The sequence below is a fragment of the Archocentrus centrarchus genome, chromosome 3 (assembly GCF_007364275.1).
Source record: "Archocentrus centrarchus isolate MPI-CPG fArcCen1 chromosome 3, fArcCen1, whole genome shotgun sequence".
Taxonomy (NCBI): domain Eukaryota; kingdom Metazoa; phylum Chordata; class Actinopteri; order Cichliformes; family Cichlidae; genus Archocentrus; species Archocentrus centrarchus.
Window position 1 is genome coordinate 5,047,834 of NC_044348.1, and position 61,460 is coordinate 5,109,293.

General features: G+C 39.3%; 3 protein-coding genes across 7 annotated transcripts; 1 reads left to right on the forward strand and 2 right to left on the reverse strand.

Moving 5' to 3' along the window:
- Window positions 1-6,122: 6,122 nt before the first annotated feature.
- LOC115774457 (CD151 antigen-like) lies at window positions 6,123-32,766 on the reverse strand. The gene is made up of 8 exons (XM_030721759.1): window positions 32,552-32,766; window positions 27,680-27,764; window positions 24,630-24,821; window positions 13,946-14,020; window positions 10,702-10,806; window positions 7,856-8,011; window positions 7,559-7,645; window positions 6,123-7,430 (listed from the first exon to the last, which is right to left on the reverse strand). Exons 2-8 carry the CDS (start codon window positions 27,761-27,763, stop codon window positions 7,371-7,373), a joined length of 759 nt encoding a protein of 252 aa, XP_030577619.1. The 5' UTR covers window position 27,764; window positions 32,552-32,766; the 3' UTR covers window positions 6,123-7,370.
- Window positions 32,767-34,780: 2,014 nt separating this feature from the next.
- On the forward strand, window positions 34,781-39,367 carry LOC115775344 (transmembrane protein 138-like). 5 transcript variants are annotated; one of them, XM_030722884.1, is made up of 7 exons: window positions 34,781-34,911; window positions 35,253-35,509; window positions 35,627-35,711; window positions 36,491-37,000; window positions 37,192-37,363; window positions 37,714-37,789; window positions 38,632-39,367. In XM_030722884.1, the coding sequence occupies exons 5-7, from the start codon at window positions 37,238-37,240 to the stop codon at window positions 38,739-38,741; spliced, it is 312 nt and encodes a 103-aa protein (XP_030578744.1). In that variant the 5' UTR covers window positions 34,781-34,911; window positions 35,253-35,509; window positions 35,627-35,711; window positions 36,491-37,000; window positions 37,192-37,237; the 3' UTR covers window positions 38,742-39,367. The 5 variants fall into 5 exon arrangements, with proteins under 5 accessions (XP_030578744.1, XP_030578756.1, XP_030578741.1 ...); XM_030722896.1 differs by having other exon boundaries at window positions 35,668-35,711; XM_030722881.1 differs by having other exon boundaries at window positions 35,253-35,711.
- On the reverse strand, window positions 39,352-60,512 carry LOC115775333 (cilia- and flagella-associated protein 70). The gene is made up of 25 exons (XM_030722870.1): window positions 60,349-60,512; window positions 58,318-58,504; window positions 58,000-58,095; window positions 57,276-57,361; window positions 51,468-51,659; window positions 51,141-51,305; window positions 49,429-49,523; window positions 47,374-47,446; window positions 47,030-47,167; window positions 46,128-46,271; window positions 45,448-45,539; window positions 45,288-45,348; window positions 44,980-45,162; window positions 44,665-44,796; window positions 44,446-44,574; window positions 44,044-44,177; window positions 43,676-43,791; window positions 42,957-43,136; window positions 42,545-42,684; window positions 41,990-42,142; window positions 41,259-41,420; window positions 40,933-41,022; window positions 40,497-40,598; window positions 39,918-39,965; window positions 39,352-39,506 (listed from the first exon to the last, which is right to left on the reverse strand). The coding sequence occupies exons 1-25, from the start codon at window positions 60,418-60,420 to the stop codon at window positions 39,408-39,410; spliced, it is 3,069 nt and encodes a 1,022-aa protein (XP_030578730.1). The 5' UTR covers window positions 60,421-60,512; the 3' UTR covers window positions 39,352-39,407.
- Between the last annotated feature and the right edge of the window lie 948 nt (window positions 60,513-61,460).

A 61,460-nucleotide genomic window follows, 5' to 3' on the forward strand; every position in this document is an offset into this window, starting at 1 on the left:
GACATTTTCTAGACCCATAAAGATACAATTCAATATTCCTGCCAAGGTGCAAATATTAGCACACAATCCAACTCTCTGCAACATAAAGTTTTTTCCCTCTTGAATCATCTGCAGCACCTCAGATTGATCACGTGAGACTCAGAAGTGGGCCTGACCCCCTGTGTATGCACGGGACAACAGAATTAAAATTTCAAGCAGTATTTAACACCAGTGAATGAATATTTAGGTATCAGATTATCATTCTTAGTGCATGTGTGCAAATTTATATAAGTATGCAATTACCTACTTAAAAATGTTTCAAGCAGGGAGAATGCCCCAGAACGTTGACTGTTGTGCCAATACTGTGCTGCATTCAGACACCCTGAGGGGGTCCTTTGTATCACTGCTGCTCAGTCAGGAAAGACCAATTAGAAAGAAAACAAAAGTGTCTACAGACTGTTACGCATTTCAGCTTTGCCTCAATAAAACTAGTCATGCAGATATATAGTAGCATCTTTCAAGCTTACTCTATTCATTTCATATCATTTACTGATTTGTGCTGTCGCCTGTTATCTGTTTGATGACAGCACGGGCAAATTTACCTGCTAGGGAGCAACAATGTAAAACGGATATATATATTTACTGTGGGTCTCCCTCCACCTTTGCCATAAGCAGCAGTAAGCATGTTTCTCCTCTCGTTCAGGCACCAACAGAAACTCCAATAATAACCCAACAGATTCTTTTACAGGCCCTGCATTTCTGGAGATGAAGTCCTTCTTTAATTAGGATTTTTACCTGCATGAGCACATTTTCTGAGTTAAAGATAAAAAAAAAAAAGTTAAAGATAGTTTATTAATGTACCAACATTCCCATCTCGCAAGGTTGGCCTAATCCAAGCTTGTCGATAAGCTGTTTATTATCCACTTCACTTCTTTTAATGCACACTTAAAGTCCCCGGGTGCTCTGATCGGGTGCAGCAAAGAGTCATTGACCTCAGCACTGCTGAGATGTGATCAGTTAAAATGCAGCATTTAAACCAGAGAGAGCGATGCATGCAGGAAATGTGCGCTGACTTGTGCTCTGTCATTATCCCTTTAATAAATGTAAACAATTTACTGTATTATTAAGACAGTACGGTAAGCTGTATGGCTGCTGCTGTTCTGTGAGTGATAAGCCATTTCCCTTTTTTTTTTTCACCTTTTCAAAGCTTTCACACAAAATTTAAAATTAGGAAATGAACCCTAGTTAATTTTTTACAGATTAAACTGCCAAAAAGAAGTGAAAAGGGAGTGAAAATGAAATTCACTACAACATTAAAGTTCCCCTTGCATGTTCATTCATCAGCATTTACAGTCTCGCTCTGCATAATCGATACCTTTAAGTTTCAAACTTTAGAGGAATCCTATTGTGTGCATTTACAGGTCTCTATTTTAACTCTTGAACTCTACTAGAGTAGCTGCGCATGACTCACAGTTCAGAATAATTCTTATTTATCATGCAGAGTTCATCCCCTGCATGAAAGAAGTCCTTTTGGCTCATCGCACTTCATTCCCTGAGGATATCTCCATTCCATGAAATATTAAGGATCTGAGAGTAGAAACACAACATGTGGACAATACTCATATCTACTCAGTACTACTTGTGTCAACATTAATTGCAGGTTAAAAACCCGCAATCAAAATCCTACATGAATGAAATAGATATGTACTACCAGCAAAGGAAAATTTAACCAACATTTCTTTATATTTTGCTTCCAAGGAGCCACATTTTCTCGTAATCTTTTACAGCGGGTGCTTTTTCACTGATTTCCAGTCCAGTCCTTGTACCTGACCATTTTTCTGAGAAATATTCAAGCATAGATCAAGACAATATTGAAGCAGCGTGGGATCATCTTGACAGAGAACAGAACAAAAGGCAGCCAACATCCAAAGAAGAGCTCTGAATGTCCTTCAAGAAGCCTGGAGAATTATTCCTGACGACTACTTAAAGAAATGACAAGAAAACTCACCTAAGAGAGTTCAGGTTGTGCTAAAGAATAAAGGTGGTCATACCGAATATTGACTTTCAAGCTTGTCAGAATTGCACAAACTGTTTTTGCCTTATATGCTGTATTTCCATGTAGGTTTGCACATTTTAATGAATTGCTGCTCCTAATTCCCATTTTCCTTGCAAAATATAAAGAAATTAGCAGTGGCTCGAGACTTTTGCACAGCATTTGATTATCAGATATGGCATTAGCCCATCGTAAGGGTTCCGAGTCAACAAGTTTTACCATGTGTGAAATCATGATAAATGAAAGTAACTACCAATTTCAGATACATTTAGTGAAGTAAAAAGCACAGTATGTAGAAAATAAAGCAATCTTTTTAAGTATTTTACTTGAGTAAATATATTTAAGAGTTTTGTTCCACCATTAAATGTATTTTAACTAAGTGAAGATGCATATGTGCATGTGCATGTACACGTGTGCTCCAAATTGTAACAAATCCTCCTTACGTCTTTAAGTTACTGCTGTAGACTTGCAGACTCCTCATTCTACATGTACAGCTGCAACCCTGATGCCTATCCCTGAGGGAACACACCAAAGTTAATACCCCCGCCCCCTTCAACAGACAGAAACACACACAGAGACGACACAACCGCCTTGAGGAAGATCAGAGGCCAGCTGGTCAAACCACCTTGGAGAAGGTTTAACACAACACTCAGACTTTCCTCTGCCTGAAATGGGATGTGACCCAGAAGAGGAAGAGGATGGAGAGAGCCAGATGTTGGGGGTGCTATGCTTCAGGGAGCAAATCAGGGCTGAGGTGAGTGACAGGGAGTGATGTATGATGTGCGTATGATATAGTATCTGAAAGCAGAGGAATAAGAGCCACACGTGAACTTCTTGTAAGCAGACAGGAGCTTTACCCATATGTTCATTCATGCACCTTTTTTCCCCCTAACAGATGCACTAGTGACATCTCAAAGCTGAGAGGCAGCTCAGTGAGAGGTTTTATTTCCCACAGCTCTTCAGTATTAGTCTGAGGGGAGCTTGAAAGCTGCTGCAGCTCAGTCTCTCACTTCACTGAGCCAGTCACTCTTAAATTGGAGGAAATGTAAATGACTTACATAATCAGCACCCTCCTTACGCACACACAGAGACTCAAAAAAGTGAAGTCAGCACTTAATAGAAGTGTTGATAACAGTGTAAAAAATAGCCAAATATAATCAGTCATGTTCAGCAAGTCAATTTACAGATTGTCCAAGTGAGTAGAATAAACCTAATTTGTCTGGTAGCATCTTCTGCTTCACAGTGAGGTTTATCCCTGACCCAGAGACGTGATCCTCATGTGGGTGAAGCCCTGTTACTCTCTATTAAATCGCACTATGTATCCCTTTGTGCATGTTGTGGATTTTATAAAACATTCACCTAGTGTGACCGCATACATTCAGCCTGTACACAGGTATACAAGAGCAGACAGTGAAACGGCTCTTCTCACAGAGAGTGGCTCTTTTTCACGATTACGGTCTTTTTTTTTGTTTTGGTTTCTTTCCCTTCACGCTGGATTTTCCAATTAATTTCAATTTCAGTTGGCAGCCCTTGACAGCCAAAACAAAAGACTTTTTTCCATTTTATTGAGACAGATTGGCCAAGAGTGTTGCTGCCATCTACAGACTCAAGATTACATTTGTTACTGCCCCCCACCCCACCCCACCCCACCACACACACACACACACACACACACACACGCGCGCACGCGCGCACAAGGTAAACAGCTGAAGCCTTGAATGAGAATGAAATGACCGGCGATCTCTGCAGCAGAGTTATTCAGGATGCAGAGCATGCAGATTGAAAAACACTGAAGCAGATCATGTTTAGGGATCATCTACTGACCTGTAGCAGCAGGACAGCATTAGCTGGCTAAAAGTCACGGCTAAATTAGTTCAGACATGTACTGTTTCCCTGATATTACAAACATACACAGCTTTTTAGCTCATGACCCCTTAAAAGAATACAATGTCTATGTAGCCACTTGTCAAAGGTCACATGGCTACCATTTAAGACCATATTTATTCTTCTTTTCCAGTAATTCACCAGAAAAAAGAAAAAAAGGGTCACATTTTATATCACAAAAATCTTATTTTGTTTATCATCATCTCTCTTGTATCACCCCAATGAGCGGTCCTAATGTATCAGATGGGAGCCCTCTGCAGTCTAGATCTCTACAATTCATTCATTTCCCTGTATGCAGCCTTAGACCAAAGTATGATACATGCCTAACCTTGCAATTGCTGCAAAAATAAGTTATTAATCTCAGCAAAGCTTAAAGTAGAAAATATACAAACCATTGCCAAAATTAGACACAGGTTTCTGTACCCTTGGGTTTCCTTGCCCTTGGGTGACCCTGGGAATGAATCGCTGCATGTTTCTTCTCCTGTCACCAGCTGCAGACAAACTGCAGCGCAGCACACTGCTGCTGGTTTGCCCTGCAGACTCAGAAATCACATCACCTCCTAGGACAAAGGTGGAAGGTGAAGGGTGCACAAGCTTCTGCCAGTGGACTGAAAATAGCACTCTCTGGCGGATGGGCCAAACAGGACACGGTGCAGCAGGTGACATGCATCAAATGGACAACTGCTTAGAGAGTACCGGAGGAGATATTTTGGAAATGTCATGCACTGGCATTATTAGCATGGCATACTCCTTGTGTTAGGCTGTCGCAGTAAGCAGGCGCAACAGGCAGGGAGGCCCGCACGGGAGATTTATTATGATTTTCAGCAGCAGGACACAATTGCTGGGGGCACAATGGTCATTCAGAGGGCTGTCATAATTTCTGTCATCTATTTAAAGTCAAACTCAGGCAGCAAGACCACGAGACAACTTGCATTCTACAGATGTCTGCTCTTTGGGAAAGTGCCCTGTTAAAAATCGCCACGTGTTTAAATACTTTCACTCCAATGGAAATGTTAAATGCCAACCCCCCCCTGCCCCCCACGAAGGTGTGTGTGTGTGTGTTGGGGAGGGGGGGGACGAATCCGTTCATTTTGCCAGGGATGACTCAGCTTTCATGAGGTGCGCCGGTGAGAGCACTTTAAAGGGGTGGTGTGACAATACACGCTGATTTCTGCCGTTTCATTTCACCATGTGTGCCTGCTACACACAGGGGGAAATGTTTTTACACTGCCAGCTTCACTAACTGAGAAATGGCTTAATTTGCATTGTTAGCAGTCCCAGTGGAAACCAATTAGTAGCTGTGAGCTGACCGGTTGCCATTTGATTTCCCTTTCTGCTTGTTACACAGAAGCATATTTTGGAAATAATTAATATTATGTACAAACAGAAATGCAAGTAGGCATAGCTCACTGTCCAAGTGGCATTTGTCACTGTGTGCATGTTTGAAAGGCCTAATGTGCCCTTTTTACCCCCTTCCTGCACACTCTGGGACACTGTAATAAAGCCTATAATGCCATTCTGTATTAGGAATGAGTGGGAGTGTTGGCAGCAGTTGGAGTGTGGGGAGGTGGGCGTGTGGGGTGTCTGTATGTATGTGTGTGTGTGTGTGGGGGTGATCCTCAATAGCCTCTAGGTGTTTTGCAAACACACACTCTCACCAGCTGTTTTCATCAGTGTGATGTTGTGGTGCTGAAAGCCTGGTGAGTGCTGCCTCCCTGTGTTTGCACACACTAACTGCTGCCATTCACAGAAATGAAAAATGTCCCGCTGTTAATCTTAACATTACTAGGGTTCAAACAACCCTGCCTCGTGCCCCGACAGCAGGATGGCTCTCATTACAAGCCCATCTAACTGTCCTGGTAAAGGTAATACACTGTAAGAGCAGCTGTCTGGAATATGGCTCACATCCCAAATCTGCATCACCACAGTACTGGGACATCAGAGAATTGACTTTTGGTTAATACACTAATGCACCTATAAGCTGGTGCCAATTTTATAAGGGCCGCTGGTCACAGACACATGGTTTGTCTTTATACAACAATGGGGGGTGTGTGTGTATGCGTGTGTGTGTGTGTGTGTGATGACATGACTTGACAGCTTTATTGTGAAGGACATTACTCAGCATTTGTGCAGTTCTACTATTTAATATACACCATTAACATTGCAAATGTTCTCCTGTGAGAGCAAACACAGAAGAGGCAAAGCATATTTTTGATCAATGTTTATTTAAACCGAAATACATCCTGGATTACCAGGAGGACAGAAATACAGCAGATTAGTTTTGGCTTTGAGGCACAAAGGAAAGATCACTGCTAACAGTGAGAGACTATAATTTTCTACAGTGTGTGTTAAATACAATAATATAGTCATGTTTATAGTACAGTAAAGGGAAAAAAAAAATCTTCATTTACAAAAACAAAAGAGGCATCAGTACGGACAGGAGTAAGGCTGGAGGAGATAGAGTAGGTCCAGTGTTACAGTTGATGACTTTGGTATCAGTGTATTAAAAAAGAAAGCAATAAAAATCAAAAGAGGCAGTTTCTTTTGAGTAAAATCTGTGGCACTACTCACAGTCACAAAATCACTTCACTGATATCAGTGTTTATCCCTTTAAGTAGTCAACCTGTATTTAAAAGCTGGTGTTAGGGTTGTCAAATGGCACAGTTATGCTGCTGAGCAAGGCACTAATCTGTGCACCTTCACTCTGGCAGATAATGTATTCTTAGGAGATTTTAAACATGATCAGACACATGTCAGTAAGAAGACACATTAGGTAATAAAGGCAAATAATAGCTCATAAGCAAGCACCTCAAGTGTAAAAGAAAATACAAATTATAATTTTATATATATGTGAAATGTTTGAAGGCCACTATGAAAAAAAGGTCTAAAATGTAGGACTGTCTTGTTAATGTGGAAACTAAACACTGCAGTTGAAGCGTGCCCCAGAGGTGAGCTCGTTAAACTATGCTGCTGGAGAAAAGAAGCTGCTGTGACCAGGATTAACATTTTCCTGCAAAGTGCCAGTTTTACTCCACTGATTTTTACACCACTCTTGGGTGTAGCACCTGGTCTACACATATAAAAGTACATTGAGGGAATCAGAGTGGAAGAAAACTACAATGTTTGGGTCCCAGGGAAGCTGTCTCGCACTAATTTACACAATCAGTTAAAATTCTCATCAGTTTCTCTCTGAGGCTTTTTCTCACAGTGCTGTGATCTTGAAGATGGAGCTGAGAGTGCAATTTGAGTGTCTAATTACTTCAAGGAACCTTGTAGTGCTTTTTTCCACCCTTTGTTTACCAAAATGAGATCCTCAAATGTACAAGTTGATCCCTTGCCAAATATTTCCTCCCCTATGTGCAAGGCAAAGAAAAGAACCTATGGGCTATTTGAGTATGGCATGTGGTAATGAAGTTACCTCCCTCACCCACACATTTTTCTTCGTTTGCTTCTCTTAGTATGGCTCTGCCTTTAGATTTCGATATAGGCAGCATGTGAACACCATCCCGATGATCTGGGGATTAAATAGAGGAAAGCAAAAACATAATTTAGCAAAGCTGTATTCTCCATAGATGTATGCACATTTATTGAATCTCTGTGTGTAAGCACAATGTTGAAGAGGTTTTTATTTTTTTTGCTCACCTGTACACAAGCAACCCCAATACCCACAGCTCCAATGATCTTCAGGTGGTCCAAGATGAAATTCTCCAGTTTAGTGATGCAACCACCCTAAATGAAAAACAAAGAGTGCCTTCATGTTGCATCAGTTGATGTGGGAGTGTTGCTGGACTCTCACTGCAAACAATGTTATGTATACAGTTTGGATATGATGGCTGGTTTTTTTTTCTCTGCTACGCTCACACCACACAGCTTCTATACTGACATCTAGAGACACGACAGAAATACAGATCAAGCCCCGGGCACCCTTCACACTCTCACCTCCACCTTGTAGATGTTGGATGGGTGGTCCCTTTCACCACACAAGTTGGTGATAGTCTTACAGCAGCTGTCAGGTACCTTCCTGCCTTTTGCACCAGAGCGAATATAGGTACTCTCAGCCCAGTCGGCCGAACTGTTGCTCCCACAGCACTTGAACTGATGGAGGAGAAAAGAGAAAAACACTTTATTGACAGCAGGAAAGTATAAAAGGACACAGACATAACATGAAAGAAAGAAATGGTTTACAATGATAAGAAAGAATTCAGTTCACATAAGCAAAACTCTGTATATTTGCTAGTTCAGACTATTATTAAGAGTATTATAAGATGATCAGTATCACCCAGTAAGGTAGGTATAAAGCTTCAGCAAGCAGGCAGTTTACTTAGCTTTTCATTAAGACTGGAAACTACACTAAACCTAAATGTGTCATTTTTGCTTTTCAGGTTTTTAGAGATGAAATAAAGGGCAGCTTTATATACTGCAGGTCAGTGAACAGAGTCAGCATAGCCTCATTCCTGTCTTTAAACTAAACCCAGCAATTCAGCTGCTGCTGATGGCTTCATATATAACTGACATAAGAGTATCATGGTTCTCATCTAATTCTCCAAGAAAGAATGTACAGTCATGTGAAAAAGAAAGTTTTCACCAGATTTTGCGTAGCACTGTAGAAAAATTAAGTACACCATTACTGCTTCCATATAAGAGAGTACGTAGCATCCAGGTGTTGCTGATCAAATGCACTTGATTAACTGATCATCAGCCAGCGTGAGCGTCTCGATAAAAGCAGAAGTTGTGGCAGTTTGCTGGTCTGGAGAATTCAGCTGTGTGTGTTAACACAATGCCACAATCTTTTCAGGAATCGACGTCCCAACAAACTCCAGAGCTACACCTCAGACTCTACAGGCCTCGGCTAGGACGTTAAATGTTAAAGTTCATGACAGCACAATTAGAAAAAGACTGCACAAGCATGACTTGCTTGGAAGGGTTGCCAGGAGAAAGCCTCTAGCCTCCAAAACAAAGAACATGGCAGCACAGCTTAGGCTTGCAAAGTTACATCTGAACAAACCACAAGACTTATGGAAAATTGTCCTTTGGACAGATGAGACCAAGTCTGGGGAAAACCAAACACAGTACATCAGCATAAACACCTCATACCAACTGTCAAGCACGGTGATGGAGGGTTGATAATTTGGGCTTATTCTGCAACCAATGTACCTGGGCACCTTGCAATCATTAAATCGATCATGAACTCTATATGCCAAAATATTCTAGAGTCAAAAGCCATCTAAAGCTTGGCCAAAACTGGATCGAGCAGCAGAACAGTGACCAGCACATCTACAACAGAATGACTGGAAAAAGCAAAGAATCAAGGTGTGAGAGAGCTGTGCATGAATGAATGAATGCCTGTAAACCTCAATGAGCTAAAGCAACGTTATAAAGAATAGTGGGCCTAAAGTCCTCTACAACGATGTGAGAGACTGATAAAAGTCATACAGAAAATAATTACTTCAAGTTATTCCTGCAAAAGGTGGTTCTACAAGCCACTGAATGGGGTGTACTTAGATTTTCCACAGGAGTGCGACTTTCTTTTCACAGGACTGGGTGTTAAGGTTCTTCACACTCACAGTCTGACTGATTGTGTGTCACTATCACACAATCAGAATAGTTTTGCTATCAAAAAAGGTCTGATGGCAAAACTACAGAAACTCCACTCAAGAAAGTTTAATTGTAAGTGAAATACGGCTGTAATTAAAATGTGAATTGTTGTGCAAATCCAAATGTTTCCATATTCAATGGAGATGCAGTTCCTGAAACATTCACAATCCAACATAAGCCAAACTTTTGTATTTTCACACAAAACTATTAGATTCACATTTTTATTCTCAATACAATAATGATTGTAGTGTATGAATGTATATATGCCTGTTTGTACCTGATCTCCTCCTTAACAGATGGGGCAATCTCAACGAAACTTTGCACGAACATCATCACACATACAACAATTATTAACATCTATATGGCTTTAACAAACCTTTATTATAAATCCCTGTTCTTTTGATTTTCGTATTTGTTATGTTCATTTCCTCATCCCCCTGTGAATGCGATGTTACATGTTTAATGTACTTTGCCCATACATAACTTAACAGTCACCAAAATTTGTATCCACGACTAAATTTTGTTTGACTCGCCACTATATACCTAATAAAGAATCTGAAAAAGCGCCACATGCCTGGTTTATTTTAATCGAGTGTCAGTGTTCACATTGCAGTTCTGCTGTCAAACCTGTTCTACTGTATTTGATTGTATAATAAAAATGGCTCCATTTAAAGTATTTTCCAAGTTCTTTTTAATTCCTTTAATAGTGCAAATGCACCAAGCCCAAATATGTAGAAGAATGAATACATGTTGACATATGAATGACAGATTTTCATACTCAAAAAAACTGAGTATTGAGTATATAAACTAACAGAAGTCTGAACTGCAGCTCAGATTTATACATTCCCTCGTGCGCTGTCAACTGGTATGAGTAAAAGTGAAGGTAAATTACAGCAGAGAGTGCAAACCAGTCCATCATGCTTAGATGAAGTCAGAGGGACTGGAATCGGATTTACTTTGACTCGCCCCCATCTCCAAAATCTCTAATCTGATGAGATGATTAGACAGCACTTAAGGTAACCTATCAACAAAGCACATGTGAGCCCATGTGACTTTTGCTTGGAAGACCAGGTTCATTTGCAACATGAAAGAGCCGAGTGTAGAAATTCAAACATGCAAAGAAATCTGACAAAGTTGTACAACTTAATATTCATGGTTGCTCTCATTCATCCATCCATGCAGACACTTACCTCCTGCTGCAGCTTGTCTACTGCCCTGGTGATGTGCTCATGGTTTGTTTTATTATAGTTCTCAGTCATGGTCTTCTTTAGGTTCTGCTTCAGCTCATCATTCAACTGTTCAGACACACAAATACAGGTACATCCAGTATCAGCCCACAAAAATGGGAGGCCGGCATAGAGCATGACCAAAAGTGATGAATTAGTTGCAAATGTTAACTTTGTTACGGATTCTTCAGCACATTTATAGCACGCAGCATTTGAGATACACGTCACAGATAGTACTTCTAACAACAGAGAGACCGATGAGGATGAAGGCGGTGTAAAGGCAGAGGAAGTCTGTTTTTCTTTTTTTTTTTGGTTCTCTAGACCAGTGGCAGAAAACGCAGGAGGAGCAGAAGGTCTGGGGGGCTCAGTTTCTATGGCAACAAGCCAGCTGGGAAACCACTGTAAATCAAAGCATGAAGGAGATATCAAGGGAATGAAAGATGAAGTAAGGAAGGGAGGGTCGAGAAAGATGAGAGACGCGAGGTGAAAACAAAGAAGAGGAAAGGAGAAGAGGAGGTGTTTAGGTTTTCATTTTACCTGTTGACAGTTTGAGAAACATTGCAGCAGTGGATGAAAACAGTAATTCACATTGTAAAAGGACTCGGTAAGTAGAAAGAGCCAGTATGGGAGTGAACTGCACCATGACACTGCATTAACCACATACAAGTATGAGCAAACATGAATTCCAGGCACAATGCAGGTGATGGCTGCATGACTGTGACACCAGGATGAACCACAGTCATTACCTGCAGTTACAGTCCATATAGACCATCTTCTCACAGGAGCAGTTTAGTACTGGTGTTATTGGCAAATACATGTTCATCCTTTAACAGGAAGGGTGGTATCAAAAAAAAAAAAAATCATATGTGGATCTATCTGAGCAAACAGCTAGACCAGGGCTCTTCAACTCCAGGCCTCGAGGGCCCCTGTCCTGCAGGTTTTAGATGTGTCCCTGATCCAACACACCTGAATTAAACGGCTGAATTACCTCCTCAGTCTGCAGTCAAGTTCTCCAGAGTCCTGCTAATGACTTCTATATTTGACTCAGGTGTGTTGAAGCAGAGACACATCTAAAACCTGCAGGACAGGGGTTCTCGAGGCCTGGAGTTGAAGAGCCCTGAGCTAGAATGTAGATATGGGTCTATTCAAAACTTTTTACAATTCCACTGACAACTAGCAGTTTGTTTGGGATTACTCTGCTGCTGGAGGTTGCTGGCAATCACTGTGAAATCCAATTGCTAAAGCCCAGTCAGTGACCCCCTGGCAACTGCCAGTTGCTAGGGAAAAATGCATTCCCCAATCAGTTGGCAAGTGGTTGTAGAAGGTTGCTCACTAGTGTAAGGCATACAGTGCTGCACCAAAACCTTGTGATTGCTTTGGTCGCTAGTAGTTTGCTGCAGTTGCCTGTAGTTTGCATGACAGACACCGACTTGTCTGCAAACACTAGCAAACTAGTTGCCAAGCTATAGTGAAACTGTGAAAAGTGCGATGAAAACTGTAAACATGTGAAACGCGTTGGTTACAATGGTGAGGCACAACATGTCCAGTCTGCATTTTAATTTTTTTAGGTTTCACTACAGCTTGAAGAGTGGATTGGTGACTGTTTACAGACAAGTCAGCATCTTTCATGCAAACTATGGACAACCTCGGGAATCTGCTAGCAACCAAAGCAATCACAAGGTGATTCCGCCCCCCCCCCCCCCCCCCCCCCAAAAAAATATATATATCTAAAGGACACAAGATTTTAAAACTCCAGTTCACAAGCTGATGGCTTACTTAACAGTGGCTATGTATTTTTTATTATTATTATTATTTTATACATTTTATGGCTGGTACATGTTGGAGTATTGACACGGCCAAAATAATGACTAAGCAAATCCCTTGTTCAGAATTTGCAGCTAAAAATTTGTGTGTTTGAGTGAGTAACAAGCAGGTTATATGAGTTGTTCACCTTGATATTGTTCCCATAACTTATTAGCAGAGAGAGTGAAAAGATTAATAATAACAAGGGAAGAAGAGCGAGAAAAGTGCCTTAAGAGATTTTAACACAACTTAATGCTTGTGAGAATATTCTGAAGCAAGTAAAGTAGACAGAGCTTTAGGAAGCAGCACACAGCCATGGACCTCAGTGGCTGCTCATGAGCTGTGTATTAATGAAAGAGGCAGTTAAACTGAAAGCAGTGTACCTCTAGACTGAGAAAAGTCCTGTTGCTGAGCTACAAGCCGCTAGGCTACAAGACTAGGCAGGGTGGGAACGATGCTGGTAGAAAGCAATGTCATGTTAATATTCCTAAAGGAAAAATGCTTGTCATTTGCTCTTGTTTGCAGTGCAGTCAGAATAACTCTACAGTGTTACAGCTGAAATGTGCCGAGGGAGGCTGTCAGTTTTAGTTTGGCTTGTACATTAACTACACACAAGAAAATAATCACTTGGAAGCCAAACTGTGTGAATTTAATACATACTTTGTGGTGCTAAGGAGTGTTTCTACTTTATTCAGTCATTAACCTGCCAGTAAGGTTCTTCACCCTTTTGTGGAGTAGAATTAAAATAAGTGAGAAAATTGTGTGTATTTCAGTTCAAAATCAAAGCAAATGCTTTTAAATGATTCTGACACAGTGCATTCAGGCTTGTTATGTGTCCTACTGCAGGCATTTTTCATTCCATTTGGACTCAATGTACCACAAGTAATATGGGCAGTCAGATTTTTGTATTTTTAAAGGGCTGTCTTACACTCCCTTTCTGAAATCTCATTTTTCATGCTGGTTTTGTCGTAGTTAAAATTACAGCAGACCACATGCCATGTGGGAAATGAAACAGTTGTCTGTGTTTTATTACAATACTTTTGACTACGTGCTCGGATTAGGAGACACAACACATTTGTCAAGCATGTTGTATTGATTTTTAGTAGAATGCAATATATGCTACACACCTTAACTTCATTTTTTAATATCAGATGATGATTTACTGTAATATAGCAGACTAGAGTCCACCCGAGATGGTAACAGAGATTCAGTAAAGATGCTATAATTAGTTACAAAATCCTAACCAGTGTCTGATTCAAAATTACTTTTTTTGTCATCTGAAATGAAAATGAACTCCTCCAATACTTGCCACCTGCTCCTCCTTCACTCCACATATACAACCTAACATACAAATCCCAGGATGCATTGCAAAGTGTCTTTGCAAGAATGGTGCAAAGGGAATTACCTGCTGATAGTAGATATAAGCCAGAACACCAGCCAGGATCTCCAATAGGAAGATGCATAGCAGCAGGACAAAGTACTAGAAACACAGGGAACAACAGAGGAGAAGAAATTACAGTTAGTGGACGGTGATAAAGAGACATGACCAGCTGGTTACAAATGTGATGCGGCAGCTTGCAGGGCTGCCTTTGACACCACTTGAATCATGATTCTCTTAAGCCAGCTTGAACTATGTTTTCTTTACAAACCCATGTGTTATCCTTCCTTGAGCAAGAATAATGCAATCAAACCTACTCACGCAGCATAGTCACTCACACAGCACTGTAGAGCGGTAGAACGAAACAGATATGACGCAGAAGCAAAGGGCTGGCTGCATTCTATCCAGCTATCTATCAGAAATACAAACACTGGAAAATCTTGTCCTCTGCAGGTTTGTACAATTATTTGAAAAAGGAATAACTGGGAGGGAGCAAACAATGAGAATGTAACAAGAATGTAACTGGAACACAGGGTCTAAAACCTTAAGGGTAGCATATAGCAGAGCTTTACACTGAGCATTCCTGGTATTCTTTTACCTACATGCATGTAACTATAAAACAAATCAAATGAAAAATCAAATCAAACTACCACCAGGATTTCTTTATATTGTACAGGTGTACTTAAGAACCTCGTAACAGTGTAAAGTAGATGAATGGCTCTGCCGGGACATAAAAGACAAACTGTTAAGTTAACCAAATTACAATAACACTGTCCTCTGCTTTATCATCCATTCTTGTTCTGCTCTTTTGCTCTGAGTAAGGTTATTACAGGCTGAAACAGCAAAACTTTTGAGTCACTGCAGAGTGGCACATGTCACAGAGTTTATCGTCTGCATCTGATTTGTGACCAAGCTCAGGGGAATCAGGGGGAGAGTCTGTCTTTCATGCCAAGTGAAAAGCTGAACTTCTCCTCTTCAGAATTAAAGACAAGAAAAGATTATTATCTGACCCAAACCTTGGCCTAAATTCCTCTGGCCTGCTGCTACCACAGGGGAGAAAATCAGCCTGGTAAAGTGGACTTGGTCTTTGATTTGATAGCTGCTGCTGATTAGATCTCAGAGCAGCTCTGAGCCTGAATGCTGAGCAGACTTCAAGATGCATTTTGATGCAGTGTTGAGGGTTTGAAGGGAAAGACAACTCATGAAGATAAAAAAATCACTGTTTTTTTTTTTTTTAAATCCACGGTCACCTGGTATGATGTTTTTACATAATTTTCCTCTCATGATTGGATTATCCTGGATTTTATGTGGATTTGATACTTTCCAAGTGTAAGTGATTTCATGTGAATGTATGAGGACATCTGTTAGATGACTTATAAAGGAAAGACTGCAGGATTGGATAAGATTTTCTTACATTTTCATTTTCAATGATATTTCACATTTAATTTTTCCTTTCTTTAATTTCCGGTGACTGTTGTGTTAGATAATATATTTTACGTGTAAAATTTATTATCTAACACTAAAAAAAAAAAAAAATCGTCATAACAATGTTTGATAAAACCTTGCCAGAAATGTCTCTGTCATGTAAAAACTACTGTTAGCCAATAGGATTATCAGATTTTTCTGACTTAGATTAATATTTATATGAAGGTATAATCTATCAGTAGGGAAGGTTTTAGTAATATCATACTATAAAAATACAAATCTTCCTCCAATTTATTTGTTTTTAAAAATTATTCACAAATTTTTAAGAACAGTCACCCAGTTACAGCCAGTCAGACCCAGAAACTGCACAACATATACAGCTGCAACTGAAAAATACATAGAATAAGGCCACTTTCCTGATACTGTGGCATAACTATGTTGTGTGGCCCTGCCTATTCTCTCTCTCCTTTGCACACAATCGTACACACACAGCTTTCGCAGACTGATCCCACGCAGACAGTGATGTGTACAGGGCGTGACAGAGAACTTGTTGTTGGCTGCAGCGATGGAGGCAGCTGAATTACTGACTGCGGCGACTTCGCAGGTCTCCTCGTGATCTCAGGCACACTCTCTCACACTCATTTTACGTCTGAGCTTCCAGTCTTCTCCCGGGTGACTTAAGGGTACAGGGTAATTACTGCCAAAATGACTCTCAGCAGGTTCATATGAATAAAATGCTTTCTAAAGCACTGCATTGGCCTCAGACTCCACTGTGTCCTTTCCTTGTAGGCTTTCTGACTGCATTTGTCTTCTTGTTTTGCACACAACTAACATCTCATGGTCAAATCACTTGCATATTGCTGTGGTTATTAGAAAATACTTGAACAGGTTTCTTTGGCTTTTACTATCCTTCTTTGTGTTTTAATCCAGAGTGTCTAACGTTTTCCCTCCTTCATCTAAATGCACCTCCAACAGCACAAGTACACATAAAGGAACAATACAGACCTGCAAAGAAGAACCCCATATTTGCATGCACGTATTTGACTGTGTCTCTATTTCAGATTTTATTAGAAGTGCAATACTGCCTTTACAATTGCTAAGCCTGGAGCAACAAAGTCATGCTGAAGGTGACTGTAATTGGACAGATCACGGTTGAATGAGTGTTGGTTTTTCAAGGTACTGAACCAGACAGCTTTAGTAATTTAGTTACTAGCGGGCTGTTTAATCGCTTTACTCATTAAATGCAATGCACGTTGGATTTCTTGAAAATTTAGATTAGATAGGAAATATGAAATCCTCAAACTGGAGAAACAGCTTTCTGAAAATCAGTCATTTTTTTGTCTATTCACTAATCAACTGTTGTTTGAGCTTTAAATCGAATTCTCCCAACAGGTATGATACTGTGGTAGTACCATACCTGAAGCATCTCGAGCCACTACTTAGTACTTTATATTTTGCTTCCATGGAGCCAGACTTTTCTGTAATTTTTTAAAGCGGTCTTGAGCAATAGTTCTCCAGGCTTTCTGAAGTTCTTCTTTGGACATTGGCTGCTTTTTCACTCATTTTCAGCCCAGTCAATGTACCTGACCATTTTCTTTTGTTGCTTGTTAAGCCACTTAACACTGACCTATGAATGATTCAGGTTTTTTTTTTTTTTTTTAAAACATGCCTAACTCACACAAATGAATCAGGGTTGTGTCTACAGGCAACTTAGTAAAGAACCAATTTTAAATTCTATCTTTAGGCACTTTGTTATTAGGAGACACTTACATAGTACAGTATGATACAGGTACTAGTTATTATGTAATTATGATCTGAATTTTACTTTTAGGGTCTTGTTTTTTCCACATGGACTGACAAATTGGAACTATACCAAGGTAAATAGGAAACATGCATACAGTTTACTAATGCCAGCAAATGTAATTGTATGATATTGAAAATATATAAATAAATAAAATGATCTGTCAAATTCATTATAGAAGAGGGAGATGTCAGCTGCACTTTTATGGACAATTTGAAATTCATAAATAAAAGAGTTTGGATGAAGATGTCCTAATGACTTAAAAATGCAAATGCCTCCGAGATGTAGTGACAAGGTGCCATTCCATGAATTTCAGGAATGGCACAGTGTGTGTGCATGTGTGTGTGCTCACACACACACACATGCGCGCACACACTGAACTCCCATTATGTTCTCCATCTTTGGCAATCTCTAGTGAGACCCCCCCCCTTCCTGACAAGTTCATTCCTTCTCTGTGATTCATGGCTGTAATCTTAACTCTTCAAAATGCACCATGCATCAAAAACAAGCACACAAACAGAGAGGCTGTTCAAAGATGTCAAACTAAGCACCAACTCTACAGCATAGACCACAAACCGAGACCAGCTTTACACAACGAATTACTGATGTCATTATTTATGACATATTTAAACATATTTACATGAACAGGAAAGAATTCAACTCTACACCAAAAACTCTTCTTCTAGCTCTCTTTCCATGTTGAACCTATGAGGGCTCTAAGAAACTGCTGCATAGCTTGACAAATGATTGGATTTCATGAACAATGGTCACAATCGGGTTGGGAACCCACACTAGTTGACAAAACAGGCGGTTTGCAAGCTGAAGAGCCTTGACTGAAATGAACTATGAAGCAGCAATCGTTAACCTTTGCTTCTGCTTGCAAAACCGCCAGCCTGTTGACTGAGATAAACAAAATTCAATTGAAAGAAAGAAAAACAACAAATATAGTCAGATAAGAAACAAAAAAACAGATTTAAAGTAAAACGGAGAGAAGACACGATGAGAGACGGTGCGACTCCAAGTGGAAGGACTGCTCCGCTCTTTCATTTGTCCTGGTACCTGACATATCAACAACTTAATTATTAATAACAGATTGCAACCAATTGCAATGCAGTCCTTGTCTTGATACAACCTATAATTATATAAATGACCTATTAAAAAATTATTTACTGTGACTCTCTGGAGAAAAGTCTGTTTTCTAGAGTAGAGTAAGAGCTGAAACTATTAGTCCATGATTGAAAACACTGATTCATAACATTGCAAAGTGAGAACTTCTTTGACTTTGGCCTGTTGATCCCACTAAATAAATGGATAAAAATTTTACAGCCTTTGCCTCATTAAAAATATGATTTAATTACAATGAACTTTATTGCGGATCAGCTTTTGTCAGTTAAGACACAAAAAAAGAGCAATTAACACAGCAAGAGGAAACATAAAAGGCAAGACAAACACAGAAAAGAGAGAGAACTAAAGCAAAGGGCAGAGACCGAGACAAACCCAGTTTTGTAATATGTGCAGTCAAACTGCATGAAGTCAGCTTCTCCACAGGTGGATCCAGCCTCTGTTCCGACTGCTTTCCATTTGGCGCTGTCATTTGGAAGGGGGGAAACCTTCTCTCTGCTTTCCCTGAGTCATTACTTTGTTCTTTTGCTTTCCTCCAATACAACACAATGAAGTTGCGTGTTTGCAGACCGATATTACCCCACTCTTCCCATGGGACAGTTTTCTTCTTTGTCCTTCTGACCGCTCATACTTTGTCCAGCGCATACATCTCAAACATCTTTACTTAAAGTCTGACAGGACGTCCTAATTAAAAAGCAAGTGCAGTGACTTTGTTTAAGTCACACAGCTGCAGAATATCCTGATGATGCCAAGGCTGGATCAGCTTTTTTGTTGATAGAACTCGTGACCTTTCGTGCACAGGACTGTGCCGCCAATCACTGCTGCTCTTGTGTACTCTCAGCAGGTACCAGGCACTCGCCGCACACAAAAAATAACAATTAATCTACCCCCACCCTCCCGCCTCCCCGCCCTTATGTTCGCCCTCTTTAACAATCTTGATAGCACCTCTCCTTGCCGACAAGTTCATTCTTTCAACTGTGATTCATCGCCCTAATCTCAACTCTTCAGGTTGCACCGAGCATTTCAAACGTACACACACAAATCATAAGAGGTGGTGCATGCACATCATTATGAATCAAATAATCTGGACAAAGTCAGTATTTCTTCATTTATTGCACACAGACCTATTAGGCTATTTAATTGCATTTTGAAGCACCGAGTACCCAGATTCCCATCACTCACTGCTCTGAAAACTGCAGCCAACACCCACATTTGTGTGAATCTTTCTTCAAAATTCAATAAGGACAAAATCAACAGACAGCTCCAAATCAATTACATTCAACATCAACAAAAAAGAAATCCTACTCATCAAGATACTAATCTTAATGTGGAAACTAATCTTGTTTTGCCATTTAACTAAATGGCAATTACACTTGCTTTTGACTGGATATTTTCCGATTGCTGTTTTCATGATTACAGATAGGAATACAACCATTTAATAAAGGGAATCTTTTTCACTAACTTTAGTCACTACAAACAGTAAAATGACTGGGAAAACAGTACAATCTACTGATCACTTGTGCGCTAATAAAACGCTGGAATAATAAGATAAAGTCTGAACATCACACTGGCATATGAGGCTACACAGACAACAATACCTTTCCTGTTTCCTCTGAGAAAGGAATAAATGTCATCAATAACACATAACTTTGTTTGAAATGCTATTCTTGTACTACAGAAAACACTTACAGTAAGTGGACTCATGCCAATGAAGCAAAGCTGTTCTGGCAAAGCTTGTAACACAAACATTTAAGCTGTGCCCACAGTGGTGAGCTTGCATAAGTTTACCATGTGGAAATGTTTGGATGAGGACAGTGAGCGTTTGTGCGGGAGTGTGTTAATCGTACAGTGTTTCTGTGCATTTCTATTTTGAGCTGGTTTTAGTGCCATGCAGGTGTCTCTATTGGCAGAACCCTGTGCTGAGTCTGTGCACAACGTGTGCCAAATCAAATATGGGCACACGCTCCCGTGATGTGTTTGTTTGGTCTGAATGTAACTGAGGCTGATGCCTCGACTTCGACTGGTCTCGTCACGTCTGTGTGTATGTCTGTAAGTACAGTACTGTGCAATGGGAAAATAAAAATGGAAAAATAGGTGCAGTGATTTACTGAAACACCTGCAAACATTAATGGAAATGCAGTGTATAAAGTAAAACAGAGTATGTACAATTCTAACAAGCTTGAAAATCAATATTTCTTAGGATGATCTTTATTCTTCAACAACAGTTCTCCAGGTTTCCTGAAGGACGTTCAAAGCTTTTCTTTGGACGTTGACTGTCTGTTGTTCTAGTCTCTGTCAAGACAATCCCAAACTGCTCCAATGATGTTGAAGTCCAATCCATGACCGAAAAACACACAATGGAACAATGGATCTAGGTATGCTTTTACTGTATGTGTTTGGGATCGCTGTCATGCTGAGAAATGAAACCGCCAATAATCAGATGCTTTCCAGATGGGACCATTTCTAACGAGTCTTTGGCAAACAATATCAAATCAACTGAAAGGCCGGAGGCATCTCTCACATCCTGTGTCAGCGTCTTTGGATTATTTCCTATTCCTTAAGGGCATGACTTTCAGATACAATTCATCTTTTGCAGTCACCTCCAAAAGTATTGGACCAATGAGGCCAATCCCTTTATTTTTGCTGTAGACTGAAAACATTTGGGTTTGACATGAAAAAAAAAAAAAAATTAAAAATCAATAAGACAGTGAGACAAAAGATCAACATCTCAGCTTTTATTTTCCAGGTATTTACATCTGGATCTGATACACAGGTCAGAAGATAGCACCTTTGCTCTCTGAACCCACCCACTTTTCTTGTGAGAAAAAGTATCGGAACAGATAAACTTATAATAGATTAAAGTGAATAAGACTTAATATCTAGTTGCAAATCCTTTCCTTTTAATAACTGCATCAAGCCTGTGACACACTGACATCACCAAACTTTTGCATTCTTTTTTTGTGATGCTTTCCCAGTCTTTCACCAAAGCCTCTTTCAGTTGTGGTTTCTTTCTGGTCTCCTCTTTAGCACGTAAAGTTCTCTATAGGATTTAAGTCTGAAGATAGACTAGGCCGGTCTAAAACTTTCCACTTCCTGCCCCTGATGAACTCCTTTGTAGTTTCAGCAGTGTGTTTTGGATCATTATCTTGCTGCATGATCAAGGATCTCCCAATCAGTTTGTTTGCATCCTTCTTTAACTTGACAGACAAAATGTTTCTGTAGACTCCTGAGTTCATTGTACTGTCGCCATTATGCGTGACATCATCAATGAAGATTAATTAGCCCATCCCAGAAGAAGTCATGCAAGTTTCACATATGAGCTTGTATGTTTGGGATCATGAGCAGATCCTTTCTTTCTTCAAACCTCAGCCTTTCCGTCACCTTGGTAAAGGTTAATCTTTGTCTCATCAGTCCATAAAATTTTTGTACTTCGTACTTTTGTTCATGAAGTCTCCTGCAAACAGTAGATTGATCTTTACACTGCTTACAAAGTTTCTGTCACCAACTGTTGCTGTTTTCCTTGGTCTATCTGTTCCACACCTGTCACTTAGTACGCCAATGATGACTTTTTTTTTTTTAAGCAGTGACAATTTTCTTCTTCAAGTCATTCCAACGGTTGTACTGGCTATGGCCAATGTTGCTGCAATGGCTCTGATTGACTTTCCAGCTTCTCTCAGCTTAACAATTACTTGCTTTTCACCCATAGACAGCTCTCTGGTTTTCATGTTGGTTACTCCTCTAACTATAAATGCACAGTCTGCACAGGCAAAACCCAAACCTGAAACTGAGTGTAGGTACTGAGCGCTATTTACTCTTAAATAATCAATGTAACAGGACACACCTGGATGGCAAAATGCATCTGACAGTCATATGTTCCAATACTTCTTACAAAAAAAAAAAAAAAAAATGTGTGTTCAGACAAAACATGCTATCTTCTGGACTGTCCATCAGATACAGATGTAATTACCTGGAAATAAAAGCTGAGATGTTGATCTTTTGCTCCATATTCATCTTTTAATGTCAAACCCAATTGTTTTCAGTCTACAGCAAAAATAAAGGGATTAACCTCACTGTTCCAGTACTTGTGGAGAAGAGTGTATCTCTTCCTGCCACTTCCTTTTGTTCTCCACTTGTCTGGTTCCTTCAAGATTTTTAAGGACACGCTGCACACCATCCGAGATACACATTTTCAGCTAATAGCTCTTTGGAAATCACCTTGTTGGTCCAAAATACTATTTTATGTCTGTCAAACTGTGGTATCGCTGGCATTTTTTTTAATAGCTGCAACTAAAGAAATGGAAACAAATGATGTGTTTTTGTGACAGGCTGCTAACAAAGTGCCTAAAGATAGAATTTAAAACTCATTCTTTGCTAAGTTCCTGTTGTGTGTAGACACAACACTGGTTCATCCCACAAGTTAGGTGTCTTTTTATGTTTGAATGATTCATAGGTCAGTGTTAAGTGGATAAGCAACAAAAAACTTTCCTCTGAAAACAGTCAGATATAAGGACTGGACTGAAAATGAGTGAAAAAGCAGCCAATGTCCAAAGAAACATTTTTAAAGACCTTCAGAAAGCTGGAGAACTATTGCTCAAGACCACTGTAAAAAATTACAGGAAAGTCTGACTCCTTGGAAGCAAAATATAAAGACATGAGGGTGGGTCAAGATTTTTGTACAGTGTTGTGTTAATTACTTGTTGTTTACAGTCTCCCACACTTCCTTTTTGGCTCATTGTTAAGCTGGACAAGAAAATCCTTTTCACATGCATTGAGCCTGTTTCCAGTCACATTTGTGCACAAAGAGACTTTTGGATACATTTTTCATTCACTTTTACAACAGTTGTTAATTTTAGGGGGTTTATTTTTTGGCCTTTAGCAGCTTTATTTGATAGTGTGCATTGTGTGTCGATTTTAGAAACTGCAGTGTTTTTAATAGTTCAACTGCATAGCTCTGTCAAAAAAAAAAAAACCTTTTCAATGTATCTGCATGCCATATTAAAATTATATTTTATTTTAATGTCGATTTTTCACTGTGTTAAACAGTGGAGGATGCGAGTGGGGGATGCTTTTCTTTCTTGGAGCTTGTTGAACAGGTGGTTTGATGAAAGACTCAGTAAAGGTTTTTATGGTGATTACAGAAACAAGCGCTGCTATTTTGTATGCTATAAAAACATTTTCTTTCACTCCACCCGAGCTCACTGTCTCAGTAACGGCTTTGCCTCTTTGCTCTTTGTCGTGTGGGTGTGTGTGCATGCGTGTGTGTGTGCGTGCATAGACAGACACCGGCTCCACTTTAAACTACTTACATGGTGACAGCTACAGAGTTGTGGATTAAATGAAGCATTGAAGCAAAGAATTTGAATCAAGGATTTTTAATAATAGAGTTATTCAAGTTACCTGATGAATCACTGTAGCCCTTGTTAATTTGTAAGTCGTTTGAGGCATCACATATGTTTAATAAGACATGTGAAAATACTGTATTTCATTCAAAAATATTCTGCAAAGACAGCTATACTAACATCGTCCTGGGCTCTTGTGAGGCACTTGAGATGCTTTGGTCTAATTTTATTGATATTGTTTCTCATGCTTCTATTTTCATATCTTTCTGGTCTTACTGATGTTTCCCTCTCTGTGCCGATGCCTTTGTCCTTCTTAATTTTTACTTCCTGTTTTGTTTTGTTAAGTGCTTATCACTGTGCATTGCCTGAGCTGTGACTTCAATCATCCCTCTGAACCCCATCTCCCTGTCAGATCATTGCAATGGTGAGAATAGCAGCAGCTAATAAGAACCCTGTGTGATTAAAATTGCAGTGCTGTCCTCTGTCCTAATGAAGGCCAGAAGGGACGATGTTTGAGAAGAACATGTTCTTTTAAAAGAAATATAGGCAGAAGCAGTTTCCTTATAGTCCAAACTGTCTTTAGGTTACGGTTTTCTTCACTATTGGCATTTTGTACATTTTAACATCTTCTGATTCTTGAACTAATATCTTTGGTATTTCAAGATGCATTTTTTGTCCTGTGTTAACCGAATATCCCTTCTGTTCTGCACCCCAAGGCAGTTTTCTAACAATATTTGCTGTAATGTAATAAACTGACCAACTAGTTATTGTTTATAATGTTATTTTTTGCCTTATATGAGCTACTAGTGTAAAGCGAAATTGGCAAAGACTGTTGGTCTTTAATTAGGGTTGATGGTAGGACGGATATACAAAATGACTTACAGGGTGGGTGTGTGTGTGTGTCTCATCTCACTTGTGTTTAAGCTGCGCACTTCAACTGTCTACTGTTCTACTGTCTGTGATATTTTTACACTTGTACCGTGTGAAGCCTCTTTTGTCTCGCTACCTTGACGTGATCTCTTACCACTCTCAGTAGCCTTCTCTGCTCCTTGAAGGTGGCACAGCAGCCCAGCACGCCTGTTACCATGACGATGGCTCCAGCCAGGACCAGTATGTAGGCGGAGGCAGCGTAGGTCTTGGAGGAGAGAAGGCTGATGTAGTCGCTCTTCTCGACCAAGGCCCAAACACCCACTGCCATCACAACGCCCCCTGCCAACTGGGAGAAGAGCACATGATGAGAGTTCAGTTTCTGCCAGCGGCCAGCCTGGGAGACAAGAACTGAGACTCTGGTACAGAACACTGCACAACACTGAAGAAACAGAAGCTGAGAGTGATAAAAAAAAAAAAAAAAAAAAAAAAAAAAAAGGGGTTTAAATTATTAATCGCCCAAGTCGGCTTCAGAGTGACAGAGTAGGAGCCTAAAATTAATGTCTGTCAATGGCTGAATGTGAACTGAAAAATACGACCCACTGCCACCACACAGGACCCAAACCTGAATCAGTTTATGCTGCGAGCTAACTGAAGAACCGACTGAAGCTGCTGAGGCCAATAAGGCAGGGCTGCTAGTGCTACTGTGACATGTGTATAAAGACTATAAACTCAGCTCCAGTGATAGGTCATTTGTCTCTTGACAGAAAGAATTTTAAACTAAATCATGCACTTGTTTATTTATTTATTTTAAATTAAGGAAATGGTGCTTCTTTATTATTTATAATTGGTTTTTGGATGGTGACCAAACAAGCGAACAATGAAGTCCTCATCACAGGCTCCGAGAAATGGGAAAGACTTTTGTTAGCTGTTAAAATGAACAGTTTATGCATTAAAAGTCAAAATAATTGGATGATTCATTGAAATCAAACAATCATTAGTGGCAGCACTTCTTTAACAATTTTCAATTTCAAACATTTTAAAAGCAGCCATATGGTTTACCGTCTGATTAGATTAAAAAAAAGAATCAAGTGATTAAATCCAGCACAAAATTGTCCCACATCTTCAGCATTATCCAAGCTAACAGTTAAAGAGAATATGAGGAGAATTAAATCAATACAATATTAGCAAGACGAGTCAGCAGATGGTGTAGCAGTGCAACAGAAATCTGTCCTCATGCCAAAGCAGTCAATCTCACTGCCTGCCTAATTTAGATTTAATTTTAAAAGAGAAGATGATGGCCACAGAAGCTAGACAGAGTCAGACAGAACCACACCCAGAGACAATAAAACACATAACAAAGGTGTAGAATTACACTCTTTAATCTACTTATACTATTTATTTTCATTAGGAATGACCCAGCTGACTGTATGACTCAGAGTGGACCATTGTTTTTAGGGTTGGGCAAGTGGGCTCAAACCACACCATCAAAATTCCCCCACAGCATAACAAGCCCACTGGATCCTCTCATCATAAGAGTTCAGATTTTCCTATAGTTTATTACCCCTCTGCATTCAAAAGCTGCATAAAGGAAATGCAAACTTTAGTGACCCCCAGTGGCAAGAAGAGGTAATAAGTGAAACATCTGAAAATAAAGGTGTTCCTGAATTAAATGGCATAGATGTATTTCCTTTGTTGTTCTTAAATCCATTTCATGTGTAAGCTAGATGATTTTTATACAAATGTAAGCAATTTTTTTTTTTTTTTTTTTTTACAATTTTTCAGCATTTTATTCCAGCTTCTTCTATCTTTAATGAAGTTTTAGTTTAAGCTATCTGTTGTGCCGAAATGTTAGACTTTAAAAAAAAAAAATCTGCTCCAAAAGGAGTTTTGTTAACTCACTGCACTATTTACCTGCAAGGCTGTAAGGTCTGGAACATGTAATGGCCCACTTCAAAATAAAACACTTTAAAGAACCCAAAATGACCTTGCAGTGTTTTTACTTTATGAAAAACCTGTAATGCCTGAGTTTTTTTATTTATTTATTTTTTAATCTTATTTAATGAGATTTACTTTTTCTTTTTTAACTCAAATTGAGTTCAATCTGCGTGTTCAGTCCTCTTCAAGATTTGATCAAACCTAGTACTTCAATAAAAAGCCGGACACTGTGACCATATGTTACTCCTGAGCTAAATGGATGGCTGCCATTTAGCAAAATACTTTATAGTGCTGCAAAGTGTTCTTTTTGCTGTCTGAACTTTAGTCAAGATATTCTTGGCTGTAATGACTGTAGCTATATACTTTTTTCCCCCCAAACTGATTTAATAACCACCAGAGACCATGTAAATAACTGGAAGGCAAATTTAAAACGATTTGATTTGGTCTGAAATATTCACACTGCTGTAACTCTGGCACTGAAGAGACTCTGTCTGTCTGCCAATTTGAGAAAGATCTGATTCTTTGGCAGAAGCATGATTATCACATATGGGCAGAGCTGTAAGTGTGAAATCACACTGAGAACGAGCGTGGTTCAGACAGACATCTTTTCTTGTGAACAGTAAGGGTGCAACACTGATGTTTGACTCTTATTTTACACACACATTCAGATGACGAGTTCAGTTATTTGTGGAGCTTTCGTCCTGAAACAACACATTCTTGACACTGGAAAGTTTGGGGGGGAAATAAGGCTTTGAATGCATCGCCTGTGTTCTCTGTAAAAATATGCAGCTTGGCTTTGATTCCATGAACTGGAATAGCAGCAGGCATTTATCTTCTGCCTGAATAATAAAAGGCTTTGTTAATGTCCTCAGAGAGGGTTTTACCAGCCAATTTCTCCTATTTATAACATATTATTAAAAAAAAACAAATTATTCAGGTCAATATGAAGGTATACTGTGAAAGAAAACAGACTCTTATAGCTTTGGGTTGTTAGAACTTGTGTGAGTGGCTGGTAGTGTTTTTGCCCCACATCGAAGCAATTAACTGGGTTAATACAATGTTGTTATAATCAGTAAAAGTAGCGGTTAAGCAAACAGCCCAAACCTATCCAAATCCAGTATAAGACACAACTTCCTTTTTTTTGAAGAAAAAAAAACAAATCTGTCTGAAGCACGTGTGCGTTTGGTTACGGAGCACTTTAGATCAACACTGGCACTTCAACAGTTAACTCCACAGCAGCGGCTGGAGGCTGCTTGAATGGAAACTTACCCAAAAGAGAAAGTTGAAAGAAAACAGCAGGTATTTCAGGCAGATGGTTCCACATGTTTCCTTTTTCTCCTCAAAGCCCCCCATGCTACAAGAGACAGCAGATTTTCAGTGAGTTATCATAAAGCGCAAGCATTTTCAGTTCTGACCATACAGTCAGTACACCATAACCTTCAGATCAAAAACTACAATCTTGAGCTTTCACACACAGAACTGATAAATAAATACAAATCTGATTATACAACAAATAAAACCTTCCCATTAGAATTAAGTGCCATTTTTTGTTATCTTGAAGCTTTTTTTTCTTTAAAACAGGGCAATTTTTGCCATTTTTGAGTAAGTTTTGACCCCCCAAAAATCTACGTAGAATCCCAAAACATATTTGAGCCTTACAATGAAGCTCTTAACATGGGATTACTCTGCAGTGAGCTATTTATACATACTTGATACTTAAATCACATTACAGCCATGTTTATATTACATTTATGAAATTATTGGACTTTTTGAAAATTATTTTATTAAAAGAGCAATTATGAAGAGGAAAGCCCAGTCACAGATCAAGCATACCGGTAATCAAGGAGGTGGTGAACAAATGAATGTGCTCACTGTTAAAGTCTCTGTTTTCCTTGGCAATGTTTCATTTTCACTTAATTTGGAATCCATAACTAGGGAGACCTGCTAGCCATTTATGTGTGTACATCCATATTAGCCACTGCTGTTAAGGTTTAGCAAAAATTAGTGGATGATTGGTGCAAAATTCCATGATTTGGTTCAGATTGCGATACAGAAGACACGGTTTGGTTCATTGTGGCTTGGTTCATTTGCATATACGAAATAGTTATTTCTGCATCTTTGATTTTGTCACAAATCCAATGATGATTTGTGACAAAAACAAATTACTTAGAACTTCTTTATTCCATGCAAACAGTAGCAAAAAACAACTTTCAATGAACATAAAAGCCACATTTTATTGGACAACAAATGAAAGGGAGTATCAAAAACAACTGCTGATCAATTGATCAGTGTCTACTGCACATCACCTGAGAGGCCTGCTATTGTTTCACTACTCAAACTCAATGCAACACAACATTAATCAGAAAATAAAGCACACAAAATAATCCTCTTCTAATGAGATTCATGAGAACAACATTCAACAGTATCTAAATATCACCTGAGAGGTACAGTACCAGTCAAAAGTCTGGACCCACTGCTGTGTGGCAGCACAAAGTAACTGATTACTTATTTTTTAAGGTACTGGTTTGATTAAAGTCAAAATTTTAAACTAAGCTAAGGCTGCAAAAATATTAATACTTACTACTTCTGCCGATCATATATGAGAGACACAATTTAAGAGACGCTCAGATCAGAGGAATCTGACATCACTGATCACATTTTATTAAGGGGTGGCTGTGGAGCAGGTCATCTACTAATCAGAAGGTTGGTGGTTCGATCCCTGGCTACTCCAGTATGCATGCCAGAGTATCCTTGGGCAAGATACCGAACCCCAAGTCGGTCTCTGATGCAACCATCAGAGAACGAATGCGTGTAAATATTAGATAGTAAGCACTTAACTGTAGAAGGAAGTGCTTGTATGAATGGGTGTGAATGAGAAAATGCAACTGATATTTAATGGACTGATATTTTTCAGTCTTATACAAGCTTCCCTTGTGAAACATGATTAGGAAACAGCATTAATCTTAATTGCAATGCAGATAACACCTAGCTATACTTCTTTATCAACCCACATGAAACGTATCTGTTAAAATGCAAATATGTCTTAAATACATGAAGGTTTGGATGACCTGCAGTTAATGTATTTGGGCCAAAAATATCATAAACACTGTAATATTAATAAAACTATGAACAGAGTGGCAAACACAGCTAATGTATTTATTACTTTTAGCCTCTATTTCCACACTTCTTTAATGTCAGGATGTCTCAACAGCACTCTGAAACGCCTCCAGTGGATCCAAAATGCTGCGGTAAGTACTGATGGGAAATAGCAAGTGAGATCAGCTTTCTCCAATTTTAGCTTCTCTTCCTTAATGACCAAGCTCCATCATGTCTTAAAGACCTCTTATCCCAACAGAGCACTTTGCTCTCTGAGTGCAGGCTTACTTGCATTCTAGACATTCCAAAAGTCGAATGGGAGGCAATCTCCTGATAGCTAAAAGCTCTGATTGTTTAAAAAGGGGTTTTTCCTCCCCACTGCCACTAAGTGAAGTAAGGTCTTGACCTTACTAGGTTAAGTGCCCCGAGATGACTCATGTTGTCATTTTTGCTGCAATATAAATAAAACAGAAGAGAACTGGAATATTTTAACAGGCTTTTAACAAATGAGTTGTTACAAGGCTAATGTGGACTGCGGGGGAGTGAGCACTAGATCAGCAGTGTAGGCAGAATCAGTGAGCTGAGTTATTACATGTATATGCAGAGAGATCCATGACTAAGCAATGAGTAGGAGCTGAGAGGTAGCCAAGGGCTGCAAATTACAACCACCCGCTACTTTAGTGCCTGATGCCAACATCCAATACTTCTTTAATATTATATGAATGTTTTAAACAGGATCTGTTTCATAAATCTTATTAATAACTGCACAAATTAAAAACAAGCTACATTATGGCTTAATGGCCACGTTTTTGTTTTTTTGTATTATCCCATCTATATTTAAACACACTGTATTAACATATGACAGCAGTCTCACCACAACATAATTAAAAAAAATAAAATTATGGGATTTATAGATTCCATTGTCTCAAAAGCATATTGCTTTCATGTAATTTTTGTTTCCCACATTCGTTTTTTTTTTCTCAAAACACCTCAAACTTGCCAGTCAAGCCCAGGCTTGCACTCCTCTGACTGCCTCCTCTTCTCTCCCTCCCTACTCTCCCATCTGCTTTCCCACCCCCACACACTGCAGACAATTTAGACATGGGTTGTGCATGAATGAGTGAGTATGTCTGGTCTCTGCTGGTTGGCCATCTGTTATGGTGGTCTCTCTTAGCATGCTCCTGTTAATTAAATTTAAACAAGACATAACTGACAACTCCTCCTTTTACTTGACTCTGCTGAGTCAAGAGAGGCCATTATCTGTTTGAACATCTAGAAGCTTTCTCTTTAAATTGTATAAAAGCATTACTGGGGAAATAGTGCTTCTGTATAGTAAGTTTACTTTTACAGGGCACAATTCCACAGTTATGTGTCACGTCGGCTTTAGTTTGTTTCAGGATGACGTGTCTTTACTCATCAGAAAATTAAACATGACTGTTGCCTGGTAAATAAAGCAAACATGCACCACCTGTCTGACACACTCATCATAAATTGCATTTCATGAGCTAAGAGCAGTCGTATCTGCTCCGTGAGATTATGATGGTGAAACACATGGAATGGGTCCAGAAAGGTTTTTATCATCTGCATAGGAGAACAGATTCATTCAAGTGTTACATATGTTGCAGGTTAGTGAAGACTGATGAAGTGTTTTATTTTGTGCTTGCTAAAGCACAACCCATCAGTTTCAGACTACTGCAATAGCAAACACAGAGCCAAGCCTTGTATTTGCTAGTTTTACATGCTAGGAGAAATAGTCTAAGATCAGTAACTGTGAGGTTTAAACGTACAAGTACACCAGGGGCAGTGTACTTATGCTTGTAACATTTCTCTTGCCTGACATCTCTCTTGTGTCTTCATTGTTTTTCTCTCATTTCACTGTTCCTGCCATATCTTAAATGTAGCAATATTTCAACATAATTAAATGACGCTACTTAAAATTTATCTTTTCATGCAAGAATTAAATTTTCAGAGTTTTACATTCATCCAAACTGTTGCAGCCTCATTTCAGACTCTCCATATAAACATAAAATGTCCACAGCAAACTGAACAGCCTTAGTGGTAAGACCTCTTCATGACTGATGAAAACCGAGAGCTACTGTTTTGGAAAGCCACACAACTTCCAAAATTTACCTTGATTTGGAGTTAATTTAGTTTTCAAAATTAGCTAATTTTAGCATGCTAAGGGGGAAGGCTGTCCCATTTCTAAGTCCAGATGGCCTTTTGAATTCATATAACTGACATTCACTTAAACAGCATTCTTTAGGCTGTATGTCAGGCTTACCGCGGTCGTTTAATACTGCATGTGTGTAAATAGGGAACAGTAAGATTTAATTCTTCATTACTGAGCAGTTATTTGGGGACATTCCAATTATAGATATGCAATACAGTAAGGTTGCGTTTATATCGTAAACGGTGGCATGCTTCTCTCTCACGGGGATTGGTGCATCATCAAATGGGAACCTAGCTTCATCCTAAAGCATATTAGCCGCTGAGTAGCATAAAGACGCTGAGTACCACTGACCATAAGCAAAAGTCCTCCTAGCTTACGATTTCTGTTCCAAATCACAACTGAGCACTAACAAGTGCTAATCTGTACACGCCACAGAAACCACCAACGTGAAGTCCTCCGCTGGTTTATCAGATTGGTTTACGTTAATAATAATAGCCATCTAAAGTTGTCCCGTGCTTTCATTACGCTAAACAACTCAGACTGGACACAATTTAAAGAATTTTTTTTTTTTTTTTTAAGTTTTCGCTGTTATTTTTATCTAACGTTACATATCTTTTTGCTCATCTAAGCTAACGCTAAACTTATATAAAACTGTCCTATGCGCTGCCGCTGTAAACACCGAGTTTTCATTAAACTATCCGATTTTTCATACTATAATAACTTGATAAAAGCTTGCGTGTAAACTAAGCTTCGATAAGAAGCTGTTAAATGTTTCGGTTGTTTCACAAAATATAACAATACCACCTCAACTGGCCACTGCGGTACCGCAGAGTGAGCTAACCCCAATACGCGGAGCACTTCCTGTTTCCACTTACCTGCCGTTCGTTTAGCTGCTATCGACAGAAGAAATATGCGACTATTCCTAAATGACGTCTGTTTTCTATTCCACTTTCCAAGAGTAAAAACGTTTTTGAGAAGGACGTGATGCTGGAGGGCACAAAATCACAAAGCTGAGCTCACGTAGTCAGTAAGGCTGAAGCTGCCGAGCACTGACTCCACCCCAGGCCACCTTACACGGTTCTCAAGTTTTTTCGCGTCCCGGGGCGATGCTTTGTGTAACGCAAGCATTAAGTCACAGATAGTTACAGATAGTCACAGGGAGGAAAGAGTAAGACTGTTTTAAGGATCTATGTGCATTTGTGAAGCTTAAAAAAAGTGGGGATGAACATTTGAGTTGTAGAAATATACCCTGTGACAATCTTATAAAGCTGAATGAAGTCCAAAATTTAACTTTGACGTGATTGGCCAGTCAGTAAAAATTTCTGGCAGGAAGCATACCTATCCTAATCCTCAAACACAATAAATCTCCTTTTTAAACAATCATATCCTAAGATCAATCTAAGAGCCACAAGTAAGCCTGCACTTGCAAAAAAAAAAAAAAAAAACCCAATAAACTTTGAGAAAAAGTTGAATACCCAGCAAAAGGTTAATCTGGTATCCACCCAAGAGGAGGCTAGCAAGTGTAGATGGGATTAGGAAAGTGGGAGAGACAGGAAACAGGTAAAATGGATGGGAATCAGTGGAGTAGAGCAGCTGCCAGCAGTGTTCTTCTGGTGGGGTACAACAACAGTGGCTGACTATGGATGTACAAGAGGGTTAACACTGTATCAGATTTGGTGTTGGTCAGAGCACTAGGTTACTCTGGGGCAGGGACACCAGGGAACAAAACAACAGAACATCTTGTCATGAAAGTTGTCAGCTGTCCTGCTCCGCTAGAAATAATTCTCAAGTTTTCTGAGGTGGAATCGGGCTACAAGCAGGCAGGCAGGTATGATGGCAACCAGCATTCTGCCAGCTCTTCAGTCTGACAGGAGAGCTAGAAGCCAGTGGCCAGCTGACACAGAAACTGGCAACAAGTGAAGCTCACCCAGCCTAACCACCTGGGGTGTTGGTTGGAGGCTGTTTGGCTCAGAAACTGGATCAGAGGTGGGGCAAGTAGACCAGAGGCTTGTAGACTGAAGTGCCGGCTGGTAATCGGGCATAGTTAAGAAGTCATTAATCCACTCTAGTGCAGAATTCCTCAGGCTTGAGGGAAGCTGCCATGTGTGTCAAAGTCAGAGCAGCCTCTTTGAAGGCCCTTTTTCCCTCCCCATAGAAGCACAAGAGTTAATTTTTAAATAAAGCATCTACTAGGTCCATTCATGGTACAATTATATTACAGCATTTCAGCAAAGAGGACCCACACTTTGACATCATATGCCAAAAATAAAGAAAAAGGACATATAAACTGCTTTTTTAGCTATTCTATTTAAAACACACAGTAACTTCCATGTCATTAGAAAGAAAGCAAATGTAATATTAACAAGTCAAGTTATTGAATTTCAAACCCAATCACCCTCAGGGTTAGCTGCAGCACATTTACTGATAAACTGTCTCAGTCCCACATTCATTCTGCAGCAGTCTGGTTCTATACCTCTGAACTGCTGTCCACATGAACACATTTTCTGCAGTCATTGGCCTAAACCTTTTGATTATTTTCAATCAATCAAACAAAAAAATTAAAGTAATGGGTGGAGGTGCTCCAATTACATTACAATTAATTATTATGCTACAATTAATTATTTCATCACCAAACAGCGTTAGATTCAATCTAACTTGTGCTGCTGATTCTCGGTGGCCTCTGACTGGATGCTCTGACTGCAGCATCTATGTGTGTAGTAATACGTACTGACCACTAGATGCCAATAGTTTCCTAGTTGCTTGACTTTAATTATCTTTCCTAGAAGCATTACCGTAATCTTGAATGGAAATGTGACTGAGAAAGATAAGAAAAAAGCTCCCACAGTGTCCATTTATAACCCATCATCATTCACTTGTATGTGGCTGAAGAACTCGCAATCACATTAAAAGAAAATGTGGCACAGTCACTGGGAACATTTTTAACTACACTTTCTATTAATTATAGACTCATCAGATGCAGTCACTGACTTTGCATCTAACTGCGTTTGAACAGCTTTAGACATTACTAGAATTCATAAACTCACCAAGCTGTGCGTAAACAACCTCAGCACGGTTGGTGGCGCACGCCTGTCTCTCAGAGAGCCAGAGGGATCAAACCTGCTACTAGGACAGACCCAAGCTGTCAATCTGCTGCACGCTGTGTTGACGGTGGCCACACGCATCATTGGGAGAGTTACATGCTACTGCAGCCTCTGAAATCCACCTTCATTTGCAGGTTTGTGGTGCATCGTTAGTGGCTTATATTCTGAAACAGTACATGGGAGAAGATAATGTGTTGTTTTTGTGTAAAGCAATAAGCTGTTGAGATGTTTCTAAGAAGATTAAGTGGTTCGGTACTAAGAACTACAGGCTGGGAGTGTTTTAACAACAACAAACACTTTTTTAAAATTTTTTTTAACCTAAACCACATTTCTTTACACAGGGAAACCTTAATGTGTGAGAGATTTCTATATTTTTGATGAAACTTAACAAAATAGCAGAAGTTACTGACAGTCCATCTGTGATGTTATCCGTAGCACTGAAAAAAATTTACTCTGCGTTGTTATTATTTTCTAGTTTATATTCCTAATGCAGTTTTTTGCCAAGGAGCAAGTAGGACTGCTAACCCAGAAACTCAGTGGGACAGCCTTCAAGAAGTAGCCTCCTAGTTGATGGTTCAGTATTTAGAAAAAGTCCTAATCTTCCTCACACCTGCCAAGGCCGTGCCAAGCTATAAATACGGGGATCATAAGAGGATCAACCTGGTGTCAGTGTGAAGGATCCTGGTGCATAGTGATCTTGGCACACAATATACCAGAGGAGCCAAGGCAAAGGTATAAAGTACCTTCTTAACAAATACTCCAGAGAGGCGGCAACACTAGGGAAATTTGTTGTTTATCTCCCACAAGCTAGTGAAGATGTTTTTTTGTTTTTTTTATGTGATGGATAAGATGTGCTGAGAAGGAATCGGGATCTGTTTTTCTGTCATCAGAAAACGAGGCTGTTTGGAGAGAGAAGCTGCTTTTCTACTTAACGGTAAACGTTGAACCACGTGTAAATGTCCTGGTGTTGAGTTAGTTGTGACTTGTTTTGGACTTTGTTTTGTAGGTGTGAAATTTGACTCACTACATCACAATAATTGCAAAAGTATAACTGATTTAATGGACACAATGCACACTTAGGAAATGTGTGTGTGTGTGTGTGTGTGTGTGTGTGTGTGTGTGTGTGTGTGTGTGTGTGTGTGTGTGTGTGTGTGTGTGTGTGTGTGTGTGTGTGTGTGAACAAAACACAAAAAAGCAAGTTTCTGTTGGCTTTTTGCCATTCAGATAGCTTGGGATGTGTTTATCCATGTTTCAGCTATGTTCCATGCTGATACAATTGGGAATTTGTGGAATTTTATTTTTTAAGATCTCAGTATTGTAAAAATAGCAGACAAATGTACAGTCAATAAAAACTAACTTGTATCTCAAAATAGCTAGAAACCACTGGAGATTATGCAGTGAGCTTTTCTAATATATGTGAACTGATTTAGCAGTTATTCTATACTTCTATACATCAGAGGTCTGGGACTGCCTTACAACAGTGTAGGTTACTAATAAAACTGTCACTTCTGTGCAAGTTGCTTTTGGTATCCAGGATATAAAAGTGCAATTCACCGGGGGTAGGTGATGTTAGTACAAAGCAGTTAAAGGAGCGTTAGGCAGTTAAATGGCAATTTGCACAATGTTTGGCTATTTTTCTTTAAAATGAGACCGGCCTTTTTGTTTAGCCTGAAGTGTTCTAGCAGAATACTAATCTCCTGTCTCCTTCCACAGGATCTCTGCCGCATTCTCTGCAGTGCTGATGTCTCACCAGTTTTGATACAGAGGCTCGAGCCCTCGCTGTTGCAGCCACAACATATACAGTACTGTGCTGCCACACCTGCTGATGCTGGAGCTATAAAAATCAGCACTTCTGACATGTTGACATCCTGGCAGCTCACCCCTAAACTGGACACTGTTTCCTCTTTCAAAAGGACATCAGTTTTTTCCAAGTGACCAGGACTGATTTGAACAACAGCTTTCATGCCTCATGTGGCATCAGTCATGCTTTAATTGCATTTGGTAAATCAAGAGTGGAGACATTTAAGGGTGCAGTGCAGCCTTGGATCCGAGGTGGAACCACAGTCCGCCCGGGCGCCCAGCCTTCGGGCCGGAGACGCTCCATACCAGCAACTACTCTCTGGTGTTACTGATTCAGCTCAGCCTGCTCTCCTTTGACCTGTTTGTCAACTCCTTCAGTGAGCTGCTGAGGACCGAACCGGCAGTGCAGCTGGTACTATTCATGTACGTCAAACTTTTTCACTGCTTCAGCAGCCTAACGCTGTCTCTAACTCGAGGGGAAAACAATTCTGAATTTATCTACGCTGATTCTTTTGGAATGCTGAAGTGAAATGTATTTTGCATGAAGACAATAATCTCTCTTCCCTGTTCTCGTCATTGTTCGTGCTACTTACAGTTTTTCTTCTCTTCAACAGAATCCAGGACATTACCATCCTGTTTAACCTGATCATCATTCTGTTGATGCTGTTCAACACCTATGTGTTCCGGGTCGGACTGGTTGCCATATTGCTGGCGCGGTTTAGAACCATGCTAATGCTCTCTGTTCTTTACTTGACCTTCAGTATCATACTCCACTCTTGGCTTATGGTACGTAAGTAAACAAAAAGGCAAAATCCACATTTTTATGCATGACACATTTTTCCTTTAGGATGTGCATTGCAATAAACTCATAGAATTTAAGATGCCTTCACTTTGTGTTTAAATACTGCTGAGATGACAATGTTCTAAGGAAGGAAAGAAAAATAAGATTTGGTTAAAATGTGACATTATGAGACTGAGAAAATAACATCTGTATCCCATTTTGGACCATTTCCCATCAATCTGGTTGTAACTGTTAAATCATTCAGAATGTATCAAGAACATTTTTTTTTCCCATCTTTACACCTCTTAATTAAGCATGAACCTTCACCTTTTTCTTATCCTTCTGTTCTTTTCAGAATCTGCGCTGGTTAAATACCAACAGATTTATTTGGACCGAAGGGCTTCAGGTGCTGTTTGTGTTCCAAAGAGCTGGTAAGATGGCAAGTTAATGCAAGTCTAAAATAAGAGGTTACAGTTTATCACTCTATATTCTGATTTAAGTGCGTTATAACTGTTTTTTTTAGAAATAAATAAAAGAAAAAATAGATTCAATTTTGACTGAATAATTAAAAGGAATTACAAGAGAACTATGAGAGAGAAATTACTGACTTAAATTTCAATCTAAGACAGGAGGCAATACATGGAAAATTTTCACCTGAAGGGAAAAATATTTACAAGAAGGTGAATGCTGCTTTTCAGTACAAAGATTAAAAAAAAAAAAACCTTAAATACCCAAGTAAACTGTACAATCACTTCACACACCTTTTTATTTTTCCATTACCTCTTTACCTGGTCACTGTTTACTACTTCAGGCAGTGATATCATGTCCCCCATGTGGGTGTTACTTTCATACATGTTTAAGCTCATAAGTGGATAAAAGGATGTATTGTCTAGCTGGTGTTATTGTCTGTAGGTGATCTGTACTGTATATGAGAAGAGTCATGCACTATTTGTCCTCTTTGCTTTGTCTGCTACTTAAGACCTGTCCAGACAGTTACTCAGTGTGTGAGCACTTCCATGATCTCACTCACGCTGGTGGGGATTTCCACGTTTTCTTTCTCTCTATTTTGCAATCACATAAATCTCTTGAATAATCACTGTGATCACTGTGCAGAGTCATTACTGCAAAGCCATTACTGGCCATTCAAATAAAAAATGGATATAAAAATATATCAGTGCATTTACACCGATTATGTTTCACATTTATAGGCACTTATTTATAAATTACATTTCTGTGTCTGTTAAAGGCTCCTAACGTGATTCCCTGTTTGCAGCTTCTGTGTTGTACTACTACTTCTACAAGAGGACCTCAGAGTACCTGGGTGACCCTCGCCTCTATGAGGATTCACCGTGGCTGCGAGATATCTTTGCACGGGTCAGATAATGAGCTCTCTGCAACTGTTCACACATTAGTGCCTAATGTAAAAATGGCACTAAAAAATACCCATGTACAACATGTTACAATGAAAACCCATACAAAACAAAACACTGGCCACTGTAATCCACTTCATTTTAAAGGAAATTTATTCAGGCCTAAAATGTGTCCATTACAGCACAGCTGTTGTAGACTATTTGACTGGCTCAAAAGAATATTCCACATTTCCTTTGAATGCAGAGAGGATTGTGCCAAAATTTAGGAAGGCATTTTAAAAGAAGAACACCAGAAGATTTCACGAGGGGTTGTTTTCCTGCACAAATGATTTAAAAAAAAAAAAATCAAATCTGAGATAGTAAATGTTTTATATCCTGCTGGTACCGGTCACCACATAGCCTCCTTTCTTTTCTTTGTTGTTATGTTTAAAAAAAAAAAAAACACTATACTGCAATTGTTTTTATATACATTTGAGATTATGGTGTTCCTTTAACTCTGTTTGTTATGTTGATACTGAACAGGGTTTGACTTTTACTTATCTTCACTGTCTGCGAAATCATCACATGCATCTGAACTGGCTGTCTTTAATTTTCATACACTACACATGCTGAGAATGCAATAAAATGTTGTTTAAAATACTGTGAGCACATGTTTGGTCATATGAGTTAAACCTTTGCTTCAGTGCTTTTTTTCAAAGCATGACTCCAGGTGATGGAAGCGGAGCTGATCCTTCAACTCGTTAAACTCTTTGTGGAGTGACTCCTTCTGCAGGTTAAACTGTGTACACCAAGAAAACAGAAAAGGGTTTTTGGTTTGTTTTCCCCAGATGGCAGCCTCTTCATGAAAAATTAAAACACAGGTAATTTCAAACACATCTTGAATAAGAGGATACAGTATTTAATCAAATTGATACACTGTGACAAAATAAAGGGGCCTAGAGTAATATGTGGGACAGTCAAAGACAACAGGAATTCTCTATTTTCAGTAATCAAATGCTACCGAGAACTCACCGAGAAGCTGTTTTTGCTGCATTTACTATTCAATATAAATGTTGCATGTTTCATTTTTTTTAATGAAAAAAACAATTTCTTATAGATTTCAAAACATTATAGATAAAGAGTAAATCTCTAACTGTCCCACTGCTATGTTAAAATCATGGTGACTGACACAAACACCAGCCAAACTCACCCGTACTGCGTATTTGTAAAACTTCTCTGCTTCCTCCTTTTTGCCAGACTGAAAACAAAAGGTTCATCAGTGTTAGTTCAGCTGCAGACAATCAAAAGGTGACTCTGTGATTAGTTATGTCCTGCTTCAGAGGCTGCATTCTTGAAGGGATTTAGGCCATAGCTGTCTATTGATGGACCTGAAGTGTTGACTTGATCAGTGTCTAGCTGAAGGATCAGTGAGCAAAGCATTATAGCGAGGACTAAAGGATGCATGGTGGTGTTAGATTCTGTGGAGGTTAACACTTTTTACTCTGAACTTAACTTCACCCCTCACCTTCAAGAATAATTTCTTAGTAAGCTTACCAGTCTTACCACAACCCTAACCAGTCAGCTCTGTTGACTCCTGTGGTTTGGTATTTAATTTTAACCAAAGACCCACCAGCGGTGCCCACGTGTTTAAATAAAGAAAAGCTACATTGTTTTTGTAGTCTTTATGAAAGGGTATGTGTGTGGCCACTGCATCCTAATCCATCTTGAAATGCAGACAATGGAGGCAGAGACTGAACCGAGACATGACTACTGTTTTATCATCACTCACCTTGAGGCAAATGAGAGACAGGTAAGCCCACACTTCTGCATTCTGGTTATCCAAATGGTTGGCCTCAGTCAAAGCTTCCTCAGCTGTACAAAACTCCTCCAGCTACACAGACACAGAAACGCACACTCATACAGCCAAGGCTGATTTTCTTTCAAACCAAAGAAATACAGAGGATGGCTCCCAACAATTCTTGTAAGCTAGCAAGGCGAGGTTGTTTTCAGTTCTTTTAAACCAGTAGAATCAGTGTACTTAAAACCTCCAACTCCAATGGTCAGCGCTGGACTTTTCACACACTGAGTGGAATGACAGATTTTTTACAATTTTATTTGCTGTTCAATGTAAAAAAAAAAATTTAAAAATCTGAAGCTAAAACAAAGAAGATTTTTTGAGTTTAATTAATACAATTCCCATCAATATTCTGTAGGTAGCGTTTTACCCGGTAACAGGCACGGCCCAGGCCCAGCCAGGTCAGGCAAGATGGAGACTGTTCACAGGCCTGCAGGTAGACAACTTTGGCTTGCTCAAACTGAAAGTAAAAAAATAAATAAATAAAATAAGTGAGCGTTACCCTGTATAAGTGTGTCGTTTCACATTTGAGTTTTCTAGTTATTCCAAGACGTATGGCTGCTACAGTACATGTTTTTTTCTTTCTTGAAAAATGCATGAGGTAAACTCACACACAGTGAGCAGATGCTAGAAGATCCAGTACACATGAGTAACTGTCTGACTGATCAGACAGTGATACCTGTCTCAGTATCTGACCTTCTCCTGCATAAGGTAGATGGATCCCAGGCGGAGTAAGACAATGTGTGTGTCTGATGGCTTCTGCTGGAATTTGAAGCTCCACTCGTAGCTCTCCTGGGCCTCATGGAACTCCCCTTGTAGATAGTGGCAGTGACCACTCCAAGCCCACACATCTGGATCCTGGTGACAAAGTGGCTCTTCAGGTTAGTGGTCAGCAGAGATTGAAATAAGCTTTTAGATAATGTCACAAGATTTGAGCAAGCCAAGGCTTGCAGGCCAAAAATGCCCTTTACAAATTTTTCTCTGGTATGCATGTGTCTTTAGTTTCTATGACCCAAAACTATTTGTAGTTTCGATAGTTAACGACATAAAAAAGGCAAAAAAAAAAAAAAAACTAAACTACTCGAATTAGTATGTACATATAAATGCAAACCAGAAAGTGACTGCAAAATGTATTTAAACTACTGCTTCAATTTCACTACTACACTACACTGGTTAATATTTATTAACACAATAAACTGTTGGATGATGCGTATTTGTCAGGAACATACAGGAGGTGTAACATTAGCCTCATGATTTGAAAACTTGCAGATTTGCCACTTTATGAACTGAGTATCAAATGCTTCCTGGACAAGTAATGCCCGTATCTTCGGTAAATGCAATCTGCAGCACAGACTGCTTGAACACTCCTGTAATATTCCTCACCCAGTCCACACTCAGTGTTGCGGCCAGGGGTTGTGTGGAAGTACCTGATCTATGTGTAACAGTGCCTCCTTGAGGCTGGCAGCAGCACTGCAGTAGTCAGCTTTGAGCAGCTGCAACTGGGCCAGATGAAGGGAGCGGGAGGTGCTGCGACCGTCATCTGAGCACAGCAGCTTCTGGGACAGAGCGAATTCTGCCATCTGACAACAGAAAACAGGGATCTCTGGATATTAACTGTTTCTGCGACTGTTTCTTGAACTGTTATTGCTGACAGCTTTTAGAATTAAACATTAATTGTTCCCATTATTAGTTTACATGATACATAAAAATATTACTAATATAAAAAACAATATATATAAATACTTAAAATGCATTTAAAATATTAAAAAATGAGAAACAGCAACTGAAAACAGTCTATACTATATTACTTTAAAAAAATACACAACAATAACATGAGTTTCCAAAGCCAAGTGTCATTTTGCAATTGCAGATGGCCATATGTCACTTTTTGTGCCATAAAAGCATAAACGGATGGTCACATAAAAACAGTACTGTACATTGAGAACTATTTGACAAACCAGCAGTGCTGTGTATGTTTTTACCTGCAGGGCATTGTTCTGCAGCAGGAACTGGGCCGCCTGTGTGTAAATAGTAGAAGAGAGTTTAACTGTAGCTGATCTGGAGCTGACACTCTGTGCTGGAGGCTCTTCTTTGTGCATCTCTGAATCCTGGTCAACAGGTTCTGGGTAAAGGGGAAAAAATAAAGCTACATGGTCAGGTACCATCAGTCCCTGCAGGGGCTTGTTTTCTCCACCATATGCCCTTTAGGCTGAAGTGTATTGAGAAGCCCAGCAGACAGATTAGGAAAGACAACGGCACCTTTACAAGGAGACAGGGCTCCTAGCAAATTAATGTGTCAAAATCCTGTACAGACTGACATGAACTTCTGACTGCACGTGACACTATCTTGTATATAAAGAGTTCTCTTTATCTCTGGCTGTTTGTTTTCCTCACCTTGCTTAGATCTGGAAGAGGTGGCTGTTTCATCTTCCTCCTGCTTGTTCTCCTCCTCCTCGTGTTTCTCCTCCTGGTCTTTCTCCTCCTTCTTTGCTTCTTCTGTTTTCAGCAGCTTTCTGGCCTCCAGAAAAGCCCTCTCAGCCTGGATAGAGTCATTCTGGCTCACATGGAGCAAACCTGGAGTAAACACCCAACAAGGTTACAACAAGGTTACTCCCCACCCCACCTCCCCTATTGTTCTGGGCATGTAGGTTATAGACATTTTATATATATATATATATTTTTTTTAGTGCCAATTTTACTGCATTTTAAAGTCTAAAACAATTTGCTGACACAAGACTAATATTAATACATTTAAAGTTTTCAACTTTAGTTATCAGTTCCCCGTGACAATCTGGGATAGACTCCAGCTCTCACGCAACCCTGCACTGGAAAAAAAAGGAAGGCTGGATCGATGGACCTTTTAAAGACACATTTGCTAGTCGACCTCTATGAAACAAACAAAAAAAAAATACCTCTGCTTTTAAAAGATCTGCAATGAAAATGCACATATCAATCAAACTGTCTTGGGTAACCTGCGGGGACTCCATCACACTGGGGGCAGACAACAATCACTGGCTGATAACAGCTATTGACAAATGACTGTGTACCAGTAGTACCAGTTTGCTGCTCACTGATACAACAGCAGCAGGAAGAAAAACAGATCCCCATCTCACCCAGCAGCGTCCAGGCCACCACACTGGGCGGGTCTATGCTGGTGGCTCGCTCGAGGAAGGTCTGGGCATCGCTGTAATGCTCAAACTTCACTGCCAAGACTCCACACATCATTAAGCTGGAGCAATAAAAGGATAAAGAAACACAGGTCTTGACTTCCCAGTTCACCAAATTATTTGATTACCTGCTTTTAAGTATCCATTAAGCCACCTTCCAATAAAAAAGAGCAGGTGGGCGTATTGTTTGTGACACAAATCTGACATCTCTACTTGAAGACAATAAGTGATAACTATACTGTACTTAGAAACATAACATGCAGCCCAATTCTGTAGATATTTTCTGATTTTAATGTAAGCAGTGCATTTCTAACCTGGGTTGGTGCACTTGCTGGATGGACACAGCATCATGGTAACACTCGTTTGCTTTTGTGTAGTCTCCGGTCAGCATGTACAGGCCCCCCCACTCAAACTTGTGGGTGGGCTCATTTGGGTGTCTCACCACTAGCTGCAGGTTAATAAATACATGCCAGTAGCTACTTTAGCTATTTTAACAACCATTATCATTATTCACTGCTGCAACATAGCTTGTGCTCACTTGAAACAAAAAACATTCAAACTTAAATATTCTCCAAGAACAAAACATGATCCAGTCTCAAAATGAAATTGTGACAACAATTAATTAAGTCTGCCACGCATACAGTTTTATTTATTAGTCTAAAGAAAGTAATAGTATTTCATTTTGAGCAAAGAACATCTGAGCATTGCTACTGTACCTCTTTATAGTACTGAGCAGCCTGCTGATAATTCCCAGTAAGCTGCGCCTCTCTGGCAAAATGTGAGAGCTGAGAACAATTTAATTGGACTTCATTTGGGAAGTCTTCAATAACATCTGGAGAATAAATCTGTTGAGGAATACAGTATAAAACAAAAAAGTCAACAGATGTCCTCACAGACTGTATATGAGTGTGTGTGAGCGTGTGTGTGTTTGTTACCTTGCTGAGAGCTATGTGCGTCTCATCCACCAGGTAGACATAGAGTTTGCTGACAAATACCTTCAGCTCTTGAGGGTCAGTGAATGGCTCTGTCCGCTGCATCTTGTCACGTACAATCCTCACCACTGCATGCTACAAACCAGAAATACACACAAAACATTGTGCTGAAATAGAAGAGCCAATAATGTAGGGAAAAGACACTAATGTAGAGAAAAAAAAAAACATGGTGCAGAATCATCGATCCACCCCTAAAAATAGTTTCAGTGTCCTTGCAACTTTCATTAATCCATCAGGGATGTGTGCACTTGGTCTGACCTTCATTTGTTCTTTGAAGACAAAGTATCTCCCAGAGTCATTGAGTGCGCCTGTCAGCTGAATCTTCATTTTCTCCCAGTTGTAGTCTTGTGGCACTTTGGAACTTGCTCCAAATAGTTCCTCATACTGCTCTGAAACACTGGACACTATGTTGGCTACCTGCCTGTGGAAGTCCAGCACCACCTGCAGGAGCACACACAAGTGGGGAGAATGGAGCGAGCATGAAACTTTGCATGGTTTTGTGGTTCTTTGTGGGTGTCCGTGTGTGTTTGTGTGAATCTGTGCACGCATGTGTGTCTATGCTTTACTCTTTCTGCTCTGCTAGGACCAGGTGGGGGTTTAGGTTTGGGAGGGATCAATGCCTTCACCCTGCAAGAAACAGAGAAACATATCAATAAATTCTCACTCATTTGTGCTCAACAACAAAGGTCAGACTCAGTCACTACGAGGTTTAAATTAGCACATTACCTCCGGGCCAGCTCCTCTGATGATGTTTTTGGTACCAGTGGTTTCTTCAAGGCTATCTCAATGACAATATAGGTTCTGGCCTCCAAATACATCTGCCATTAAAACAAGAGAGGAGTTAAAAGGTTTTCTAAATTTCTGCTTAAACAGAAAATGCATCAACTGAATGTAAGTTTAGAACATAGTGCAGTAATAAGGATGTGAAGTAAGTTTGGGAATGCACTGGTGTCAGTATGTGCTGATCTTTGTGCATCTGTACTAAACTGTAACTACTACCAGAGTTTCCAGTAAATGATCCCTATTTTCTTTGTTTCTTCACTAATACTATCCAGAGTTGTGTTGATGTTTACATGGAGCTTACGTTTCCCTCTGCATTAACTTGTGGCTCAGGTTCACATATGCTGCAGTCGATGGCATAGCCAAAATATAATAAAATATATCTAAAATATATTTTATATTGAATACATAATATATATATATATATATATATATATATATATATATATATATATATATATATATATATTAAAAAAAAAAAGATTACGTTAGGGTCTAACAAAAAGTTTTTATGGCTGAAATCCACTTTAATTGTGGGAGAGATAAAAATCAACCACTGGATTTTACTGATGTTGGAAAGCTTATAAAACCTCTAAAGAATCATTCACCATCTGGACATTTCTGACCTTTTTGGTTAGCTCCTTGGAATCTGTGGGTCCCTTGTTGCTTACATTCATGTTCTTTCCTGCTTTGCTAGCACTGGTAAGAGCTTTGGCCTGGCTGGCAGCCGCCTTAGCCTTCTCCTTTAACACACTGACGCTCCGCTTGGCCTTTGAGTTCCAGATCAATGAAAAAAATCATTTTAATAGAGGGTCAACAGTACACAGTAATTTAACAGACTATTTTAAAATTAGTCTTAAATCAGAATAGTTCTACTTAAATAAAGATACATACAACCTACAACCCACAATGATTTGCAAATCTCAGAAGCCGATATTTTGCAAAAAAGTGTCTACAAATTGTGGAATAATTTCAGCTCATCATCTACAGTATATAATATCACCAAAAGATTCTGAGAAGCTGGAGAAAGGGCTGCCTGCAGTCCAGATCTTTCACCAACTGAAAACATTTGGCACGTCACGAAATTAAAAATATTACAAATAAGACCCAGCACTGTTGAGCAGCAAGAATCCCATATCAGACAAGAATGGGACAACATTCCTGTCCCAAAATTACAGCATCTGATCTCCTCAATTCCCATATGTTTATGGAATAATGTTAAAAGAATCACTGATTATCCCCGCTGCACGGTGATAAACATGGTCCAGTCCCAACTTTTTAAAAGCATGTTGCTGCCATCAAATTCAAAATGACCTTGTTTGTTTTAATTATACATTTCCTTAGTTTAAACATTTGATATTTTTTCTAAATTCTAATCATGGGTTTATGAAATTACTTTTGGAGGTGACTGTACTTTACACAGCATCCAAACTTTTTTGGAATTGGGGTTTTCCAACCTATATATCTATAACACACTGAGGAAAACCAAATTTAAAGCAAATGAGTTTTATGTGTGCATGACTGAGACCTTATTCAGCAACTCATCCTCAGAGAAAGGCTGAACACTGTATGCTCCTCGGATGCGCTTGACTCCAGGAAACAGCAGGTGCCCCAAGTCTACAAATGCCACACCATGGAAAGGGATGTCTGGGTCGTCATCACCTAGCTACACACACACACAGACACACACACACACACACACACACACAGACACACACACACACACACAGACACACACACACACAGAGGTCTGGTTTCCACTTCACTTGAACTTGAAATTCCATTTTGTTTTGCCCAAGCTGATCATAGATGTTGTCCTCAACACTGCAGCTTCCAAACACCAAAGAGAGGAGACTTAAAATCATTACTAACCTTTGACAGTGGCACCAATGACCTCATTATCTCCACTGGCCACAGTCTGCTCTCAGCGATCCTTTGCCTCAGCCTGAAATTACAGTCAGTATTGATTCACATATTTTTATAATCTCTCTTTATATTTTCTATCAGTGTTATTTCCACTGTAACTCAATAATCCCTAAGTGACTTTTTGCTGCTCTAGTTCAGACCTGGACCGGCACACATCTGTCCCTTTTGGTTGTGCCTGACTGGTCCAGGTGAGGGAAATAAGGATTCAAACATAAATAAGTGTACATCATGCAGTTTGTCCCACACGTTCCCCATCACAGCCATTCTGGGATGGGGAACAAACTCCCATCACAGAATGGCTTATTGTCTTTTGTACGGGCAATCAGAGTACAACTTCATTGCTTTTATTTTGAAGATGACTACTTTTACATTTATGTACATATGTGTGTGCAAGCAAATGCAGCTTCACTGCAAACGAGTTGGAACAAATGTTTTTTAGAGATGTGAGTTTGCAAGCCCCGAAAGATGTCAGGTCACATTTAAAAAAGAAAGACTGATGCAGAATGTAGAGTTTTTAACAAGACATGGACTTCTACATATTTATTTCCTGAAGTCAGAGGTAAAACCATGTGCTTAATTTGTGGAGAGCAGATTTCTGTGTTTAAAGATTATAATTTGATTTGCCATTATGAGACTAAACGAACAGAGACATACAAGAACTTGATTGATACAGAGTGGAAACAGAACCCCGAAGCAGGAAATCAGGAGCTTTAGCTGAAAAACAAAGTAGAAATTTTCTCCTTGGCTCTGGACAAGATGTCTGCGACACAGCCTAGTTATTCATCTTTATACATGGGATAACAAAAGAGTTTGAAATTACAGAGCATGTGCTCAGTGAAAGAGACTACAACAGGGACGAATTTGTTTGGTAACTGCATGCTTGGATAGGCTGGGGCTGAAATTGTAGGTATTACAACCAATGACTTTCCAAATCTGACAGGAAAAAATGTCAAACTTTTGAAGTGAATGAAATGCATCCAGAACTGAAACTGGTATTTTTGCATTCTACTATACATCAGGAGGTGTTGAGTAAGTTAGTGCAAAAAAAAAATTAACCATGTTGTTGATGTTGTAACTAAAATATTTAACTTCGTCAGGGTAAACGAACTAAATCACAGACAGTTTGCTGCACTTTTGGAGGAGCATGCCACCGAATATGGTGACATAGGCTACCACACAGGTGTCAGGTGCCTGTCAGTGGGTAGAGTGCTAAATAGAGTATGAGACCTGAGAGCACAAATTCAAGACTTTTGTGAGAAGAAAGGCAAAGGTATGCAGCTGCAGATGGAGAATGGAAGGCATATCTTTTGCTGCTGATGTGACTGTCCTTTGCAATCCACCTCAGACACTGAACCTGACTTTAATGCACTTCTTCAAGCCCAAAACAGACTCGGATTCCTCTCACTGAACAAGAAAAAAGAACTGAAAAACTATAAATGAAGTCTTTGAAATTTTGCAAAACCATGCACATGATAAAATGTTGGCAATTATTATGGATATTTTATATTTTCATTGCCTAATTGTAACAATGTTTACAAAGAGATAAAATTAATATTGAGCATAACTGAATTTATGAACTCAAATTATGGGTATGGTCCTACACAACAGTCCCAGTTTCTTATGTGGCCCCTTAGGAAAATTAATTGCCCACCACTGCTCTAAATCAATTTTCTTTCATTTAGTTGACCTTTACTCTAAGCATTAAGCCTGTTTAATTCAATGTTCATTGTGTGGCTAAATTCGATGATAAGATCCAATGACTTTTCCACGACTTTCTAATTTCCTTTGCTTTCATGAAATCTACTGAATGAGGAAACCCTGATCTTAAATAGAATTTGCTATATCATTAATATGTGTTTCTGTAAAGACTCTCTAAGATTTTCAAAGAAACTGATGACTGACTTCCCCTTTCTAGATTAAAATCATGGCCAGCAGGAAGCACAATCGTCAGACAGGCGGAAGAATAAAGAGTAGGAGTGATATGCATGTTCAGCCTCCAACCTGGTAGTTCCTCCTGCATCTAGAAAGCAACACATCTCAGTGTCCCAGCTCACTCTGTTCTTCATGGTCTCTGCCTCATCGCGAAACACCCGGTCCTGTGGGAACATTTAGATCACAAGTCTGTAAGTGTGTGTTCACATGCTGTTATCTTTGATGGAATTGTGGTCTTTGAATTATCTATAGTTCCTGATATTTCTGTTTTTCTTTTCCTTTGTGTTTTTGAATATTGATTCTTGGCTTTTATTATTATCCTCAGGTCTTAATTTGCTGAGTGGACAAATATGTTGGACAAAGGATGTTGAAGATGGGCAGTAGGAAAATAGAAAGACCTTAAAAGAGGTTCATGGATGTCATGAAGGAGAACATGCAGAGGGTTGGTGTGACAGAGGGGGATGCTAGGGATAGGACAAGACGGAAGCAAATGATCTGCTGCAGCAATCCCTAAAGGGAGCAGCTTAAAGAAGAAGTACAATAAAAGCTTTCTATTATATATATATATATTAGGGGTGGGACTCAATTAAAAAAATTAATCGAATTAATTACACGCTTTGTAATTAATTAATCGAAATTAATCGCATTTTAATCGCATTTCAATATTTGACATGATAAATATTAATTTAAGTTTAGTTGATGAATGAATCAATATACATAAGCTTAAACTTCAAAATTTTGTTTATTTTCCCACCAGTCTACTACACAGACCAATGAAGGGTGGAAGTGCTCCTGTGATAAGCAAACTCCTGAAATTAAAGTTAAGCATCGTAACTGGATAGTTTTATTCAACATTAATGTCTCACTTGTTATAGTTGGAAATTAATCATTCACTCAGCTGTATTCCTTGATGTTGAAATGTGTTATGCTTGTTTTAACAGCTTATTTTGAATTACAGACTTAAAATTAAACCACAAAAAGGAGAAAAAGTTCGTTCTCCGTTTAACAGCTGCTTTACACAGCTGTGCTTCGCACTCACAGTTGCTAGGCGACATGAGCTAAGCAGAGGTGACGGCAGCTGATATGAAGGCTAGCCGCTCACTTCCGGCCTTTGTGGTGTTCGTGGGCTGCGAAAGACGTGGGTCGGGTCCTTCGCAGGATGCGGCCCCTAATTTGGACATTGTGCGTCGATATAATCTGTATGCCTGGAACTCTGCACTGAGAAACGTTCCACGGTGCAAAGTGCGATTAAAATGCGTTAAAATTTTTAACGCGTTAATTTCCCGGTAATTAATTAATCGAAATTAACACGTTAAAGTCCCACCCCTAATATATATATATATATATTAATATATATATATATATATATATATATATATATATATATATATATATATATATATATATATATATATATATATATATATATATATATATATATATATATATATATATATATATACTTTTATATATATATAAAAGTATATATATAAACTTTTATATACCCCCCCATGACCCTGAAAAGGATAAGTGGAAGAGAATGGATGGATGGATGGATAGTTAGTAATGAAAGTGCGTTTATTGACTTCCTGCAAGTTCAACCTGTTTTTTGTATGAGTTTGGGTCTCCTCACAGTGATGATTAGATAGATGTGGGGTACATGAAAGATTTTTATATTTCATTCTTGACTTGGATGCAGTTTTATTATTACTGGGTGGGAATGCACTAAGACATTACAGCTAACATTATTGGCAGTGTGTTCAAGCTGCATTTGTATTTACCTCTAAAGCAGTCAGCTCACCATCCTCCTGATCTATTTGCTCTGGCTTGAAAAAGGCTTCAGGCACTAGGGTGTCCCTATGGAGCCTCTTCTTTTGTCGCTCCGTATCTTCTCTCTGCCCCCCTGCCTTCAGCTGCCCTTCTGAGAACATCAGCACCTGGTCTTGCTAGGAAGTCAGAGGAATAGAAAAGCTACATTGAATCACCCTGGAAAGACTGACATTTGAAGCTGGTCTGAATGGAGTAGTATGGGTTTAGCTCAGTTTTTGTCCTTGGAGGGATACACAAGCCTCAAGAGGCTACTTAAAAAAACACAGTATGAAACTTACATCTGCAGTAAGAGGGACCTCCAGGGCTGCAGCGTAAGTGAAGGTAGTGGAAGACGGGCCAGATGGCAGCATCCATGACTCTGGGACAGAGTAGGCTGCCTCCAAAGTTACCTTCAGTAGGTTGGAGGCTGAGAGCTCAGCCTCGGACACCACTGGATCCGACACACTGACATTCACATCGAGGGTAGGCGTCTAAAGAGGAGTTCAAATTATGAGGCACATATTTCATTAATAAACTGTTTTAATCATACTGAATACAAATCTGTAGGTTCTAATTGCTTTTCAAATCATGATACAAAACATTAAACACCTGCCTGAGTGCAATAAAAGATCATTTTATCATTAGTGTAAGGAGAAAGATCACATAAGATCACCCTCTTAAAAAAAATGGCCTAAGTCAATTTTTTTAACAAAAGTTTTATTCTTGCCTAAATCATCATATTTTCTACATTTGGTTCAGTTTTTTGTCTTTTCTGAAAAACCTGAAAAAAATGACTTTGGTCGTTACTTTAAGAAGGTGACGATATTTAACATAAAATATGTTGTTGTTTTTCCATTCACCGTAACCCATAAAGTCTTCAAAAACATCAAATGACCACTTATGCGTAATAATATCTTCAAAAATAACATATTCGCAGAATTTGCTTCCAAATTTCAAAGTTCAGATTTCTTTTGTGTAAGAAACTACGGCTGCAAATAAACCAACAAAGACATATTGTCACTTAAAAGCAGAGGTGGGAAGTAACGAAGTACAAATACTTCGTTACTGTACTTAAGTAGATTTTTCAGGTATCTATACTTTACTTAAGTATTTATTTTTCTGACTACTTTTTACTTTTACTCCCTACATTTTTACACAAGTATCGGTACTTTCTACTTCTTACATTTTCAAACAGACTCGTTACTTTTTGACACGTCAGGGAGAAGTTTGCATTTCCGGTCAGTTCGCCGTCAAACATCAAACGATCTGAGCCTAAACGGAGGAATAATAACACATAAGAGACAATCGTACTGGCGTATCCTCCATCATCGGGGCTTATCTCGTACAAAGGGATTAAATACGCAAACCCATATAATTAATGTATCATTTATAGCGCTATAATCGGGCCGGACCGAGTGCGTAAGTTGCGCTGCGGCACATAAACAGCTTAGCTAGCGCTACTGAAGAGGAGCGAGCATGAAGGGAGTAACGTGTGGCAGGTAAATGCAGCGTTTCTAAATGCTCAGCAAATATCAGCAAACACACAAAGTGTGTGCAGTTTGTCACACAGTGTGTCTGCTAGCTAAAAGAAGAGCTCCTGCATTTCAGGGAGAGCAAAGAGAGAGAAGTTCACTCAGAGATGGAGAAAGAGGACAGGAGAGGAAGAAGAGAGGTTAGATTTAAAGGTAAGGACTGGAAAGCAAACTGAAGTATGCTGACTTTGTGTAATTCAAAGATTGTATGAAAATACTGCAGTTTAGTGTTTAATAAATAAGTTAGCTTGTTGTAATGTATTTACAGTAAAGCTCTGTGTTGGACTGGAGCACAGTGTTTGTGCTCATGGTCACAGTTACAGGTTACATCAGTGCAGCAGAGATGAGTTTGAATCAAAGCTGCTGATGCTGAGATTCATTCACTGAATCCAACATTTCTACAGCCTGTATGCTGTCAGTGTAGGGGATGGAGATCAGCTCAGAGAGCTGTGAAATACTGGGTTACATCTTTGTGAGTTCAGTTCATCCACACAGAGCAGTAAACCTCAGAGCAGCAACAGCAGGTCAGCTGATCACAGCCTGCACACCAACATCATTTACTGCAGCTCACAATAGAAAGCTGTGATTCTTCTCCCCATGCAGAGCCACTACAGCTGATCTTAGGGTTCCTCCACCTTCTGAATCCCACTGTAACCCCTGAGTATCCTCATGTTGGTGTTTAGGTGGAGGCACAGTCACCCTCTACTATGGAGGACACAGAGAACAGAGCTGTGTTTAAATTCCCTTTCACAGTTTGTGTCCTACATGGGTGGCTGTAGCTCAGTAGGTAGAGCAGGTCACCTACTGATCGGAAGGTCAGGGGTTCGATTCCTGGCTACTCCAGGCTACATGCCAATGTATCCTTGGGCAAGATACTTAACCCCAAATTGCTCTCCGACCGTTTCGTGTGAATGTGTGTGGATGTTATATAATTAAAAAGCACTTAGCTTAGTTAACATGGAAGTGCTTGTATGAATGGGTGTGCATGGGTAAATGTAAAAAACGTTTTGTATAAGCGCTTTGAGTGCTCTGAGTAGAAAAGCGCTATATAAGAACTAGTCCATTTACCATTTACCATTTACATAACAGATTCAAGGTGAGTGCATTCATTAGGATTCAAATTTAGATTGGAATAATGTTTGTATTCTCATGTAATATCATTTTATATTATTACAATAATATATAATGAGGTTCGGTTAGTTTTACACAAAAATAGCAGGTAGAAACATCCTCCAAAGAACTACTTTTACTTTGTTACTTTGAGTACATTTCAGAGCCTGTACTTTTTTACTTTTACTTAAGTAGAGAAGTTGAACCAGTACTTTGACTTTTACTAAAGTATTTTTTAACATAAGTACTTGTACTTCTACTTAAGTACAGAATGTCAGTACTTTTGCCACCTCTACTTAAAAGGTTAAGACAACTCATTAACAAGTTATAATTTTTTTTCCCTTGTTGCACTTTGTATTTTAGTTGATGCAAATCAAATATCGTTATGTTCAACCGTGCAATTTCATTTGTAATCTCACACCAAGGTCATCTTGTATTAGGAATTTGGAATGAATCTCGATTACTCAGCATTTCATATAATGAACGAGATGTCTTTGGTTTTAATGTGTTAATTAGAAAAGCTGTTAGTTCATCTACAACACCTACAGTATATCAGCAACGCCCCACCTACAGTGACAAAATAATACCTCAAAATTAAGGTGCTGATATGAATGAATGAGCAAAACAATCACAAATACTAAGTGAACATTAAGAGCTGCAAAGTGTGTGTGTGTTTTGTTTCTTAAGAATCTGCACTCTTATCTGTCAAATGCCCGCATGCTTGTGATTCACACACTGCAGTCCACTTTGGTTATTACATGTTATGATGTAGGCAAGAGCTTTTGAGTTTGACTTGTTGACATGTTGGCATGGTCGGCACCAGACCATATGAACTAGATGGGCAGTTAACTTTGATGGGGAGGGGGGCATTTATGTCAATTCACATTGCATCTCACAGAAAAAAAACAAAACATTCATACTGTCACACTATATTGTAAAAGTATTCGCTCATCTGCCTTCACATACATATTAACTTGTGTAACATCCCATTCTTAATCCATAGGGTTTAATATGATGTTGGCCCACCCTTTGCAGCTATAACAGCATCAACTCTTCTGAGAAGGGTTTCCACACGGTTTAGGCGTGTTTATGGGAATTTCCTACCATTCTTCCAGAAGCACATTTGTGAGACACTGATGTTGGATGAGAAGGCCTGGCTCACAGTCTCCGCTGTAATTCATCCCAAAGGTGTTCTGTCGGGTTGAGGTCAGGACTTTGTGCAGGCCAGTCAAGTTCTTCCACACCAAACTCGCTCATCCATGTCTTTATGGACCTGCTTTGTGTACTGGTGTACAGTCATGTTGGAACAGGAAGGGGCCATCCCCAAACTGTTCCCACAATGTTGGAAGCATGAAATTGTCCAAAATATCTTGGTATGCTGAAGCATTAAGAGTTCCTTTCACTGAAACTAAGGGCCGAGCCCAACTCCTGAAATTCAACCCCACACCATAATCCCCCCCTTCATCAAACTTTACACTTGACACAATGCAGTCAGACAAGTACCGTTCTCCTGGCAACCACCAAACCCAGACTCATCCATCGGATTGCCAGGCAAAGAAGCGTGAAACCCATTCCATAAAGTTCTCTACACACTGTTCTTGAGTTAATCTGAAGGTCACATGAAATTCGGAGTTCTGTTGCATTTGATTCTGCAGAAAGTTGGTGACTTCTGTGCACGATGTGCCTCAGCATCCGTTGGCCCTACTCTGTCATTTTTCATGGCCTACCACTTCATGGCTGAGTTGCTGTTGTTCCCAATCACTTCCACTTTGTCATAATACCACTAACAGTTGACTGTGCAATATTTAGTAGTGAGGAAATTTCATGACTGGAATAGTTGCACAGGTGGCATCCTAACATGGTACCACGCTGGAATTCTCTGAGCTCCTGAGAGCGACCCATTCTTTCACAAATGTTTGTAGAAGCAGTCTGCAAGCCTAGGTGCTTGGTTTGTACACCTGTGGACATGGAAGTGACTGGAACACCTGAATTCAATGATGTGGATGGGTGAATGAATACTTTAGTGTAGTGTATGTGCAATTGGACTTTCACTCACCCAGGCATATATAATTATATAAGCCTGGGTGAGAAGGTGTATATAATTAACAAATCTATACACTGGACCATCTTGACAGGTTACACAACAAATTGAAGGATAAACAAGCTACTTTAAACCACATCATGTACCACTAGGCATAATTACAACTATATGCACATAGTACAGTCAGGAAAGTGCACAAATATCTGTCTTAGACCGCACAGCGTACAAAGCAGGAGAGACGTTTTCTCTAACCACAGAGGTAGATCAATGAACTCACCACCCACTAAGACAGTTGGGGTCACTGACTCAACTCAGTTCCATTTGTTTTGCTATTTTCAAGTGAGCTCATGCTTTTAAATCAGCTGCACAAACTGAACAATGACCTGTTTTTAGTTCCAAAGAGACATGAGGGGTACTTCCCAAAATCTGACTAGCACTGGCCCATGTGCTCCAAATACGGTGTCCTCCTTTTTCATGCCAGTTGCTGCAAAAGCAATGAGCTACTTTTTACTGAATAAGTAACTTGAGCTTGGGCTGCACCAACTCATCTACGATCTTGGTATTTAACCTTTTTATTACCAAACTGTATGACTTAATTTTACTTAATTGTAAATCTGTAGAATTCAACTGAGGGGACACAATGACTTTTTTGGACTTGGAGTCCTCATCCAATGCTGCATGTTGGAGATATTTTATTTATCTTGACTATAACTGTCCCTGTAGAGTAAGGTTAGATGGAATTCCCTCCCTTTTCCATTTACAATTGGCTGGCTGGTCACCTGGTTCATTCTGCTTGCACTCCTATCTTTGTTGAGGAACTGTGGGCAATATGGATACATTCTTAAATCATGGTAGATGTGAAAGAAATGTTCAATTTTGAATTTCCAAGATCAAAAACCACATGACAACTACTCCCAATAATTTTCAATTGTTTCTATTTCTATTTATGTTTGTCTATCTTTGCTAGCTGTTGTTTTTCACATTTCATGTACAGTAAGCAATTAATGTTGCGTCACTAAGTCATTGTTTACACATATGTACAAGTTTAATTTACTAATTAAACTTGTCAGGGGCAAAAATGATATACTGATGGGTTTCTTTGGTGGTTAAAAAAAGACATTTTACCAGATACCACTTAAGCCTGTACAGTATAACCAGAAAATAAATATGCTCAAATTGTAGGATTAAATTTTAGTGTCATATTGTACTTTAGTGATTCTAATTCTTTAAAATTGAAACTATCAAAAAACAAACAAACAATGGATGCCAAATGATTGTGGAGTCTGTGCTAGTTATCCAGCTTTCTTACAATAATAAATAAATATCATTCACATTTAATTAAATTACAATTGCAAAAATGAAGTTATCTTCTGTTTTTAGCAGCTTGACTCTATAAGCGAATGACTGCAAAGTCCTTAACTGACCTTGTGGACGGTGTCCTGGGGAGAACTTCTGGCCAGGGGGCTGGGCACTGGATTGACCGGGACTATGGATGAGAAGCTGCACTGACCTGGAGACAAAAAGAAAATCATTCTAACAAATGAAAGTCCTGCCCTGCAAAGACAAGCTCTCTGAAGTGAGCTTCTGCTCTTCTGACCTCCATACAAAGCAGCTGTTATGGGAAGATATGCTGACTATATTAGAAACTGATTTTGAGAAGGGATCAGGGTTTGTTTTTTTGTTTTTGTTTTTTTTTTTGGGGGGGGGGGGGAGTTGTGCAGTTTTGCTTTTGAAACTGTGATATATCCCATTATATTCATGCTCAACATTGGTTATAGTAAAAACTGTGCCGAATGAAAACTAGATTTTGCATGTAGATTGTGACACTTGGAGCGGGAATAAAATAAAATGATTTGGTTTCAGTTTGTAACGCTGCTTAAATTTGATTTGCAGCCCTGAAGGGTTTGTGGCTCTCTCCAGCACTATAAGAGCTCAAAAATGTGCCAAATTTCAACCAACCCCCTCTGTAGTTCCACAGACTGTAACTCAGAAAATTTTTATAGTATGAAAGCAGAATTTTGCAGGAGCATTAAATAAGCTAACATTATCACAGGGAAAAAACATCAGCTGATTATGGAGGGGTCAGGTGGGAAGGTTTGTCAGATTTGACAGACTTAGTACAGAATGTCCCAAAAGCTATACCTGTACCTTGTAACAGTGGTAGGAGGTCAACAACAGCTTGGCCCAGAGCTGCTTTTCTTGCTTCATCTTTCTCCTCCTTGGGCAGGACCTCTATCACTGTCACTGACCACAACAAAATCACTCATATTAAACACAGCAGTGGACATAGTCAGCAAGTTTGGCTATAAAGGAGATGCCTGCAGTTAATTATGTAGGAATTCATAGCAAAAAAGAACAAGAGCTGATCAAATTTAAGGAGAACACAAAAAAAATGTTTCTGGTCAGCTCCACTTTCAGTTTCGTCATATATCAGAAGAAAGGAGAATATTTTCAAACTCAACTCACATACGATCGGTTTTTGGGCAATGTCACTAAGAGCGTGAGCGTCGCTCGGACGGTGGAAGAGGCAGACAAACTTGTAGTCAACAGAGAGCTGCGTAGGGTTACTCTGCTTCTCATCCGACTCTCCCAGCACTGTCCCATCAAATTCAACCTGCACCAAACTCTGGAAGCTGTCTCCCTTTTTTCCTTGCTGAAAAGAAACCAAATAAATTACATAGCATAGGTGAATACTGTCATCTGCACATCTCTTCAGCCTTTGCTAGTCTTAAACATTTTAATTTTATATCACATTTAAAATAAAGCTTTAATTACATTAAACGCACCTAGATCTGCATTGCAGAAGTAAAATAAATTTAGCATAATGCCTAATATGTATATCACAAGTCTATATTTAAGCCACTGATACTGTATGCTACAAAATCCTTCTAAGACCTGTAACTTGGTGGGAATGGCTGTTTGATAAGTTGTTTGCCATGATGTTTCTCTGTGCAAATGTGAAGTAAAACATAAGGATAATGAAATATACTGAAACCGTAAAAGAATTTACAGCTACATTTATACTCCAGTTTCTATGAGTTATGGAATATTATAAGCCACTTTAAGTTAAATGGTAGTAAACTAACATAGCACAAAAAATAAGGAAGTTTGTGTTTGATGGATTATTTCTTTGTTCTAGCCATGCTTCTTGACAATAAATCTTATTCTGCTGGAAAGTCTATTTATTTACCCTTAAATGGTGCCACGTTTATGAGGAAAATGCATTTGTGGGCTGAACAGCAGAGTTGAGTATATCGGTTGCACCCATGAAAAACTTGGCAAATCTTCTCTGCCAGCTCTGCCAGCTCATTCTCTTATTGACTCTTCTTTGGTGTCTTTTATTGGATTGGATGACTGAAGTCTGATGAAACAAGACATATTGACAATTTAACAGTTTATTCATTTAACAAACAGGGGCCTCAGCAGCATGTGGAAGAACCATACACAGCCACAACAGCCTGGCACCTCCTCTTCACACTGGTCACCAGTTTGGTCACACACTGCTGGGATGGCATCTCATTCTTCAACCAGCAATTGTTGCAAGTCAGCCAGTGTGGTTGTGATGGTCACTCTGGCACAAACAGCACACCCAAACCGATGCCACAAGTGTTTAGTGTGGTTCAGGTCAGGACTGCAGGCTGGCCACTCCATCCTCTCCAATCCCAATTTCTGGAAGTAGTCCCTGAAAAACCCTGCTCTGTGGTGGTGAGTGTTGTCATCTTGGAGGATGGAGTTCAGTCCCAGACTGCGGAGATACGGGATTGCCACTGGTTGGAGAATCACATCTCGACATCTCTCTGCATTGAGATTGCCTCCAATGATGACAAGTCTTGTTTTTACAGTGAGGGAGATGCTATCACATTGCCTTCAAAAGCTGTTACCCTATTGGTGCAACCATCAGTATAGCGTTCTCCACGTCTTCTCCACACTTTGACCCTATGATCCAACCACAGGAGGCAGAATCTTCTCTCATTGCTCAACATATTGTTTCTCCACATGCTCAGGCTCCAATCAGGCAGCTGTCTGTCAGCACCTGGGGTACCAGAAGCTCAAAACAAGAGTCAATAATGGAAAAATCTGTTTGTTTGGCATTGGCAGGGAAGATGGCAGGTTTTTCATGGGGCGCAACCCATATACTCAACTCTGCTCCTACTCCTACTCCTAGTCCAGTTAGGTTAAATTCAAATGGTTGAATTCATATATTGACTTACTGTAAACCTCTTGACCCTTGAGTTTGATAAGCGGAAGAAAATGGATAAATGAATGGATGGATTTACTATAAAAGAATGACAGCTCAAAACTGAACACCTCATAATTCCTATTCAAAATTGCTAGACGACAATGTTGGATAATCAAGGCAGGTGGATTTTAAGGTAAAATAAACTTTCATAAACACCATGTACGCACATAACCTGCTATAATTTATATAGCAGGTTATGTTAGCAAAGCTCACAGGTTTTTGCGTATCATTTCTGGTGCAGTAAGTAAATCGCTTACCAGGTTATTTCCTCGGTTTACAGCTATTCTTATAGTCAGGTTGTTTTGTTGGGTTTTTTCAAGAGACCCCATTATGTGAATAACAAACTTTGCTTTTACTTTTAAGAGCTAACATTTGCAGTTGACACGCAGGTCAGTTTGCTACACTGCGGCACGTTTCCGTGGTAACGGCACCTCATATGGTGGATTCAAGGTAACATCGGAAATGTCATGACGAGAAAAGCAAAAATAAAGTTTAAGTTCAGTAACACAGTTGATAAGAATTTGTCTTGGTGTGCTTCCATATACCACAGGAGACATCCAATAACACACAACACAGCACAAAATGATACAAAATACGAATGCATGTACGTAACAGATCAAGCCATAAGAGTATCGCATCGTATCTGCCTGCCTGTCTTTAAAGTGCTTATTAGTGCAACGTTTAAGTATTATAGTACATAAATATTCTTTACAGCGCAGGCGGTTGTTTACCCTCTATTTATTAAATACCCAGTATGTCTCTTGCTTCTGTATTCAGGGAAAATCTTGAGAAAAAATATGTCGTTCTGCAGTTTTTCTAGTGAAGCAGCAGGGGTCCCTGCTCACCACAGGGAGCATGTTCTGGTGGCGTACTAGTTTTCTAGCCATTGTGTGTGAAATACCTCAATTTGGATGATGATCATCTGATCAAGTCAGAGTACACTGGGAGTTTCATTTGCTTATCCCGTGCTACTTCCAATAAAATTAGAACAAGGTAATATCCCGAACAGTTTGCATTCAAGTGAAAAAAGGTCAGCTTTTATCTTTTTTGCATCATTTCTTTTTATATATTTGCAACATTTTGTGGCAGCATTACAGCACTTTTTGAATGTTGTAGTAAGCACCCCAGTCCAAGTGGTCAGCGTTGTACTTTCAGGCTCTTTTATTTTTTAATTTTTTTTAGCCAAGCCTTGACAATTTGTGAAGTTTATGCTTTCAGTCAGAATTGTCTTCCTGATTCACTTTTAAAGACTGTGACAAAGGGTGTTATTCGGACCTGATGGAAATAATGTTTATAAATGACAGTAATAAGTGCAATGTAATTTTTTAACCTTTCCTGCCTTGTATTTTATTACACTTTTTAAAAATTA

Excerpts from the sequence above, each read along its gene's own strand:
- LOC115775333 (XM_030722870.1), bottom strand. The coding sequence starts at position 60,420 with ATGGGGTCTCTTGAAAAAACCCAACAAAACAACCTGACTATAAGAATA. Across the intron at positions 57,362-57,999 it reads CCTCCTACCACTGTTACAAG|GTCAGTGCAGCTTCTCATCC; the intron begins GTACAGGTATAG and ends TTTTGTCTCCAG. Across the intron at positions 46,272-47,029 it reads AGGATGAGTTGCTGAATAAG|GCCAAGCGGAGCGTCAGTGT; the intron begins GTCTCAGTCATG and ends TGGAACTCAAAG.
- LOC115774457 (XM_030721759.1), bottom strand. The coding sequence starts at position 27,763 with ATGGGGGGCTTTGAGGAGAAAAAGGAAACATGTGGAACCATCTGCCTG. Across the intron at positions 24,822-27,679 it reads CTTTCAACTTTCTCTTTTGG|TTGGCAGGGGGCGTTGTGAT; the intron begins GTAAGTTTCCAT and ends CTCTTCTCCCAG. Across the intron at positions 7,431-7,558 it reads TTGGGGTTGCTTGTGTACAG|ATCATCGGGATGGTGTTCAC; the intron begins GTGAGCAAAAAA and ends TTTAATCCCCAG.
- LOC115775344 (XM_030722881.1), top strand. The coding sequence starts at position 37,238 with ATGCTGTTCAACACCTATGTGTTCCGGGTCGGACTGGTTGCCATATTG. Across the intron at positions 37,364-37,713 it reads TACTCCACTCTTGGCTTATG|AATCTGCGCTGGTTAAATAC; the intron begins GTACGTAAGTAA and ends TGTTCTTTTCAG. Across the intron at positions 37,790-38,631 it reads GTTTGTGTTCCAAAGAGCTG|CTTCTGTGTTGTACTACTAC; the intron begins GTAAGATGGCAA and ends CCCTGTTTGCAG.